The following is a 72,089-nucleotide window of genomic DNA, read 5'->3' as shown; positions in this document are numbered from 1 at the left end:
GAAAAAAAATAAAATAGCCAAGAAAAAAAATAATAATTAAAAAATGTTTTCAGTATAAAAAAAGAATACCATTGTTAAACTTTTATTACATTGCCTGTTAAAGTCAAAACAGGTTAATAAAATACAGGTTACCGGGGGGTAGAAACAAATATCCAGGCTACTTACTTTCAGATAGTTGAGGAGAAAAAAATGTTCTTTGCACTATGATTTCAATTTCTCTGTTAAGTTTGGGATTATTTAAAAAAAGTAGTTTCATTGAAAAGAAAGCACACACATACACACCATGAACCTGGGAAGAAAAGTCTTAGGTTGGAGTCCCCAGGGCATATCTCCATGGGCTTCTGCTCAGAGAGGTGCTAAAGGAGAAGTGTTTGGGCACTCCAGCCATATCCAAGCCAAGCTGTCTGGAAACAGCAAGTAGCCTGAGCTCAATGAGCAGCTTATATCCTCCCGCCTCCACTTGGGAGTGCCAGAAGAAAAGATTACAGCATGTCACCTACTGCAGGTTCTCCACGGCATGGATACTCACACCCCTGCCCCCACCCATCACTGCCAGAGCAAAAATGCCTGCAAGGCCTCCTCACACTTTATTGATTGCACTAGAAAATCAGCCTAAAGAAGAAATGGTCCTTGTACTCTGGGTTCACTCTACACAAGGCTGGAGGTTTTCTGGTACTAGTTAAGACTGATGGAGAAAATTGTGGAAAGGAGGATGGTGTGAGAAAGTCAGGCTCCTCGTCCCTACACAACTTCTGCACCTACCTGCCCCTCTGTGCTCAGGGCAAAGGGCAAGGACGTCTTCCCCATTTCCAATGATCTAACTATTTTGTTGGATGGTCTCTCATTCTAAGGACCAAGAGAAGGGCAGAAACTCCTTCAGTGTTCCTGACCAAAACCACAGCTAATTTTTAGAAGGAAATGCAGCCTGATGCTTCACGGAGCCAGGAGAGGCCAGTCAGGCCCTCAGCCAGCCCATTACTCAGCAGGTGAACTGATTTGGAAAGACAGAGGTTGTGTCCCGGTGTCCAGGGCAACAGCACAAACAGTGTGGGGGCGTACAGGTCAATGCCCTAGGCTCCCTTCATCAAATTCCTGAGTTACATGTGCTGGGAGGAGGCAGTGTGCAGGAAAAAAAAAAAAAAGGTAGGCTGCTTCTCCTTTTATTTTTAAAGGAAAAGAACAATTTACTTGTTTACTGAAATATTAATTCAATGGTTGGTTATTCACAGATTATCTCCATGTCATCTCCATTTAGAATGTAATACGAGTCTTGGTTGTACAGTATTTTTCTGTTCCCAGGTTCTCTAAAGCAACAGAGGCATTCATTATGAGTGCAGAAGGAGCAGTGGCAACCAAAGTCATAGCATCACTGTTGCTCCAGGGTAGGCTTCTCTGTGTGAGAACATTTTTCCAACCTGGAAATATCCCAAGCTCTTTATTCTGCCTGAAAATGCAGTTAATAAAAAAAAACATGGGCCTAATTCCCACCTAAATAATTCCTACAGTGCTGGAGATCTCCAGGTTGAGAGCCCCTCCCCCACCACAAAACCTGAATTTGTGACCAGGATTAAGAAACACACCCTCCTCCACAATTTAATATTGTGTTTTGAAATGCAATCTGCCTTCTCTATAAGACAACTGAAAGTAAAACATTCTAAGGAAACACAGAATTTAACAGGGCCTAGGTAGGAATTACACAGCAAGCAAGGGAAAGAGGAGGTTAGGGAACATGAGACTGCAGAAGGGAGCAGGGTATTTGAGACAGTAGTCAGAAAGGAAAAGAGAAAAGAAGAGGAACTTAAGAACGCTTAGGATCAGGAAGCAGAATGATTTCAGACAGGAATTGTGCTGGACACTGGGAATACAAAAAATAAAAAATAAACCTTTTTCTAGAAAAGAGCAATGGTCTAGATTAAGACACCAACAAAACCAATTAGGAAACCACATGATCTGTGTCACAGTGGAGGCATTTACAGGGTGCTAAGGGGAAAGAAAACAGTGAGCATGTGACTGGGGTCGGGGGCGGTGTCCCGGGACATTTGAGCTAGGTATTGAAAAATGAGTATAAGGTTTGCCACAAAAAAAGAGAAAAGGCCTGAGGGCATTCCAAAGATAAGTCAGCTAGAAAGGACTTGAAGGAAAAGGTCCGCAAAACCAACCAGTTTACGGGGATTCTGTTGCAGGGAGCATTCTTGGGCAAGATATCGAGACCCTTTGCATTTGGGGAATGGCAATGCTGGTCAGCCTAAACCCAAGGGGGTGGTGGACAGGGGAGGAGAGAGAATGGTCTGGATTATACTCTGCATGTCAACTTTGACCTTAGATGACTTGTCCATAATATAGAGGAAATAATTGCTGCTCTGAAAAGTTTATAGTAAGAACAGACATATGGTAAGCACAGCAAATTATCTAACATGGTTTGTTGGGGGTGGTCACCAAATGATATATATTTTTGAAGCTTTTATTTATTTATTTACTTATTTACTTATTTACTTTAGGGACAGGGGAAGTGAAGGCAAAAGAGAGGGAGAAAAACATTGATGTGAGAAACACTAATCGGTTGTCTCTTTCATGTGCCTTGACCAGGAACCAAACCCGAAACCTAGGCATGTGCCCAAACCAGAAATCCAACAGGCAAACTTTCATTCCTGGGGACTTGCCCCAACCTACTGAGCCACACAAGGCAGGGACCAAATGATAATTTTTAAGTAAATATTTTTTGAATTAAAAGTGAACCTCTCTAGCCCTGCCTGGGTGGCTCAGTTGGTTGGAGCACCGTCCCATACATCAAAGAGTTGTGGGTTTGATCCCTGATTGGAGCGCATACATGAGGCCACTGATCAACGTTTCTCTCTCACGTCAATGTTTCTCTCTCTTTCTCTTTCTCTCTCTCTCTCTCTCCCTTCCTTTCTCTAAATTCAATAAATATATCCTAATTTGAGGATTTAAAAAAAGTAGTTAATCACTCTAAATCAGTTCACCCTGAGGAAATCAACCCAATCTATTTCTCTCCTGGGAATTAGAATGCTTAAGAAGGTGGGGTTGGTAGTGTAACCTCTAAAGGAAAGAAAAAAAGCCCTTTTAACCCCCCAACTGTGTGAAGGAAGCTGCAGAAGGGGCACTGACATGGCCCTGGTGACCATCAGTACCCCCGCCTCCACCCCTGTAAGGTCATCGGTTGCCCTGGGGTTGCTGAGGTCATTCCTGAATGGAGGAATGGATGGCTCCGAGGTCTGGAGCTCAGTGCAGTGACAGAGTCACTGAGCACTGTGGCACCTATGGGCCAGGAACAAATGTGACCCCACCACTGGTCATGCCGCTTGGTAGAAGAAACTCTGGGCAAGGGACATGGAACCAAAGTTCAAGGGAAAGATACTCTTTGGGGCTGAATCATTCCCCCTCAAAAAATAACATATTAAAGTCCCAACCCCTGTCCCTCAGAATGTGACCTTATTTGGAATGGGGTCTTTATAGAGGTCATTAAATTAAAATAAGGTCATTATAGTAGGTTCTAATCCAATATGACTGGTGTCCTTGTGAGAAGGGAAGTTCGGGCACAGTGGCAGCTTGGAGGGAAGAAGATATGAAGAGATGTGAAGAGAAGATGTGTCCTCTGGAGAGGACAGGCGTCTACAAGCCAAGGGCAGAGGACTGGAACAGATCCTTCCCTCCCAGCCCTCAACGGAGCCAACCCTGCTGACACCTTGATTTTGGATTTCTAGCACCAGAACTGTGGGAAATAAAGTTTTGTTATCTAAGCTACACAGACTGTGGTAATTTGTTATGGCAGCCAGAGCCGAGGATACCCGCTGCACAGATCAGCTCCCTCTAGGCCAGGGTCCCTACCACGCTCTATGTTCGTGATGTGGGTGGGCATCCGGTGGCTCTGCACCATGACTACTACTTCGGGAGCTGCTGAGGTCAGGGTTGGATATTTGTGACAATGTCGCTCCCCTACCAACTGTAGCTCTTTAGAGGCCAACTATGTCTTGTTTCACTGTGGAAAATAGCACTTCGGGGTCTCCAAAAAAGTATTTCCTGGGCATGTAAATGAAAAGTAGAAACAGGATATAATCTAATTTATATTTAGAATATATAGAGAATACATGCCAAAACATTCATAGAGATTATCTCTGATGTGGGATTATAGATGATTTAATTTTTATTATTTTCAAATCAGTGTTTATCTCCCACAATAAATGTATATACTATGATGGTAAGATAAAAAAGGGGGTATTTTATTTGTCTTATTGTACGTGACTACCCAGAGCTGCTGCTCACTGAGACACTAAGATTGGAATTTAGGCTCATTCCCTTGCTGATCACATCTAGGTGAAGACCTGAACCACAGTGATTGTCCCCCTCTGTCCTCCCGAGCCCAGGGCACAGGTTCTCACATAAAATACAGTCCCCAAGTCGTCTGCCAGCCCTAAGTCCTGTGGTATGGAGAGAGCTTCCAGCATAAAACACAGTTCCTAGCAGTCCAGGAGGGAGCAAGGCCGAGGGTGGTACCTGCCCTGGAGGCCACGGAAAAGCTTTCTAGACATTCATATTGGATGGTCCAGTGAAATAGGCCTATGTCCATTTGTGGAGTTTGCAAGACCATGGTCACCCTGCCTACCACAAAACATGTCAAGGATTTGCAGGGACTACAGTTCGCCCTTGGGCAAATTTAGCATCCACTATGTAACACAAATGGTCCTAAGATCCTCCAGCCAAAATGATCTCTTACTTTATCCAACAAGATCTCAAAGCCAGAAACCACCGAAGTCTACTGTGGCCCCCATAATACACGTTCTATTTTACACAAACCAATTTCCCTGTATTAAATGCTCACCACCAGAACAGAACAGATTTATTCACTTTGTGGTCTCTGTAGAGATTATTAGAATAATTGAATTATCTAAATCTATGCCTGAATGATCAAAATCAACCTTCTAGCTTGCTTTTGATCATATGATTTAAAATCCCATGTTGTAAGCAGCAGTGACTAGAGCCTAAGTTTAGCATCTCCATAATCTCCCTTTCAAAACACATGGCAGTTAACCACCTTTGGGCTAAAAGGTTTGTGTGCGGAAACCAATGAGGGATATGACAAATGCCAAACATGGTCCGGGGGCTCCTCAGGGAAGAGCTGAGACCACCACAGGAAAACCAGCTTGCCAGGATGTCACCATTGAAATTTACCAGATTAATAAAAGCAGCTGAATCACCCTAAAGTCTTCATCCTTTTAAGAATAAGTTTGTATCTTATTAAAGTTACATCTCCTTCCTTGATACCCACTCAAAAGAGGTCCAGGCAAATCTGGACCTCTCAACCAGAGAGTACCATGGGTTAGTGTGGGGTATTAGAAACAAAATAAAACAAAACAAACAAGTAAACAATAAACAAGGGTTCAGATATTAGTGGTCCAATTTGCTCTAAATCTTCAGTGAGGCCTGGCCGGGATGCTCAGTTGCTTAGAGCATTATCCCCATATGCCAAAGTTTTGAGTTCAATCCCTGGTCAAGGCACATACAAGAATCAACCAATGAATGCATAAATAAGTGGAACAACAAATTGATGTCTCTCTCTTTGTCTCTCCTCCACCCCTTCCTCTCTGTCTCAAATCAATTAAAAAAATCCTTAGTGAATGTGTGATTTTTGTTAATTTTATTTCACTTCATTTCACTGTGGCCCACATTTTCCCAAAGAGGAAAGAGAATCCGAAAGAGCACCCTTATTTAAATATTCAGGTTTATCATTTGTTATTTGCTTATAATTTATATCCAACCTGTTTCTAGAACTCCTTAAGCACTTCAGTCGATGCCTGAGTAGGACTGAGATGAAGGAAAAGTGTTGGGGAAGACTAGGCAACCGGGGACCTCTGGTTGGGCAAATATTTGTGAGCCGCTATTATAGGCTCAGCACCTGTTTTCACAAATACATGATCTCAGGCAATCTCATTTTCTAAATGAGGAAGTGGAGGCTCGGAGACATTCAATAATTTGTCCAAGGTCACACAGATCCTAAATGTGTTTGCGTTTGCATCAGTCCTAGATTGGTCAATTACCCACAGGTGCAATATATCAGAAGAACTAGACAGGCAAGTGTGAAATGACTGTCTTTAAAAAAAAATAAAGGAAACCACTTGAAAATGTTTTCAAATGATGGCTACTTGAGCATGACCAGCAATAACCTCTTTTGAAAGGGGAAATAATTTGGCTACTTGTGGTTAAGAAATATTGCCCCACCCTCAATGTCACCTACCAAGTCAGCCAGCTACCTCACTACTTACTATGCCCTCCACTTGAGTCATATGTATACAGCGACAGGAAAAAGGGGAAATCCATTCAACTTCTGAAGTCTTCTTTCAGGAATGAGTGACTCAAATGCCACTGACAGATTCCCTACCCATCCAACAGCCTTATTTGGGAGGCACATGCTTTCAGTGCATACTTAAAGGCACTGAGGCTTCCAGGGCCCCTATGTTTAGCATATGGCTGAATTCATGGCCCCAATTCTACAGACAAAATCTCCAGAAATCTCTGGGGCATGCAATTTAACTCAGCTGACCCTCAGTATCTTTGTGTATAAAATGAGGATAGCAACACTTTTCCATAGACAGAAATTATGAAGAATAAGTAAAATGGGGAAGTAATAAAATTGGCACATAGTAGGTGTTGGATCACCGTGAACTCCTTCTGAATTTCCAGAAGAAAGGAAGAGGGGTCCTTTAAATAATAAACAAATAGTGGTCAGCCAAAGCACTTCCCTGTTGATTTCATTTCTTCAACAACCACGAGTTCAGTGCCCACTGGGAAGTGGAGCAGGCAGGTGGGACAGAGGTAGAGTCCATTAGTAATGCAATGAGATAAATGCAGAAACAGGGGTGGAACAAAGAGGTAGAGGCCCCTAAGGAAGACGGATTAGCTTTTCTGGGATGCGAGGAGGACCCCAGGGAAAAGTAGGATTAGACAGGGCCAGGAGTATGGAGTTGCTAGTGGGAGAGAAAGCATATTAGGCAAAGTGTGCAGCAAAAGCTAAAACACAGAGGCCTTAGGGAGTGGAAGACAGTTCATTTGAGGGGAGAAGGGTGTCTGGTGGAAAAGGATAAAAGATAAAACTGGAAAGGAAGCACAGGGCAGGTGGCTAAGGGCCTAGAATGCCATGTTAAGCAGATGTTTTAGATTCTGGCTGATGGTGGCAGGTATATGAAGCACCCAGGAAGAAGAGCCCTCTGAAGAGTTACAGAAAGCTCTCAGCAGCAGCTCTGTCTATGATGGGAAGGAGAGTGCCGAAATGTTGAAAAGTGACAAAAAGAAATGAGAAAAGGGAAGTAAGGAGGAAAGGCTAAGAGCCTGGATATTTCAGGGGCTCTATAATTAGCATTTGAATAATTACATGGATTTTAGTAAGAACTTCCCAGGGACTCATAAAGCTAACACTCTGTATGGCAACTGCTATGTGCTATGTGATATGCCCTTCCTAGGGGCACATTCCAAAGCATGACTGGGAGCCTATAGCATCAAAAAAGGCATTTGGTCCAGTCAATTCCAAACGGCCCCTCTCCTTAGGCAATGAGGTCCACTCCTGGGGGAGTCAAGTTTTCACACAACACCTTTATGTCTTTTCCTGGACTCCATTTTCTCTGAGGGGCTTAACCATGCCCTGGAATATAGTCTTATACTTTTGCTTTGCCCAGGAATTTACTCATATATTCATTTAGCAAACATTTGTGAAAACCCACTATGTGCTAGTAGTATGAAGTTTACTAGGAAAAATATAGAGGTATAAGGAACAGATGGCTTTCATCTTCAAGGAGATGACTTCCAATACATTACATAGCTATAATAAAATGAAATCAGCTGAACAGGCTATAAGAACAGCACAGAAAAGATCTTATGGGGACTCGAGGTAAGAGAGGTGATTTGAAAAACTTAGTTACTGCACAAAATTTGAAAATTATGTGTTTGGTCCCTGCTTCTCAAGGTGTTGACCACAGGACCAGAACATAGGCATCACCTGGGAGCCTTTTAGAAATGCAAAATTACAGACTCCACCCAGACCTACTGAGCCAGGGTCCATATTCTAATAAGATCCTCTGGTGGTGTCTGTGCACATTCAAGTTTGAGAAGCACTGGTTTAGAGCCCATACGGTCTTAAGAAAAGCTTGTTTTAAATATGGTGTGTGTGTGTGTGTGTGTGTGTGTGTGTTTTTAACAAACAACAAGCAGAAAGTGATCAAAACGAAACACCTTGTGTTGTGAGATTAGCCTAACCACAACATAATCCATTAAAATTAGTACTTTTCCTTAATGCATCTTATATTTCCAGTTCTTCCTTTATTCAGTCTGAGAGGGATGCAGGTGTGTGGGGCTGAGCAAAGAAGGGGGAGAAAGGGGTCCTCTCTGGGAGGCAGACAGGCTGGCAAGCTACCAGTGGATTCAGTTCCAGAAAATGAAGCCTTTGTGCTTTGAGGTGGTCTGATGCCATTTGCTCTTAGATCTCTGTTTCACCTTGCCTCACAGCTGTCCTCTGGCGCCACATTGGCAGCAATGCATGTGTTCTTATGCTGGTTTCATTTTATATATGGATCCGGAAACATTTGCTGACTACCTACTGTATATAACATGAGCTAAATGCTCTCAGATACATAAAGGTGTAGTCAAAGATGCATAGAAATAATTATAACAATAGGTAGACAGCAATTAGTACCAAAGACTGTGGATGTTCAGATAAGGAAAAAAACATTCCTAGCTCAGGAAATCCAGGAAGGCTTCATGAGGGAGGCAGCAGAACCAGGTAGGCCTTAAATGATGATTAGGATTTTAAGAGGTCGATATGGGATTAGTGCATTTTATTGTAGGAGTAGCATTGTGCCATGAGAAGGCATGGAATTGCAAAGAGGAGGGCTTTCTCTGAGGAGATAAAAGATTCTGAGGAGTGGGACAGCAAGCTGGAAAGAAAGGCTTGGAGTTAAGTCATAGATGGTCTCAACTGCCCAAATGAGGGCAGCAGGAAGTCAAAGATTTGGGGGGAGAACAATGACGTGATCATATCTGTCCTTTGGAGCTTTTATGCATGAGGCATTTTTCCAGCTGAGGAAGTGAGTGGGAAAGGGTAAGAATTTATGAGACTCCTATTTTTTCCAACAATTCCCAGTTGAAGACATAGATATTATTCTTTTCTGTCATGTTCTTCCATCTCCCCACTCCCCCACCCTCCTGCCACCATGCAGTCAACATATGCTCAACATCTCAAAGGGAGCAGGGCCTGGGGAGCAGCACAGCCCTGTTCCCAGGAAGCTGGCCACAGAGCACGGGTGTGTTGCGATGGAAAGCACTGCAGCCACAGACTTATCGAAGTCTGGGTGGCGATGACTATCATCTTCAGAATGGAGAGGATGATCAGATAGGAAAGCCCATTTCACAACAACCTCCTTCACCTGGACTTGTTTCTGGGTATGTGCTGTTCTAAGAAGAAACATCCAGTCCCTTTTTCTGTGAACTTGATTCTTCTTTGTCTTGTCTACATCACTGACCCAGGAACTAGACAGAACTCTGTAGAGCCATTTTGGCAATTTCCTCATTTAATGGAGAGGCTGAAGGACATCTCCAATTGCAGCTGGCCAAGCTAGAGTAGAGCCTTATATAAATGTAAAAGCTGGAGGAGGATCTCTAGTGTTCCCCACCCTTGGAAGGATGGTCTTCTCAGCCACCCATGTCCACAGGCCCTGTGTGCCCAGCTGTCCCAGCCTCATGCTGAGCTACAGGCCAGTGGGAGAGGCCCTCCACAGTGAGTACGAGGGACACAATACCTCTGATGGCAGAAGCAGCTGAGACACCTGTATCCAGTGTGCTGAGAGCCTGTTTTCCTTCTTAAAAACAAAAATGCAAATGAATTTTACACTGTTTAGAAGAGAATTTTAAAGTCAAGAACATGCAACTTATTCTGGTTGGCCTAGACCAAAATGCAAAGAGGTTGGTGTGAAATCACTTTCTCGATGGAAACTAAGTGAGACATGCAACACGCTCAGTTGCTTCCCATTGGAGGTGAGAAGGAGTCGAGTCATCATTCTCCTCTCTCTACAGTCCTTGTGGAGGATGTGTGTGGGGCTCAAGTCCCTGCTGACAAAGTGCGCGGGGCTTGCCGCTGCTCAAAGACGGAAAGACAGACACCTTCTCCAAGTCAGTGGTCACAGGTCTCACTACCTCAAAGTATCTCCTCATGTTTTAACTGTCTTGTGCTTTGATTGAAAATTATAAAGAAGAAAAGAGATAGCCAGTTAAATAAGGCATCAAACTCTGCAAGTCCCTGGCAAAGTTAGTTTCCTTTGACCCAGGCTTCCCCCAATCCCCTTGGCTAAAACATAAACCAGAGCTTCTGTTTCCAGAACAGCATTGGTCGACCTGAGGGCAGAGGCTTGCTTTGGCCCCTCATTTACAGAAACGAGGCAAGATTCACAGATTCAAAGCAACCTCATGTCAGAAAACACAGCAGCCCGAAAAACTGGGCTCCCCAAGAGTAAGGTAGAGACAGATGAGAGCATTCTGTCACCCAGCCAGCCAGCTTAATGGGGACAGATAAGGGCTGGACGGTAAGCAAGTGGTCTGCTTCTTCGTTGTAGGTCAGCAGTGTCCAGATGAATATAAGGCATCCCACAAATGCAATGTTAATTTTTCTAGAAGCCGCATTTTTATAAGCAAGAAGAAAAACAGAAATTAATTTTAATAGTTTAGTTAGCCCAGTATATCCAATATAATGTCCTTTCAACATGTAGCCAATATAAATTATCAGTGAGGTAGTTTACATTCTCTTTTGTCTTAAATCTTTAAAATCTGGTATGTATTTTCCACACAAGCACATCTCAAGTCAACCCAGCCACATTTCAAGTGCCAAAGAGCCACACATAGTTAATGGCCACGGTATTGAACCCCTCGGAGTCAGTATTCCAGAAAGAGGACGCTGCCCTTTGCAGTAGGGGAAAGAGGGGGCTGGTGGCCAGGGAAGACATCACCATAAGTATTGCAAATAATGTCACTGTCATTATCATCAGCGTCTTTACAGAGCTTATTCCATATTCCATACCCTGGCCCTGTAAACTGGGAATTAGTCTCTCGTAATTAGCACTAAGGAAACAGGGTCAGTAATGAAGGCTGGTCCATGGTCACACCATCAAGAAGTAGTTGTGGGATCCTGACCCCTTGTGCTGGCCACACGGTGCCCCAGAGAAGCCTGGGTTCCAGGGAACAGTTCCTTACACTCCAAAGGACTCTCTGTGATTCTGTTCCGTCTGGCCCCATACAGATTTTGCTCTCTGCAGAGAAGAGCAATGACACAGCCCCCAACACAGATGGATGCCTGTGTATATTATCCAGAAAAATACGGGTTTGTGGGAAGGTGGGATCCAAGCAGGTGGCCGTGGGCAAATGTGTCAGAAGTGGCTTTTCAAGCTGCCCAGCAGTGCCTTCTCTCTTCACTCTCCTCCCCTGGGGTCTCTCTGCAGGACTCTCACCCTGGTCTGCCTGTCCTTGCTCTCACACTCAATGCAGATCCCTCCCTGAGCCTCATGTCCCAGTAATACATTTGGGCTGCATGTCATTACCTGCATGCTCTGCTCTCGGCTTAAGTGATGGACTGTGCTAATGTGTTAGACCTGGAGTCGCCACTAAGGATATAACGGGGACCTTCTGGAGAGGACACCTAGATCTGAAGAAGGCAAGTCAGCAGAGCAGACACTGGGGAGGAAGAGGGGATTTTATACTATCTCACTTCATGTCTGCTGCTCCAGAACAGCAGTATTCTAGAACTGAGTGCTCTGGTCAAATCTGAACAGGGCATTTACCACCAGATGCATTTCGTCTAATGGTTCTGGCCTCAGGCCGCCACAATTCATTTTTACTATAATTACTTCTGCTTCAGACCTGGAGAAAGGATACCCCAGAAGTCAGAGGCCATGGGGCATGGGGTACAGATAAAGTATGACTCTGCCAGCTTATGTCCTACCACTCACCACCTCACACACACACACGTACACACACACAGAAAACACAAATCGACACCTGGTCAGGAAGCCACACACAACTCCTACCTGCCAGGTCTAGCTTTGCCCAGGAGGAACACTAGGCTAAGATGTAAACCAGGGGATTCTCTCTGAGGGTCCCATGTTTCTCCCCACTTCCCCCAGTGTCCTTTCTCTCCACACAAGCACACACCCTGGGCCCAGCACAAGGCCATCCCTTGCTGACATCCTTTGCATTCAAAGAGTTCTAACAACGGCCAGTCGTGCTCAGTGGAGCACAAACATCACCCTGCTCTCTGCTCCCTGAAAGGCCATATGGAAACTCCCTGTCATTGTCGGCCCACATCTGACAGAGCCAAAGGCTTTTATCCCAGAGGGAGAGAGCCTAGCGTCTGAGCAGCAACCCCGTCCCAACACAAAGTCAAAAAGACATTGGCCCAAATGGCCTGTCACAGAGAAAGAGGTTTTTTCTTTTTTTAATTTTCTCTTCCCGCCAAAATGTCTGCACCCCCAGACACAGCCGCAGGTCCACAGAGAGCCTGCCATCTGACCCCCTTGCACGTCCCTAATTGCCTCCCATCTGGTGTCTGGCAAGCACAAAGGCCTCCACCTGGACCTGCCCAGCCTTTCTCCAGGACATTCTGTGCATTTCTGGGGCCCAGGATGGGGCTGTCCCCTGCCAGACCTGGTCTGGCACATGCTGGTAGGCACCTGGACTAGGACCATCTGAGGTCACTCAGGGAAGGAGGACAAAGGCCTGGCCCAGGGCACAGGGCCAGGGGTCTCAGTTTTCCAGGATGGACACCAAGGACATTCTGTTAGCCCAGGACTGACGGGTGATGTCAATAGATTGGCCCTCAGCCAGAGAAAGTAGATTTTGGAACCCTAGGACCTATCGGGATTGGCAACGTGCATCAAAACACATGGGCCTGTGACTCAGCAGCTCCCAGCTCCTAAGAACATGTCCTAGGCTGAGATTCAGAAGAGCCCATTGACAGAGCTGTCCCCAATTCAGAAGGGCCTAATGACAAGGCTGCCAAGGTTTTGCAGCACCATCTTTCTGTGTAATAGCAAAATTTTGGAAAGAGCTCTAGCAATTCAGAACAAGCAGGGTTACATAAATAGTGGAAATATCCCACTATCAAATACTGTGTGGTGATTTAAGATGATGCTGGAGACCTGTGTATGTTGATATCAAAGGATATCCACAAAACCATTTTCAAATTAAAAAAGCAAGTTACAAAATGATATGTGTCATGCAACTAGATTGTTATACATATATAATGTGTATATACATGTATACATGTATGTATGTACATGTGAATGAAGAAAAAGTATACACACCAAGATGTTAACTAATTATTTCTGTATATTAAGTTTATGCTGATTTCATCTTCCTATTTTTGATTATCTGTATTTTCTTATTTTTACTTGTTTTCTATAATTGAATGTACATTACTTGATAATGAAAAATGAAATTAAAAGTGAATGCTCTCTCATTTGTTGATAGGTATTATTTTAAACCATGGACTTGATGAGGTCATCTGAGGGAAAATATAGAGGAAGGAACAGGGTCTAGGGCAGGGGCCTGGGGACTCCATCCAATACTTAGAAGTTGGGCATAGAAGGAGGAGAGGACCAGAAAGGGAACCAAGAAAGGGAAGCCAGTAAGAAAAGAGAAAAACCAGGAGGACCCCAGAGGCCAAGTGAAAGAAGTGGTTCAGACAGAAGTGGCTCTGTTACATATCCCTAAAAGGTCACATCATAAGACTAGAACAGCAAACTGAGCTTTGGTCTGGCAAGAGGGAACGTTATCAGAATAAGAGGGAAGGCGAGGGAGTAGAGCTTTGCAGTAATGAGCAGCAGATAAATGGAAGATGAAGGTGCTGGTGTCTATCCAGAGAGGAATTTTTTTTTTAAGGTGGGAGATACTTCAACACTGTTGTAGGATAATGAGAATGCTCAAGGAGGGAGGGATGCTAGGAGAGAAAGGAGAATTTCAAGTGCATCCAGCTTGGGGAGAAGAGGCTTGCCCTGCTCAAGGAGAAAGGGGCGGCCAGGAGCAGGCCGGACAGTTCACCCTCTGCAAGGAGAACACAAGTCCTATATGGTGGGCACCACGTAGGCAGCTTGGTGTAGCGGGAGCGGGTGGGGGAGATGAGGTATTTCTAGGCTGATTGTCATTGCTTTAAAAAAAAAAAGGAGCAAGCTGAGAGTGAATGGAAGTCTGAGGAGAGAAAAGGTGAGAAGGGTGCCCTCAGAGCAGGCAGACTAGCTGTCCAGGGGCATGGGACTTTGGCATCGACATACACAAGATCAGTTGGCACCCTTGTGCTTGCCTCTAGCCACCCTCCAGTGCTCTGTGGGTGAGGAAACTTGCCCAGGGTGATGGAGGAGGTGCGCAGAGGCCTTCGGGGAGGCTGCCCTGCAAAGATTTTCTCACGCCTGGACATTTTGCTGTGCACAGCTGCTTCCACAGCTGGGGAAAGTCTGATCTGACTTAACTTCAAGGTCGAGCCCTGTAGAAAGCTGGGGGAGGTGCCCCTACAAAGGATGTGAACATTAATTAGGTACCTGTATCAGTTTGTAAAATTAAACTAGGAGTTCCCTGAAGGCTTGAAATGAGTTATCTTTATCTTTATCTCCTGAATTGTTAGGACAGAACTTTAAAAAATTAGTAGGAGCTCAATAAATCTGTGTTGAGGGAATAAAGCAAGGAAGGGAAGAGAGGCCGAGGGGAGGGAAGGAGACAGGAAGGAGAAAGAAATTTCTTCCTTTCAGAATTTAGGAAATCAGAGCTCACAAAGGTAAGCATAAGTCCAAATCCTGCTTATAAAATCAACCATGAGTTACACATAATTATTTGTTGTATTATTAGATGCAAGATTAAGGCTCCAGGGACCTTGCATATGATTTACTTATAGTTATTGTCCTAGTGTAATTAGTAATAAGAACACATGTCAAGCTCCCGACTGTCCTTAGGTTAGGTGACAAATCATATGGTCACCCCAGTTAGAGCTACTATCATCTAGTCAACCAAGGCCTCAGTCACCATCCCCTGCGAATTCTTGTCAGCACCTCAGAACCCAGTGGACAATGAGTACAGACCAAGGGCAGTTACCTGGGTCAAAGCCTTCAGAACAATCTGCAACCTGAAAATCCAAACTTTTTTGTATTTTTTATGTGGTTCAGTATCAGATTCTCACTTTTGACCCTCCTTCCCTAGCCCTACAGCATTACATGTGAGTGTAAACTGAGTATATCTTTTTAAATGTTTTATTCTTATTTTCTTGTTTTTTCACTATTTTATTGGTTATGCACATCAGACAAAACTGAACCAATTCCTAACAGTTTTTTTTCGAGGCATAATCTACATACCATAAAAATTATGTGTTTTAATTGTCAACTCAATAATTTCTAATACATTCAGAGTTGTGCAACCACCCAATACAACAAAAATTCAATTAATTTTACTTATATAATGAAAAGTTATGCATATCTTGAGCTTTCTATTAAAATGATTATTTAATTAATTTAATTCCATCCCCAAATATACACTCCCTAATACACACATACTCTCCTAATTATTTTTTTATGTCTCAGGAAATGACTTCATCTCAACTCTTAAGATGATAAATGTGAACTATAAAATAATTATTACATTCTCTAGTGTGATAGTATTTTAGTATTTTTTTCTCTGGACATACTCCATCTTATGTTTTCATGAAAATGGAGGGATATAATCATAAATGAGAAGATAACTCTCTCCTTATAAAATAGGAGAAAGATGATAGCTGACATCTGTTGATTTAATTACACAGCCCGAGTTCTGTCTCCAGGGTTTCCCTCCGCACTCTCACCCAAGTATCACGCTACTCAGCCAGCTACTCAAGCTTTGTGGTTATTACTAATAGACACCCTGCCTTGTCATTTAAAGGCATTTTTTTCTGGATTATTAGGGAAGAAAATCCATGCAGGTGCTGGGAAGGCAATGGGCCTTGTTTTCCCGTGGGCTCCTTTTATTCTTTACCACAGATCATCAAGCTACATGAGGATTCTGAGCTGAAAATTACTGACCAACTTCTCTTTCATTACAAAACCTAAAAGAACACCATTATAGCTACACTGAAATCTACTACTTTCATGTTTTTCTTTTTACATATTTTTGATGCATTTTTTGAGATTATTTATTTTTAAAGAGAGGGTAAGGGAGAGAGAAAGAGAGGGAGAGAAACATCAATGTGTGAGAGATACATTGATTGGTTGCCTTTTGCAAGACCCCAACCGGGGACCCGGCCCACAACTCAGACAAGTGCTCTGACCAGGAATCAAACCAGTGACCCTTCAGTTTGCAGTCTGGCACTCAATCCACTGAGCCATACCAGCCAGGGCTATTTTCATGGATTACACATTTAACATTATAAAATCAACTTTCCCACCAACTAATATGAATGGAGTTTGTGATATCAATGTACCAAGAAAACTTACTTGCAACAAGCGCTAAATCCTAACTGCTTACCCAGCTTGATGTTTGTGTTCAGTGGGCCTAGAGCACCTTGAAGAATATCAACAACACAAAGTGCCTGGAAAAGAGAAAAATCTTTCTAGAGCCCTCCAGCAAAAAGCTATAGAGATGGAATTTCTCATCAAAGATATATTTCATGGACCCATACGATTTCAAAAACATTGGGCGTTTTGGAGAAGTTCAGAGTCTGGCATATCTTGTCAAGTAAGGATATCCTCCTTTAAAAAAAATAATTTGAGGACTTCCGCCAAGATGGAGGCGTAGGTGGAAACCCTGTGCCTTCACACAACCAAGTTTAAAAACAACAAAGTTTTAGCAACAAAAACGCAGCCAAACCACAGAAAATTGAACTCTATGGAAGTTTAACAACAACGAACCTATTAGCCAAACCAGTAAGAGGGGCAGAGCCAGCAGCAGAGTGGGGTCGGGCAGGAAAGATCCACCAGACTGATCCGGGCGCGTGACCCAGCACAGAGGCAGCCGTGGGCGGAGTGTGGAGTAGCAGCGGGTGGACCCACTGAGGGCTGACCGAAGTCACACATTCTCGCGCAGATAAACCGGCGAAGGAGCGAGCAGTAAGACAGACCACGCAGGCCCCAGTGGCAGGAAGCAGCAGAGGGGACCGGTATAGTCCATCTCTGACCCCACCCCCACATGCAGCCTCACAAACCAGCGACCTGGGTGGCCCCACCCTGGTGAACACTGAAGGCGCCTCTCCTCATATGTAACAGGCACAAACAGATCAAAACATTATGGCTGAAGAACTCAAAGCCCAACTTGGCCTGGAATTGCCCAATGAAAGAAGTCATACAATGTTGAGAATTCCCCTCCCTTGTAAGGGGAAACAAGAAGTGTGGAATAGCAGTATCCATATAAAAGGTCTGACTAAACTTCAGTATACTAGCAGGGATGAATGAAGGTATTTCTCTCCCGAAACCAGTCAATAAAGAATGTTTTCTTTAACTTCCGCCAAGATGGAGGCATAGGTGGAGACGCTGTGCTTCCTCACACAACCAAGTTTAGAGACAACTAAATCATAGCAACAGAAAACACAGCCAGAACACAGAAAATTGAACTTTTCAGAAGAATTGAACAACAAATTCTTCAGCCTGACCTGTAAGAGGGGCGAAATCAGCAGCTGGCGGAGCCGGATAGCACAGGAAAACTTGGTCAGACGGACTCAGGCGCACGGAATCCAGGCGCAGGGTTGGACCTGGTGGGCAACTCAGCAAGCGTGGGGAAACAGTGAGGGAGCAGGGCTGCAGGTGGACTGTGCTTGCGCATTCGTGTGTGGATAAACAAGCGAGGGAGTGGGCGATTGGACGAGAGCCAGCAGCCCCAGCAGTGATCGGCAGCGGAGGGCCCCGCCATTTCCCGCTCTAACCCCGCCTCCACATACAGCGTCATAATCTAGCGACCTAAGTGGCCCGGCCCCGGTGAGCAACCTAAGGCTCTGCTATTCACTCAGCTGCGAGAAACAGCAGAGGGGGCCACCATTTCCCCGCTCTGACCCCGCCTTCACATACAGAGTCACAACCCAGCGACCAGGGAGTCCGAGGCTCCACTCCTCAAACTTAACGGGCACAAACAGACCAAAAATGGCTCAAGAAGATCTCAAAGCCCCAGAGCCTATAAATCAAAGCCATGAAGAAATAGCAAAACTCTCAGACGCACAGTTTAAAACACTGGTGATCAGGATCCTCACAGAACTGGTTGATTATAGCCACAAATTAGACAAACATATGAAGGCGAAACTAGTTGAAATGAATGGAATTACAAAGGAAACCAATAGCGATGAAAAGAAAACTGGGACTCAAATCAATGGAGTGGACCAGAAGAAAGCAAATAATGGCCAAACAGAAAAGAGTGAAGAAGCAAGAATTCAAAAAAATGAGGAGAGTCTTGGGAACCTCCAGGACATCTTTAAACGCTCCAACATCCGAATTATAGGAGTACCAGAAGGGGGAAAGGAACAGCCACCAGTGGAAAACTTATTTGAACAAATAATTAAGGAGAATTTCCCCATTCTGGCAAAGGAAATAGACTTCCAGGAAATCCAGGAAGCTCAGAGAGTCCCAAAGAAGTTGGACCCAAGAAGAAACACACCGAGGCACATCATAATTACATTAGCCAAGATTAAAATGAAGGAGAGAATCCTAGATGCAGCAAGAGATAAGGGGACAGTCACCTACAAAGGAGTTCCCATCAGACTGTCAGCAGATTTCTCAAAAGAGACTTTCCAGGCAAGAAGGGGCTGGAAAGAGGTATTCCAAGTCATGAAATCCAAAGACCTACAACCAAGAGTGCTCTATCCAGCAAAACTTTCATTTGGAATGGGAGGACAGATAAAGTGCTTCTCAGATAAGATCAAATTCAAGGAGTTCATCATCACCAAGCCCTTATTATATGAAATGTTAAAGGGACTTATCTAAGAAAAAGAAGATAAAAAAGATGAACAGTGAAAGGACAGTAAACTCAGTTATTAACAACCACACCTAAATCAAAAGCAAACTAAGAGGACAGCTAGATCAGGAGCTGAACCATAGAAATGAAGATCACATGGAGGGTTAGCTACAGGGGAGTGGGAGAAGGAGAAGGGGGGAGAAGGTACAGAAAATAAGTAGCATAGACAGTAGGTAGAAAATAGATAGGGGGAGGGCAAGAATAGTAGGGGAAATATAGAATCTAAAGAACTTGAGACACATGGTCATAAACTAAAGGGGGAAATGGTGGGGGAGGAGTGTGCAGGGTAGAGGGGAATGAAGGAGGGGAATAGAACAACTGTAGTGGCATAATAAATAAAATATATTTAAAAAATAATTTGAACACCTCCAATAAGGACATGTTCTCAGAATTACTATTCTATAAGTTTATTGAATTTTGTTTTACTTAAACTCTTCTCCACCTGCTTTCCTTGAATAAGAGCATATCCTCACCCAAAATAGAATTGACTTTTTAACAATTTTTAAATTTTTATTGGAGTGACATGGGTTAATAAAATTACATAGATTTCAAGTGTATGGCTCTATAATACATTATCTGTATATTGTATTGTGTGTTCACCACCCAAAGTCAAGCCTCCTTCCATCACCATTTATACCCCCTTTGCCCTCTTCCATGTCTCCCAACCACCTTTTCCTCTGGTAATCTCCATAGTGTTGTCTGTGTCTATGAGTTTTGGGCTTGGTATTTTTTTTTGTTGTTTTTCTTTTTTTGCTTAATCTTTTCACCATTTTTCCCTGCCCCTCAACCCCTCCCCTCTGACAGTTGTCAGTCTGTTCTCTGTATCTAAGAGTCTGCCACTGTTTTGCTTGTTAGTTTATTTTGTTTGTTAGATTCCACATACAAGTGAAATCATATGGTATTTGTTGTTCTCTGACTGGCTTATTTCACTTAGCATAATGTTCTCCAGGTCCACCCAGGCTGTCACAAAAGATAAGAGTGCCTTCTTTTTATAGCCAAGTAGTATTCCATTGTGTGAGTGGACCACAGCTTTTTTATCCACTCATCTACTGATGGGCACTTGGGCTGCTTCTAAATCTTGGCTATTGTAAATGGTGCTGCAGTGCATCTAGGGGTGAATGTATTTTTTTGAATTAATATTTCAGGTTTCTTCAGATATATTCCCAGAAGTAAAAATCCTGGATCATAAGTCAATTCCACTTTTAATTGTTTGAGGTAACTCCATATTGCTTTCCCCATTGGCTGCACCGATCTACATTCCCACCAACAGGGCAGAGGAGTTCCCTCTTCTCCACATCTTTATCAACACCTGTTTGTTGATTTATTGATGCTAGCCATTCAGACAGGTATGAGGTAATATCTCACTGTGGTTTTAATTTTCATTTATGTATGATTAGTGACATCGAGCATCTTTTCTTGTGTCTATTAACCATCTGTATGTCTTCTCTGGAGAAATGTCTAGTCAGGTTCTTTGTCCATTTTTTGGTAAGAGTTCATTTGAACCCTGAGGATAGTGGTGAGGGACAAGATTTCAAATGTTCTCTTTTGTCCATTTTTTAATTGGATTTTTTCTGGTGTTGAGTTATATAAGTTTTTTATAATTTTGGATATTAACCCCTTATCGAATGTATCATCAGTAGAATTGAGTTTCATATAAACAATGAAATTAGGGGAAAAAACATATGTTTCTAATTCTTTACTCAGATCTAATGATTGATAAAAAATAATCCCAAATTGAATGCAATAAAATCTGCGATGATCTCACAAATTCCAGAGGTTCTATATTCTTATCCTCTTCCCCCACCTGCCCTTAATCTGTATTATGGTCTAAGGAAATCATTTTCTGTGCCACTCATTCTCCATCAGCAAACCTGAGAAAATATTCACCTTTACGACCACAACGTAAAAAGTTACAGTGAGAGAAGCCACACAAATCACCAGATCCGAAGTGCTCAGCAATGTCAGTAAATTTAGGTGTTATCATATCTTTTCTTCAAATTCATTTGTGACTCATTGGTGACATGATATACAGTCTCCTTTGGAAAGTGGATAGGAAGCCAAATATAAAGATATAAATTACACTTACCTGGTTAAGTTGGTTAGATGAGGTTTATCAACCACCTACTAGTGCACTGCCCTCCTTAGGTCCTTACGTGCTGGGAGAGGACAGAGATGAAGACAATGCAGTCTCTCCAAGGGAACTAAGGTGTGGGTGCAAAGCACAGGCCTTCAGAGTCAAAGGGTGCCAAACTAGGCTAGGGGCACAACGTTTGGGAACAATAGGGAAGAAAATGTTTGTTACTATCTCTCCCACAATCCCAGCCTGCTTTTGATTTCTGAAACTGTTTAACTTTTTTGTTTTAAAAAGATTTCACAGCAAAAGAAAAGAAGAGCAGAACAAAGAACTTTCACGTAACCCTTGGAATGAGGCTCATCACTTGCTGACATTAGAGCCCCATTTGCTTTATTGCTCTCTTTCCCTAACATGCACACCCGCACTCTTTCTTGCACTAAGAGAGTTGCAGACATCATGCTCCTTTTCCCCTAAATACTTAGGTATTTCCTAGAACAAAGATATTCACTTACACAGACAGGGTATAACAATTAAAATCATGAAATTTAGCATTGATACAATGTTATTCTATAATCTATGTAAATTTTATTTGTATTCTTAATTATCACAAACTGAATGTGTCTTCTAAAAATTCATATGTTGAAGCTTTAAGCCCCATTGTGACTGTATTTGGAGATGGGGCCCTAAGGAAGTAATGAAGGTTAAGTAAGGCCATATGGTTGAGATCCTAATTCAGTTAAGAGTGGTGTTCTTACAAGAAGAGACAGGAGAGTGCTCTCTCTCTCTCTGTCTCTCTCTCCCCCTCTCTCCCGCTGAAGCCAGATGAGGATGCAGCCAGAAGATGGCCTTCTACAAACCAGGAACCGGTCCCTCACCAGAAACTGAATTCATAGCAGCTTGATCTTGATTTTCCACTCTCCAAAACTGTAGAGAAAATAAATTTCTGTTGTTGAAGCTGCACTCTCTATGGTATTTGGTCATAGCAACTTGAGCAAACTAATATACTAGTAGTCCCAATAATGTTCTTTTCAGCAATTTTTTTTTCTAGCCCAGTATCGAATCTTCCCAGAACTCTTAAAGCTCTTTGTCTATATCCCATGCTTTGGTACACTGAAGAGATTGCCATTGGTTTTCTATAAACTTTTAGCATGTATGTGTCCATCTCTCTAGGGAAGCTTCAAGCAAAATGAATCTGTGCTTTTGTCTTGCACATCTGTGATTATTATACATAGCCCACACAGGGTCTTGCACACAGAAGGTACTGAACGAATACTCGTTGATTGATTGAATGGGAATAAGCTTTAATTGCTAACTGTGTTACTGCTTCAGGCCAATGGTCACTAAGAAAACTGTACTTTGGTGCCCTATCTTGTCATGTTGCCAGAACAAATTTTCCCATTGTTCAGTGGGAATAATACATACTCATATTTTATTCGCATATATGCTCTAGTTTGTAGAAATAATTCTTTGTTCATGCTCAGAGACATATAAGCTCTTGAATTCCTTTAGGACAAATGTCAACCTCTTACCAGGATTTTAATGGCTCTACGGGATCTGGCCCTAATGTGCACTTTCACTGTATTATTATTTCTTACTATTCATTCCACATTTTAACCAAAACAGATCACTTGTCATTCCCTTTGAATGTCTTTAATTTCTCATTCTCCAGCCTTTACTCATTCTTGATTTTTCTGCCTAAAATGCAGTTCTTTCATCATATTTGATCAAAATTACCCTCCAGTATTGGAGCTCAACATGGAATAGATCAAAATTCAATTATTCTTCCTTATGTGCATGTGTACATTTATTCCACAAATATTTATTGAGCACCTGCTATATTCCAGGCATGTAGTAAGGTGATTGAACTAAGAGGTGGATGAGAAGATAGAGTTTTCTGACCTCATCACCACATCCTTGCCTTTGCTAATTGGTCAGTCTATTCTGAGAATTTTGGCAGAAAGTTTCTATTTAGAATGTATTGTTTTTCTGATCTCATAACACAATAGTTGGTCCTTTGGCTAACAAGAATGCCTTGCCTTTGTAGACAACTCCAGAGCTGATAAACACATATACATTCATTATCTCATTTCATCCTAATGCAGTGATAATGCAAAGATAAACGGAGCCCCATCTTATTAAAGAGGAGACAGAAGTTCAGAGACGTTAAGTAAAATGACCCAGAGTGATGTCCAATCTAGGATAAGGATGCTGGCCTTCTAACCCCCTATCCAATTCGACCACCTCCAGAAACCAGATGTGGAGGAAGGATAAGCAACATTATATCCACTTTATGAACAAGAAAACTCACTTAAGCACAATGGGAGTCAGGAAATGCTGCAAAACAAGTGCAATCTAGTGGTATTTGGAAATAAAACTCACTGTTACTTCTTCCACCAAAACAACATGCTACCAATTGAATTTATGAATTCAAATTCCAGCAAGTTGTTAAATTTTTCTCAAAGCATCGATGCTTTAATGACTATTTCTGTGGGGGAAAAAAAGTAAATAAAAACACATGTCTAGAGATTTGTAGATTTTGATCTTTTCTTCTGAGTTGTCTTTAGGCAATTTACCAGAAATGCTTCCTGATTGCAAGCTGGTTGCCCCTCCTGGTCACACACCAAGTGACTCTGGAACTCAGCAGGGCCTGCGCATGTGGGGACCCTGAAGGTTTAGCTTCATTTGCTTTACATTAAGTATACCTCTGCCAGTATGATCTTGAGCAGGTGGCATAATTTCTCTAGTCATCAGTTTGCTCACCTGTAAATAGAATCATAACAGCTACCTGAGAAGGCTGCCGTGAGGGCCAAATGAAATCATGCAGAAACCAGTGTTGGAACCCACTGACCGTGCCCCCACTGCCCCGGCTCCTCGTAGAGACCATTTCCCCTCTGTTTGTATTTTTTTTTTTAAAACAATCTATGCCTTCCTTTCTTATGTAAGTTTTAACGGATTTTTAGACTAGTAGCTTTTGCTAGTTTTTGCAAACCTTTCTATAGCAATGTACAGTTAAAATAGGAATTAGGTAAAGCCACGCTTTATCAGAGCTTTCCTCTTAATTATTTCTTCTGAAAACAATGCCTAATAAAAATTTTTTTTTGAGGAGTGGGGCGGAATGCACTGAAACAATTAGAAAAAGGTTAGAGGACTAAGAGCTTCAACGTCTCTGGCCTGTGAGCAGACGGGCCATTAATAACTTTGCAGTTTCTAATTCACAGCAGTCTCAGATGAGTTTCCTGCACAAGCTGGTCCACTTATGAGACAAAAGCCTGGAGAAGTGTGTGTTTCATGCCCCACTGGAGGCACACACTGCTCAGGGCTGGCCTCTCTGGTGGCCTATATTCATCAGTGGTTTGGCTTAAACAAATCACTACAGGGAAATTCAGTTTGGGCAACACATAAATGCTTTCCCTCATACCACTGGGACTCCACCACAATCCTTTGTATTTTGTAAGTAACCCACACAAGTGTCAATTGACCGTTTCCTCCTACTGCTTCCTCTCTAACAAAGATGACTTTGTCTGCGGCAACTTCTCCAAAATGTTATGAAAAGTCTGAAGGGGACCCCTGAAGGTCCGTTCCTAAATCATTTATTCCACAGCTCATTCCCTTCCCAGGACCATTGTCCTGTGGCTGCCTTTTACCTGATATCTTACCAGCTCTGACAAACAAGGACTAGTTAGGCAACTGCAAAGTAATACATGACCTAGGAAAAGGTGCCAACACCCCAACAGGCAAGAGGCGCCAAGTGTCTCACTGCTTTAAAAAAATTAACCTCAGTTTTAGTCTTACCTTTGTGAAAGAAATGCTTCGGCAGTTACAACCACTGCAGCCTGCACTCAGTTACCTTAGTGTGTAATTGGAAGACAGAATGGAAAGGGAGAACTACACGGGGAGCAGGAGAGACGAGCCTCAAAAGGAGGTTTGGCACCATCTCAAAAGCAGATCTGGGGCAAAAAGGCAGGAAAATGGGCCACGTCTAGAATCTTTAAGTGCTGGAGATAAGAAAGAAGAAACCAAGTAAGAGTGGGTGGTGAGGCACAGCTATTACTTCCAAAGATTTCTCTTACTAAGTCTATAGTATTCTCTTTTATTTTTAAAAAAGAAAATGTCCTGGCTGGTGTGGCTCAGTGGAATGAGTGCTGGCTTGCGAACCAAGGGTTTGCTGGTTCTATTCCTAGTCAGGGCATATGCCTGGGTTGCAGGACAGGTCCCCAGTTGGGGGCATGCGAGAGGTAACCAATTGGTGTATCTTTTGCACGTTGATGTTTCTCTCCCTATCTTTCTTCCCCCTTACCCCCCCCTCTAAATATAAATAAATAAAAAAAATTTTAATTTAAAAAAGAATATATGTTTAAATACTTAAAATATATATATGTTTAAAATTTTTTAAGAAATAATTCAATATCTCCTTAAATGTTTAAAGTAAATACCAAAAGTAAATGTTTAGTAATTGTGCATTCTGTAAGAGAGACAGTTAACATCAAATTTAAATTAAATTTATGAAAGTGGCAAAAAGTATCTCTGCTTTAACAACTTTGAGTCTATGGTAAATTTCATGATTCTACCTCTTTTAAGATATCTGGTCCACCAATTTACATCCAAGTCCAAAAGTATAAGAAATTGTTACTAATCCCTACTATTGCTCAAAGCTCAGCTGTTTTTCTTTCTTTCTTTCTTTCTTTCTTTCTTTCTTTCTTTCTTTCTTTCTTTCTTTCTTTCTTTCTTTCTTTCTTTCTTTCTTTCTTCGGTAACATTAATGTAGCTCAGTAAATGGTGATTTCTAACAGAATGTACCCAACCAACCCTATGACTGGAAAGAATGCTTCCCACATATACATGTATGGATGTGTGTTTATTAGATAAGTGAATAGATGGTAGAGAAAGCCTCTTCCATCCTAAAAAAAAAAAGGTTAAGAATGATGAAATAAAATAAGAGTAATAATATAATAAAAGAGCATCTAAGATAAAGTCCATCTTACAAAAATTCTACTAGACAGCTTCTTTTCATTGCCTACAATTTCTGAGCATTATATAATTAATATGTTATAGTTACTGCATTATTCAGAATCAGTGAATGGACTATATATCTGCCACATTGCCCTAGGGAAAACTCCCCTACCTGTCAACCCTGCTAACTGATCCCTTCAGTGCAGTGTAGATATCCCTAAATCTTGGTATTCCTTTCCTTCAGAATGTTAATCATGGTTTGTAGTTATGTATTCACTGTGGAGTGAGTCTTTCTCCCCACCAACCATTAAATCCTATAAGATTGAAAGCAGATCTGATCTATCTCTATTAGTTCATGGTAAGACATGACCTATGTTGTTGAGTGAATGAGTGGATAAGGGACCTAGGGTGTGGATGCTGACTCCCTTTTTCCTTCCCTATCAAATACTTGACTAAGCTATAAATAAATTCTGTGCAAATGACTCAGTGTAGGTGAGTCACACACTAGAAGATAACATTCCAGAACATTTAGAAAATATTTGTTGAGAATCCAACGAGAGCTGGGACTCTTCAGAGAAGTACACATCTAAAAGGGGGCCTAAGGAGGCAAAAAAGCTACAACAAAACCCAGAAGTAATGATGACCACAGTGAAGGACAGATAAAGTGTGATTAGAATTCTGAAGAGAAAAAGTGATTTGCTGTTGAGGTTATCCCCCCTTACTCCATGAACCACCTTTCTTTATACTATTCCCTTGCCCCTGAGTCCTTTGGTCACATCCATTTGGCAAACGGCTCTGCTGTCTGCCACCTCAGCTGCTGCACCGGATCCACATGTGCCCACATGTCACATGCCAAGGGGACAGAAGGTATGTATCACTGTGCATCAGCGCAGGGGCCCTACTGGTGGTCGTGCACCCAGCTGAGAAACAAGTGGGGCTGAGTTCACACAAAAATGGCTTTATGGAACCTAAGCAGGAGTTTCAACTGCCTGCCAACCTAAAGCCAGTCACCACTGCTGCTTGGCATTTTTACTATTTCCCTGCTCAAATCAATTCCCTTCCCCCTTCTTCTCAAGGATTATTTCAGAAATGTTTTATTCTCCTCTGATCTCTGACAGTGCCTCTCCCCACAACAGTTCCTGCTTTTCTCTCTCAGCAGACAACCCTGCCTCTTACTCCACAAAGAAACTGAAGTCAAACTACCAGGAGAGTCCTCGCCCAAGGGCAGGCCCCTTTGCTGGGGCAGCCCACTAGTGGTGATAGACCCAGGGCTGTAAGACCCATCTCCTCACCTGACTAGGGACAACCTGAATGAGCCTCAGAGCTCTCCGTGGAGTCCGTGGAGTCCACCAAGCTTTTCGTTAAGATTACACTGCCACCCACCTTCTTCCTCTGCCAGGCCTTGCTTCCTTCCCTTCCCCAGTCGTGGATTACAAGGGCACTCCCATACATGTCCTGCAGGCTGATCTCTGTCTCAGGATCTGCTTCTCAGAGAACACATGGCCTACCAGGTCTGGCCCCCCTTCTTTGGGAGCCTTCTCTCCACCAGTCTCACCACTTCAGCCACCTGGCCTTCATGCATTTGAATATGGAATGCTCTCTCTCTCTCTGTGGGGCCTTTACTTGCTGTTCCACAACCCTCTCTACCTAGTTACCTCATGCCTTTCCATCTGGGCACCTCACCTCAGACATAACTTTCTCTTGAGGTAAACAGATGTTGCTTTGGTCACAACCTCTGCTGGGACCATATTTCTCTCCTTTACAGCACTTAGAGTTCTGTCCATCTCCCCTTGCAGGATTTAAGCGTTCTTGCAGACTGTTTTGCTTACCGGCACATCCTTTGTGTTTTGCATAGTTCCAGCTGGTGTGTTTTTTAAAACCTGGGCACATTTCCTCAGGGGACCTACCACCCCGTGAGAGAGACAGTAACATGAAAGTTAAAGAATGTAGTAGACTTTCATTTTACTAATGAAGAAACTAAAGCTTGTGACTAAAGCTTGTGTGGCAAGTTCCCACAGTCATCAACAAGACTTGGTATCAAATTTAATGAATTCCAAAAGACTCAGAGAGAAAGGAGGGAAAACAGAGAGAGAGAGGGAAAAAGGATTACAATGACTGTTAATTTACTAAATTATTCTGTCGTGGCCTTATATAGGTAGTGTTTCTTCTGGATTACAAAGCATTTTCTCTGTGAATCCCTAGTGGTTTAGAACTGCACTGCCTGGTACAGGAGCCACTCCCCACATGTGGCTATGGAGCCCCTGGAAATGTGGCTGTAAGATGCACATTGGATTTCAAAGACTTGGAATAGAAATGTGAAATACCTCATCAATGATATCTACTAATCATGTTAAAATGATAATACTTTGGATATATTGTGTTAAAATATATTATTAAACTTTAAAAAAACATAGTAGAAGCCTTCTGAACTGATATTATTTGCACTCACTGTTAATTGAGCAAAAGTGTTCAATAAACTGGAGAAGGTCAAATAACCTATGAGCCCCGGGTTAACAGAGAATTTGGAAACGAAGAATATGGGTCAATCAGACGAGTGATTTAAGTGAATGTTGGTTAAGACGTCAGTACTAAATGAACAAGAACAAGATCATAATACATTGTACTTATAAAGAAACTCTGTTGACACCCTGGAAGGCAGCAGCTCCATAGAATCCATCCACCTACAGGACTGTGGACGGCAAAATGGCATTCGAGGCCGACGACACTGAAGTTCTAAGGCATTAAGGTGGCAGAAGTGGGGGCACCCCTCGGGAGACAGGAGGCCAATAAAAAGCTCCGAGATCATTGAACATTAAAAAACAAAGAAATACAGTCGATGAGGAGCAAAGTAACTAGCGGACCACATTAGATGAATATTCACTTAGATGAATATTTGGTACTAGGTAATCAGGTGAGTATGGAGATTTCAGTGGGTGGGAGCAGTGAAAACATGAACGGTAAGGTGGAGGAAGAGACTTAAGCAGAGGTTCAGAGACGTAATTGTGGAGTATATATGGAGAATGAGGACTATTTACTTTTGAACTATAATTATTGAGTAAAGGGTTCCTGTAATGGAGTAGAGTAAGCTCACTCATAAAATTTGATAAATTTGGTATATACGGCTCATGAACTATTCAATTATTTCATGTAGAAATTTAGCATAAATTTACTTTACTAGAAGAAACAGGCCTCACATATGTCAGAGAATAATGGTGAGAACTTCCTGAGTCTAGCTTCACAGACTGTTACAAGTGGGCATATGAATGCAAAAGTGCAAGGAATAATGTGCTGTTTTCCTCTGGCAATGCATTTTTATTTTCCTCTCCTATCCAAGTAGGCTTAATTTTAAAAAACTTATTATAGAAGTATAATGGACATAAATACAGAAAAGTGCACATAATAGAGTTTAAATTTGTACAAACTTAAACACATCCATAAAATCAGCTTCCACAGCAAGAAATGGAGCTTTCTAGTATTCCAGATGCCCCCCTCACAGCATAACCACTATCCTAACTTCTAATAGCATACAGTTGTTGGCCTGTTTTTGTACTTTTATAGAAATGGAAGCATACACTGTATATTCTTGTGCCCTATGCTTAATTTTAAAGACTCAACCTAATTCCAAGACAATTGAACGAATCCCAGTTCAGCATTGTACTGTGTGAGTTTAGACAAGCCTTTTAACCTAAGCCTGTTTTCATCCATTAAAGTAAATTATAATGATGTTTACCTAATAGAGTTAATGAAAGGATTAAATGAAATAACGTACGAGACTGGTACAATACGTGGCTGCAGCTGCTACATTGTTCTCAAACTTTGAGTTTGTGAACTTGTAAGACCCCTGAGTGGCGCAGTGCCTAACCAATTCTTCATAGAGTATAGGAGAAAAGACCACACCATCCAGGCAGTGACCAACCATTCCACTATTCTCAAATGAACATCTTTAAATAAAATACAAAACCTGGCTACTTAATCCATTTCACTTTAATAAATAGAATGATCCATCTCACTTGTGGCCAAAGGAGAAAAGTTGTAATTGCTGGTTATACATTTATTCATCTGCTCTTCTAGAATATCAGCTTCTTTAAGGGAAGGGTCATGTCCTGTTTATCATAGCATCCCCAAGACCTAGCACCAGGTACTGTAAGCATTCAGTTAAGTACAGGTGGCTAGTGGAAAGAATAAATAACTGGTAATTGTATCAGGGCTTAGAAAATTATGCCAGAATTTTGTCCTATCTTTTGAGCTATAGGTTAGCAAAATTACAGTAGTAAAATCAGAGTAAAGTCAATTTCTCTCCCTCTTTCCCTGTGCTGGCCAGGAAAATCCACTACAATCTAGCATATTCTGTACTTGGAACTTGAATAAGCACACTAGGTCTGAAACTTTCAGAAGGACTGTGTACTATAATGCTTGCAATACTGAGTTTACTGAAACTCGAAAGCTTTTAATGTGCTAATGCCAAGATACACCCTGAACAACAGCAACTCCAAAAATACTAGTTTTCAAAAACACTCTCTTCGAAACACATGTCAGCCAATCAATTTTTTTCCTGGTGCATTTCATCTTGGTTTTCTACCGATGTATTTCACATCTTCTTGACTATATCCATTCTTTTAAAGCAGGAAAGGGGAAAGTGTAATGTTCCAGTGGAATTTCATTTGGTTCATTTTACCCTCCAGTGCTTAATTAAAAATAAGTTTTCACTTCTCACAGAGTGAAGTACCTCTTCAAACTACCATCTGTTTTATATTAAAGTTCTGATTGGCTGACAAGCCAATCACTCTAAGTAAATAAATCAAGCAGGAAGTTACATGGTTATAAAATTAGCTAGAAGATTTTTAACAAAATAATTTACTGACTATTAAGCAAAACCCATTTCATGCAGATAACTAATAAACCAAAGCTATTTCAAATCTGTTGCATAAAATAAGTATGGTTAATGTTCTCTAGATCATGACTAATTTAAAAGTTCTTCAATTTAACACTTACTGAGATTTTCTAAGCACCATGCTAGACACAGGAATTATAAATAGCCATCTCTACTTTTCAAAACAAAGTCTAGTGGCAAAGTTTTATGGAAGCACTAGGATAACCAGGAAGTGATTCATCGATATGTACCTTGAAGGTGAAGGCCAGGGACGCAAAAGCAGTAACGCAGAGAGAACACTGCAAACAGGCATGGAGATAGGGAGATAGGAGCGTGCAGGTAAAAAGAAATATCATTATTTAGGCAACAGACAACTATGGAAAGTCTCTGAACAGGAGAAATGTGACAGTTTTGTGTGTTTTCTGTATGTGTTTCTTTATGCTTACTATAAGGAGAGATCATGCCTCATCCTCTCAGCAGCTGTATTTCACACTGTACCTTAGATTGGCGTTCTGGTTTCATGCATCAGCTTCACACACTTGATATAAGCGGCATACTGGGAAGTAAACTCTTTTTGGTGGGTGAATCCATCAGATTTCTGAGCTTAGAAAGATAAAGGTAAAATCTGGATGGTGATGAATATTCTGAGGCAATGTAATAATGCATAGACCTGACTGGGGACCAGCTGGCCTTACCCAGGTGACACCTAAATAACACTGAACAGTTTCCTGATGTTCTTATAGAATGGAGATCAGAGTGATTAAGTGCCATAACCCAAGTAAGTGAGGAAGGAATGGAGCAAGAGCGGTGGCCTTCTGCAGGCTGAGAATTTGCAATAGACTTCAATGTGAGAAGGAAGGGAAGGAGACTTCTCAGTGGATGGTTGAAGGGAAGGGAACATCACTTAGAGGCAGAAAAAAGGAAGGGCGAGTCCAAGTTAAAAAAAAGAGGACATGACAGATTTAAGGTACTGACAGAAGAGTCATATAGAAATATCTAAAGGCAGTTGAAAATAAGGCTCAGAACGAGGTTCAAGAGTAAAGTCCAACAAGTCAAGTTGTGTTAACAGATAAAATCCCCTGAGAGTCCTAAAGGAGAAGAGATCTAAAAACAGAATCTTGGGTTAGGTCCTGAAGGTCCATAAATACCATAAAACATAAAACCAAAGTGAAATGAGCAATGCCAAGTCAGCTTGTACACAGATGCTTTATTTCAGATGTTAAGAGTCAAAACTGTAAGCAGGATTCTCTTACAATGGAAAGTTTTTGCATACATCAAGAAACTCAATTTAGTCAGGGTAATTGTTGTATTAATGTGAAAACCTTACAACAAAATACAGTATTATATATGTGTACTCAAGTTTCCATGCAAGTATGGCTGCTATACGTATGTCTGGCATTTTTATAACATACTGAAATAAATTCAAATTAACACAACAGGATAAAGGTGACTGAAGATGCCTGACATGCTTAAGATTTAAACAGTTCTTACAAAAAGCAACAAAGCAGTTAACTGAAGGATTCAACCAATACCAACCCAAATAGGTACTATGTCCAATAGTACCAGGCTTATTTGCAATATATTACTTTTGGGATAATTTCATGCTCAAGAAAAATTGTGTTTTAAAAAATACAGCTCTCCCAAGATATTATACTTTGGTGACTGGACACTATGTACATACAAACCAGCTATGTACATCCAAACCAGATAAGGGCTACATAAGTTTAAAACACACACACACATACACACAAAAAAAAACAGAAACCAAAAAATGAAGCATTATGTGCTATTAGTTCAAGGCAACTGAAATTGAAATAATCCAGTATGATTTTGTTACAATCATTGGTTGTACAAAGTGAAATTTCTGTGAGAAGTTCACTAATTAAGAAGCAATCAACAATACTTAACAAACGTGCTAAGAAGATTCCAATTGGTTCATCTACTTGTTATCAACAAGGCATAATCTTAGTAGCAGACACTTTTTTCACTTCTCACCACATCTAATATTCAAAAACAAGCTAGTGGATGTAAATAGCTTAAAACCCTATTAGGTCTACTGTTTAAGAGCTAGGCATTAAAATACTTAGTATTTCCTTTTCTATTAGCATAAAGACATCAGAAATTCTTAAGCTGTTCTTGTCTTAAGGCATAGTATTTTGGTATTTGCAAGGATCTGCCTGGTAATGGTTGATTCCACTAAGTTAACTTGAGAACGTGCCATCATTTGCGTTTTCTCTTTTCACACAGTGCAAGTGGTGGTCGCTCTTTCCTTCTCTCATAGCAGCAAGCCGACTCTGCTATTGTCTATAGCAGCATACTTCAGGGGCGGAGAGGGAGAGAGTGTGTCAATCATAAATAAAAATTAAAACTACAGTGTACAATTCTATTTACCTGTCAGTGTTTAAGTTGACAGCACACCTTTATATATCTCAAAAAAAAACAAACCCATAAAATCTCTACACAAAAGCAAATAAAGACATTCTTTCAAGGAGAAATAAAGTAAGTGCAAACACCTAAAACAGGCAACTGAAGCAACTGTTGTAACCTGTAGAGGAACACAAATTTTATAAAAGGACAAAGTATTTTTATAAATAAAAAATATTGTTCTCTACCTCTGAAACATTGAGTAAATATAATAAACTTCTAAGTGCAGACTGTTTTTAGGGACCAAAGTACCATATTATTTTTTAAACAAAATGCAAAAATTTCAAACACATATACAAATCACCAGATTAATTTATATAACCCCCCATATAATTTAAAAAGAAAATATTAAATTATTATTTAGTACATATTTTAGAGCTACTTTATAACCAACATGATTTAAAGGGCATAGTGCAATATTCAGGTAGATGTGACATACAGTATAGATATTGCGTATTTTGCAGCTGTAACTTACTACTGTTTCATACTTAAAAGTCAAATTGTTCTTTAATATGTCAGCTGTAACAACAGGAAACAACACTGGCTTCTAGACACCCTGTCTAGGTATAAATATCTACATTTAAGCTTTAAAAATGAAAATAAATTATAAAAACAGACTTCTTTCCAATTTACAAAGTTTTTCTGCTCCTACATACTGTACAATACATTCAACAAACTCCCAGCTCTTCTGAGATTTACAAAGAAAATACTGACTCTTTACAAAGGAAAATACCCTTTTTCCATGCTTTTTGTTTTTAGTACTATGCTCAAATAAATACATTTAACACTGTAGTTAGTTTTATTGTTTTTGAAAAACACCAAAAATTAGTAGTGCAACTTTCTATCTTTCCTTTAACTTCTTTCCATTGTGTTTCTTTGTCAATGGCAACCTAAGCAAATCAGCATGCAGGCAAAAGTACTTCATAAAACCGTTTGTGCTTCCCATACACAGACTAACTTCAGAGATCACACATAAATCTATCTATAACAAAACTGCAGCATTAAGAGAATAGCAACATATATCTTTTGAAGAAAATGTGTGAGAATTTACTTTTAAATTATCCACGAACATTCCAATGTAATTTTTCATCTTGTTTTTTTAAAAAATTTTTTTAAAAATTTCATCTCTTAAAAAATAAACTATAAAATTGCCTACCCCTTACCTTCTGCCTGCTAAGTATGAAAAAAGATGCAAACTATTTTAGGGATGTATTAAAACCTTAAAAACAATTAATTGACAAAAATTTCATTGCAACCTAATTTAATACAGAATACTCTAAGGGAGTGGGGCATTTCATCAGTTTTAATAACAATTACAGTATGAGAGCTCTTGAAGTGCTGCTGCTGGCTGTGTAAGTGCTTAAATATCTTCGCGCTTGTTCAGTCATGATAAGTTGGTCTTCTGTCTTCCCATAGACCACTGTTTCCCATTCACAATTTGACTAGGAAAGAAATATTAAAATTACTAAGGTATTTAATTATCTATACTTCTTCACAATTACACATTTAAAAATCAATTATTTTAATTGATTGGGTCTTTGATAAGTAGTTATTATTAAAAATGTTTGGATAATGACATTGTGATTCTTTTTAAATGATGTTATGTTTTAAAAATACATACTGAGCCCTGACTGGCGTAGCTCAGTTGGGTAACCATTGTCCTGCAAACCTAAAGGTTGTTGGTTCAATTCTCAGCCAAGGCACATGCCTAGGTTGTGGGTTGGATCCCTGGTTGGGGCATAAGTGAGAAGCAACTGAATGATGTTTCTCTCACACACTGATGTTTCCCTCTCTTCCCCCCTCCCTTTCTCCTGCCTTTCTCCTCTCTAAAAATAAATAAATAAAAGTCTAAAAAAATAAAGTGGTGACTATTAAGTCACAATTTTAAAAAACACATACCGAAATATTTAAGGTCATTTTTTTAGCTTTCTATATTGTTTATAAGCCTATGGAGGCAGTTTAAAAGTTTTGTCCCTACAACTCCCTCCCCACCCCCAAATCAAATCATGGAAAGAATGTCAGTCTTTATTGCTTCAAAATTTAACAAAAGATTGAGAAGATGTAATGTCAAAAAATGAGCTAAGAAGGCTTTAGGTCTTGCAAATTAGGAAATATTGTCATAGCACAAAGTCAAGTTTATAATGATTCATTTGTTTTCTGCCCTTATAAGGGTTACTACATTGTAAGTATGACCTGCTATGTAATACATTTTCCTGAAAAGCTGTGTTAAACACTTGGAAATCAAATCATTCTAAATGAATTAAGAGAATATGCTACAAGGCCCTTTGAAGAGCAGTGGATCAAGACAGAGGTGAGGTGACCATATTTTATTGCCAAAGATGTTTTCAATAGTGCTACAATAATTCTGGGTGTAAAGAAAACTTCCTCCTCAATGGCTTGAGTTCTTCAGATAACGTGGTAAAAATTTTCCAAATTCTTTGTGTTGAATTCTTCAGATAACATGGTAAAAATTTTCCAGCCTTCATTTGCTGCTGCATAAGGGCTGCATAGCAACAGAAATTTTAAAAAGTTTTGTTCTACAACTTTTTGAGCCAAAAAGTTCACTGGAAACCATTATACCAATGAAATCAAGCGCAGACTAATTCTAATCACCTACTCTTTCAAGACAGCAATTAGGGCCATACTTACTTGTTATAAGTGAAGAGGTGCCCGAAAGGTATTTTGATATCTTTAGTTTAAAAATGAAATAATATGCACCCCTATGTTCATAGCAGCACTATTTACAATAGCCAAAATTTGGAAGCAGCCCAAGTGCCCATCAGTAGGTGAGTGGATAAAAAAGCTGTGATACATTTACACAATATAATATTACTCAGCCGTAAAAAAAGAAGGAAATCTTACCCTTTGTGACAGCATGGATGGACCTAGAGAGTATTACGCTAAGTGAAATAAGCCAGTCAGAGAAAGACAAATACCATATGATTTCAGTCATTATGTGGAATCTAATGAACAAACTAAACAGTGACAAAAGCAAAACAGTGACAGACTCATAGAGTGCACAATGACAGCTATCAGAGGGGATGGCTAGATGAAAAAGGTGAGGGGGTTAAGCAAAAAAAAAAACACCAACCGTAGACACAGACATCAGTATGTGATTACTACAGGGAAAGGAGGTAGGGAGAAATAGAAGAGGATAAAGGTGGGATAAATGGTGATGGAAGACTTGACTTGAAGTGGTGAACACAGAATGCAATATACAGGTGATGTACTATAGAACTGTACACCTGAAACCTATATAACTTTATTAACCAATGTCACCCCAATAAATTCCATTCTAAATAAATAAATAAAATAAGAAAAAACAAAAATAAAATGAAATAGTGCCTTGGAAATCACCAGAAGAGTTTCTGGCTACAACTCCTATTATTTAGTTTATATGTGCCCTGATGAATGAGTCACTCAAAACCCAAATCTAGTTTGAGTGGCCAGATAACAATGAATGTTTAGTTACTGTTATAGTCAGTATCAAATTTAAAAAGAAAAAGCATAATTTGTGATTAGTAAGTCCAAAGTGATAATTGAATAAACAACAACAAAAACCACTAAAAGAAATTTATAAATTCATACCTGAAGATTCTTTTCCAATGTGACAACTTTGGGAGTGTTAGGGTTTGGTTTCTTTTTATTAAGTGTATATGTTTTGTTGGTTGAATTTATATCTTGTTTTTCAGGAGTCAAGTTGCACCTATTATCATGTATTTCCAATAATGGTATCATTAATAAGGATGTTGTAAATATATTTTCTGACTAAGAGAGAAAAAAAGAAAGAGGAAAATAAAATAACTAATTCAAAAACGGAGACAAATAAAGGGAATGATGAGCAAGTGGTAGTGGAAGCCTGGCTCATTTCCCTCCAAGAAATGAGGGAAATTTCTGAAATGAGGGAAAAGTCAGAAATTTCTGACTCCGATGAAATTTCTAATAATGTGGTAAAATTAAATATTTCAGTAATGAACCAAAGATAAATACTAAAATTTAAAGTTTTAAGAACTATCATTTTTTGACATCGTACGTTAGAGACCCAACTCCTCTCAAAACAAAAAACATATGAAAAGTAAGGAAGCAAATAAAATATGCCTTATCATTAATAGCTTCTTTCTGAATTGGGTAGAATAATACTAAAGGAACTTTATATAAATCCCTAATGAATTGACCACACTTTGAGTAAGAAACAAAAACCACTAGGACTTAAAACCACCATTTAAAAAAAATGCTTTACAAACCTGTGTGTCTAAAAGGTCATCAGTCAGCAGTGGAGTACCTGGTTCTTCTTTTTCCCAATTATCTAAGACTAGTGATTTTCTGACTTTCTTCACAGAAGCAGTAGGCTGGAACAAATAATTTACAATGAAAACATTATGGCAAAGTCACTTGGACATGATATGGCCTTTATTAATGACAAATAATACTAAAAGATCACCTCCTGTTTGCAGCTTTTATAAGCAGGTTCATCTTCCTCTTTGAGGAATATGTCTGTTCCAGTTTCTTCTTTTAAAACTTCCCGAATATCTTCTTCCAAGAAGGCAAGTGGCTGTGACTAAATTGGTTTTTAAAAGATTTTAAAAAGTCCTTTATAACAACTCCTTTTTCTCCCCATGTACAGAAGCCCATCTTTTATATTTTTTCATTAGTGGCTTAATTTTCTCCCAGTCCCTTTGATACATAAGTTAAATAATTAATCAACTAACCAGTTTTATGGCAAAAATAATAGTGCAAGTTACAAGCACTGAACGAACGGTGCGGCACTTTCTTCACATGTGTAAGTAAAAGCACAGATAACACTTCCCATCTCTATTCATGAACTACTATTGCTAGCACTATCATTAAAAAATTTTAAATAGCAGCAACTAGTATAGCACAAACCATTGTAGTTGAAATTTTGCCTCACTAGTTTCATTTCTATTATCTCTTTTATCTTCACCAATAACCTCCTGGGGTGTGTTTTATGATCTCCATTGAACAGAAGCAGAAACTGAGCCTTAATGAGATATCTTGATCAATCAGTTAAAAAATATTATTAGGAAAGTGCTTATGTATATCAAAATATTAAAATTATTTTATTCTGTTACAGGTAACTACTACTGAAACTACTAAAAGGTTGGCTTTAGTGTTAAGAAAAGAGCTTCGCTGACACTTGATTTGCCTTCTCTAGATGATATAATGTAAAGTAAAAATTCAAAACAAGCCAAGCAAAGGTTTATTTACAAGTCAAGTAAAATATGAACACAAATTCAACCTTATAAATCAGGAGATAAAATTTTTATCAGTTTTAGTAAATATATTTTTAAAATATTAAAAATCAAAGAAAAAATGTGTTTTTATTAAATTAGGAAATTTCTTAAAAATAAAAAGAATGTACATACCACAATTTTAAGGGGTCCATATTTTTTCTCCTGAGCAGCAAGTGCATTCTTAAAAGGAGTAGGAGTTCTTGGTGTGGTACCCAATATAGATCTTCTAATTGTAGGTGTTCTAAACCTATTCAATCATTTAGATATCTGTGTTACAGTCAAAATTTGACTTCATATGAATTAAGAAAGGCAACTGCATATATACATGCTTTATTTAAACATTACAGGATGACTGTGAAGTATGCTGCTTAAGCTAATTCTTATCCTAATTAATGATCTTTTTTCCCCCTGTGGAAGTATTTTGTAGATATGAGTGCACAAAAGATATGAGTCATCTCAAAGATATGAGATATGAGTCAATCAGTTAAAGTCTATAACTAATTGACTTTATTTCAATTATCTTAATACAGAAAATAGAACTCATGTAGAAAAAAAGCAGTAAAAATATTTTGCTCGAGTTAAAAGGTTTAACAAATACATTTAGCTGTTTTTTGGTCTCCTGGGGATAAAACATAAGGTTATAATTTTGTTTTCAATTCTGAGTCCCATATGGATAGGGATTAGGATATATGCATAATGGACAAAAAACTAAAAATGTACTCTTGAAATTGTGTTTCTTGGTTTTTTTCTTTTAACACAAGTATTTAATACCTACTTACCCTACATTCTCCTTTTGATCTTTGGGGGTTGTTTCCTTATGTAGAGGAGTTGTAATGAGAACTTTCTGCCCACAAATAGGAGTTGATGTAAATGAAGGATTTTCTATATTAACTTGTTCATTTCCAGAGCATGTGTTGAAAAACTAAAAACAGAAGAGAGTTTAAAGACAATTTCTAGAACATGAACACCTCTGCGTAACTATTAAACTGACAATATTTTCAAATTATTTCCCAATCTCTCTTAGAAAAAGATTGCCAATAATACCACATTTACACTCCACTCCATGAAAATTAAGCTCCAGGAGGGCAGGGCTTTTTGTTTTGTTCATTACTGCCTCCCCAGCAATTAGAACATGTGTAGAACATAACAGACATTCACGAAATAGTAACTTTACACATATTCAAAAGTTACAAAACAGCACAGAATTTTTAAAACAGTATATTATCAAATAGGAATCTAGAAACCATAAATAGCTGCCATGTTAAATGTAACAGATTTGTACAACAGCATAAATGCAAAAAGTTTTATTAGTTTATTAGTAGATTATTTTAAGTGTCCTTTCCTATGAGACTATTTTGAATTCAGAATAATGCTTTGCTGATAAAAATACAGCTGTCTGGCAAATCTGCTTATTTACAACACAGCTCAGAACCTCCGAGCCGCCAAAATTGGTATCACATAGTCCATTTCCAAATGACAAGCTTTACTCATTGGTCGTAAATTACATGCAATTTTGAATTACTAATTTATTTTTGAAGCCAATAGATTAAAAGTAGTGGTAAGAAAAAGTGGGAATTGCTGTAAAGCTATTTATAACTGGAATTAATTCTAGCTCTATCATTTTTAGTTCCTAATGTTTACAATATACTTACCCCTAAGATTAGCAGTCAAACCCTCTTAAAACCCTGCAGCAATACCCATCAATTATAGGATAAAATCCAAGCTCTTTGCCATTAGATATAAGGTCTTTAGAATCATGCCTCGCCTTATCAGCCTTGGATTTCACACTTCAACAAAAAGTGCTAGTGTGTAAAGCTCTATAAATAGAAAATTGCTAGTGTGTTCAAGCCCATTTCCCCTTCCTCTAGGAGCTTTATAACTTTGAAGGGTTGGGTGGTGGGGGTCATACTATTCACATTGCAGTCTATATAAATGACACCTCCTGAAGGGCGAGGAAGGCACAGTTTTCAGAAAACAGTGATTGTGTCCTGCCAGATCTTCCTCATATTCCCAACATCTGAACACCTCCAATAATATCTCGGCACTCTCCAAGTTTATTTGACCATTAAACTTCCTACTCCCATAAAACTTCTTAACCTCTGTCAGGACGACTTGCTTAACTTCTGAATTTCATTCCACCTACCTCCTAAGGTTTTTTGAAAGAGGATTAACTGAGATGCTATAATAAAAGTATTTAGCACACAGCCTAGATATAGTGTTCATTTAAAAAGAGAGGTGCAGTTTGCCTTAATATAAATATTTGTTGCTCAGGAACATAACTATAGGAAAAAGCAGGTAGTTCTTGATATCCCTAGAAATACCTGACATGAAATTCTTACAGTGAGCAGTTACATGGATACATATACCTGTGTTGAACAGTCAGTCAAAATATTGATATCAAGCTCTGCTTTGCCATTATATAATTTGGACAAAACATTTTACCTTTCTGGGCCTATTTCCTGATGAGTCTCATTAAAGATGTGGAACTACATATCTAAACATCTCTTTTAGCTCTAAAAATTGTAAGGTACTCTAATGCCGCTACATTTTGTGAGATACTTTCTGATTTATCAGAGCTTAGCATGCTCATGTATACATTTTAAGTACATTATCCATTTTTATATGATATCAAAGCAATGAATTGCTAGCAAGGATATTAAAGATATAATTTAATATAGCTCATCAATATTTGGAAGGATAAATAGAAAGAACACTACTACCTGTGAAGGAGAAAATGGTAGTGTTTTCACCGGTGTGTGTTTTAATGCTGTATTACTGCCATCACTGAATGAGCCATCGCTAAGTTCACTGCTGGGGGACTGGCCCACTCGTGTTCTTCTCTTCTTTCTGAGAATGGTTGGTGGAGTACTAAACTTGACCATGTTTGGAGATGTTAAAGGAGCAGCCTCACTTTCTGCACCATTACAACTGTTTTTCTTCTCTTCAAGAACCAGGCTGACATTAAATTGACACTCCATGGCACCCTCATTGTGCTGAATTCGCATTAGTTTAACAGGAGTCATGGCACCTTCACTGTGTTGAATTCGCATTAGTTTAACTGGAGTGGACTTGACAGGAGAAGCAGCAGCATCAGTAAGATCAAAACTGGTAACATCACTCCATGCTACAGGATCCTGCAATACATTAAATTCTTAAAGTTAATGCTGTAACCTAGTTAAATCTGATCTTGAACTTGGGATGATTTGCACAGTTAATTAACTACTCATCTTTATCAACAGAAACAGGTTTTCCTTTCCTTGTTCATTTTTTTTAAAACAAGACCAGTTGTCAGGAACAGATTATGGTTTTACTGTAACTCCAATTTAGAATATTCCAAAATAATATTCCATCTAATTCAGTAGCTGAAGCTTACTCTCGACATACTTTAAGTAAAAAGAACAAATTATTTTGCTATTATCAAAGAGTACAAATTGTCATAAAACCTTACACTCTATTCTACATGAGAAAAATGCTATCAAATTCTACATAATCATCTGGTAATGTGTATGGGACATCTTCAAAATGGTCGGTGGTCATATACTTTGATCCAGAAATTCAATTTAACCTAAGGACATAACCATGATTTTACATAAAGCTTTATGTAATACATTCTGCAATTTGTAATACTGAAAAACTAGAAAAATAAAAATCAACCTTCCTTTTGACCCAGCAATTCCACTGCTAGGATTATATCCTAAGAATCCTAAAACATCAATTTCAAAGAACCTATGCACCACAATGTTCATAGCAGCACAATTTACAATAGCCAAGAGTTGGAAGCAACCTAGGTGCCCGTCAGTAAATGAATGGATCAAAAAATTGTGGTACATATACACAATGGAATTCTATGCAGCAGAGAGAAAGAAGGAGCTACTACCCTTTGCAACAACATGGATGGAACTGGAAAGCATTATGCTGAGTGAAATAGGCCAGGCATTGAAAGACAAATACCATATGATCTCACCTTTAACAGGAAGCTAAACAACAAAACAAACAAGCAAACAGAATAAAAACAAAGACACTGAAATAGAGAACAAGTGGGCAGCGACCAGAGGGGAGAGGGAAGGGAATTTAAGGAGAAAAATCGGGAGGAATTTTGAGGAACAAGTACGAAAGACACAGGGATGAGGACTGGGGTGGGGGGGGAAATGGGAGGGAGGTGGGGAGACGGGGCAGGGGGGGCTGGGATGGGAGAAATAGATAAAAAATTGTACTTAAAAAATAACTAAATAAAATTAAAAACAAACAAACAAAAAACTTGACACCATTACCAACAATAAGAATACATTGGGTAAATAAATTTTGTTAGTCATATGGTAGAATACTATGAAGCTATTAAAATTCAAGTTTAAAAAAACAGTTAAGAAAACAGAGACATGCTCATGATGGAGAAAAAAATCCACAAAACTATAAGTATATATTGGGCTTTGAAAATATATGAGAGAGAGAGAGAGAGAGAGAGAGAACACAGCCTGAAAGGAAATACCTCAAATTATTAACTCTCAATTTATGAAAGATTTTAACTTTCTTCCTTATAGTTTTCTCTGGTTCTCAACTATCTCTAACATATTTATAAAACTTGTATAACAAAGAATAAAATGGTAAATACTAAATTTTAAAACATTCTAGACAAGGTACATACTTGAGAAAGACATGTATTTTTTTGAGAAGTCACTGTAAACTATGAGAAAAATTAAGCATGACATACAAAGTAATGCTTAACATAAAACTGGTCAGTGTCTATTAAACTGAGTTTCTAAACATGAAGCCATGTAATTAAAACTGAGCTTTTGATAATGTCACAATTCCAAACTTACAGATTCAATAAGTTCTAGAGTCTCTGCAAATTCTGGAATGGTCTGTAGCGAGGACAGCACAGCATTTGCCTCTACGGCCAGGAACTTTGTGGGTGAATTCTGCTGCGCAGTCAGAGTCTGATTTTCATCCATACTGTAGAACTCACTAGTGTGCTCCTCCAGGCTGTTTAGAGTATTGGATGTGCTGTCATCCATGAGGAAACTACCAGACCAGCTAGAAAAGTTTCCAGGCTGCTAAAAGTACAAAAGAAATTTGAATATTATTTGTCATTCTGAATCTAAGCAGAAAATTTATATTTTAAGTAAGAGTTTTTTCTATAACATACTTTACAACAAAAAATATCATAGCAAATATTCTGTCTTTCCTCAAAACTGATATAAATTTTTCATTAAATTTCATATCTTGACTCTATTTCTTTTTTCTAACTAAATTTGTTCTAAAATTTACAAAATCATGGTGAGATAATACAAGCATGCACATAGAACATAAAGTTAAAACTTAGAGAATCTGGCCTCTACCTTTGAAACTTCATCTTTTGACACATCCTCCTCCCAGGAAATACCCAACTATAGCACCTGAGATTCCCCAATAAGTTATTTTTTTACCCTGAAGTTCCTTTGCACATATTGCTGCTCCCTTTATCTATAGAATACTGTCCAACCTACTGACCAGGGAAACTCCTATTCCTCATTTAAGATAAAGTTCAAACATTGGTAAGCACTCCATTGGACTATACTTTCACCTGTCCCATGTACAATAATGGCCTGGTTCATTTACTTTGCTAATGTGTAATCACTGCCTATCTTTCAAGACTGTGCTCAAATAGAATTTTTTCCATGAATCCTTCCCTGACTACCTAACTCTCAATTAGGCACCTCTCTTATGTGCTCCCATAAAATTTCATGACTTATTTTATCAAAATAAGTCCTGTTCCCTGTCCATGTTCCCATTACAGGGTATATCCTTTGAGGTCAGGGGTTGCATCATTTTTCTTTCTCTTGCTAGTGATGTACACTGGGCAATACACTTATCTTTTGAGCCTAGTTTCCTAGTGTCTCATAATAAAAAACAAGAGAAGAGACCAGGAAGAGCCATAATTTAAAAAGAATATGTAATGCATAAGCTGTTACGAAAGTAGATCCCAAGAGAAGTTACCACAAAAAATTTTTTTCTTCTTTTCCTTTTTTTTGCAGCTATATGAAATGATAGATGTTAACTAAACTTAAGTGGTAATCATTTCACATCACATGTAAGTCAAATCATTGTTATACACCTTAAACTTACACAGTGCTCTATGTCTATTATAATACACATTGGGAAAAAAAGAAAAAGAAACACAATATGTAAAGTGTACTGCACTGTCCAGTAAAACTTTCTGATGTGACAAAAATGTTTTATATCTGAAGCTGCTCAGTAAGGAAGCTATTATAACCACAGAACCAGGAAAAATGTGGCTACAACTGAGGAGCTGAATGTTTAAATCTTATTTAAAATCAAATGTGGTTAGTAACTACTGTATTTGAAAGAGAACATTAGCCCAGTCCATAGGAAGCACTCAATAAATGGTATCTATTACTATTAAAAATAAAAATTGCTAGAATGTGCTAGAGTCACAATAACAACTACAGTTGTTATTGGGGAATTGAGATTCCCCAATAAGTTATTGTTAAGTTCCCAATAATAAAATGTTAAGTTCCAAGTTAAGTAAGGTGAAAAAACAAGTTTCCAACACTGTTACAATATAAGTCCCACCTGGTTTAAAATTTCCTTAAAAATATAAGAAAGCAAAGTAATCTTATTTCATTAGCATAGGGTTTAAGAAGAGCACTTTTAAACCATATTCATTTCAATTGAGTTTGCAACTAGGAAAAAGATTCATAAAGGGAGATCACTGGACCCACTGGAAAAACCACAGATCTATGATCATACACACCTGAATCCAAATCCCTACCAATAAACCACCTACTTCACAGAATTAATATAATTTTTTTACCAAAAATTCATATGACATGTCTATAATGCATACTCAGTAAAACAGTAGCCATTATTATCACATAATTTTAAAAACTGAGTACTTTATATGTGTATGGAGTCTATTTTGCTAGGCGTGGCAACTTTCCTCTAGAATCAGGAATTTCCAATCTCCTTATAAACCAGATCTTAGCCTTGGCTGGTGTGGCTCAGTGGATTAAGTGCCAGCCTGCGAACCAAAGTGTTGCCTGTGTGATTCCCAGTCAGGGCACATGCCTGGGTTGGGGGCCAGGTCCCTGGTGGGGGTTGTGCAAGAGACAACCACACATTGATGTTTCTCTTTCTCCTTCCTTTCCATTTTCTCTACAAATAAATTAAATATTTTTTTAAAAAAACAGATCTTTATGAGAGTGGATTTCAGATAAACAATTCTTTTAAAAAATACTCTTTCCCCTTTTTAATGCAAAATGTCAATTCTTTTAGCTAGCTATATTTTCCTGTTAGGTTAAAAATGATAGGCTACAATCTGAAAAATAATCAAAGGCATTTTTGTACATCGACAGTGAAATATCAGGAACAGAAGTCAGGAAAAAATATTTGCTACAGCAACAAGAAAAATAAAGTACCTAGGAATAAACCTAACCAAGGAAGTAAAAGACCTGTACTCATAGAACTATATAATGGTGAAGAAAGAAATTAAAGATACAAAAAAATGGAAACATATACTGTGTCCATGGACTGGGAGAATAAACATCATCAAACTGTCCATATTACCCAAAGCAATTTATAGATTCAACACAATCCCTATGAAAATACCAATGACACACTTCACAGATATAGAATAAACATTTCAAAAATTAATACGGAACCATGAACAACCCCAAAGAGCCACAGCAATTTTTAGAAAAAAGAACAAAGTAGGAGGGATCGCCATACCTGACACTGAACTATATTACAAGGCCACTGTAATGAAAACAGTCTAGTATTGCATAAGAACAGACACATAAATCAATGGAACAGAATAGAGAGCCCAGAAATAAACCCAAGTTTCTATGGTCAATTAATATTTGACAAAGGGGGCAGAAGCATAAAATGGAGTAAAAATAGCCTCTCCAACAAATGGTGTTGGGAGATCTGGACAGCCACATGCAAAAAATGAAACTCAACCACCAACTTACACCATACACAAAAATAAATTCAAGATGGATAAAAGAGTTAAATATAAGTCACAACACCATAGAAGTCCCAGAGGAGGACATAGGGAGGGAAATCTTAGATATTCCATACATCAATATTTTCACTGATATGTCCCCTAGAGCAAGGAACATAGAGGAAAGAATAAACAAACAATACTTCATCAAAATAAAAAGCTTCTCCATGGCTAAAGAAAACAGCAGCAAAATGAAAAGGGAACCAACTGTATATGAAAATATATTTGCCAATGATATATCGGACAAGGGTTTGACCTCCAGAATATATAAAGAACTCACACGATTCCACTCCAGAAAGACAAACAATCCAATTAAAAAATGGGAAAAGGACCTGAACAAACACTGCTCCAAGGAGGACATATGGAGGGCCTAGAGACATATGAAAGGCTGCTCAGCATGACTAGCCATCAGAGAGATGCAACCTAAAACCACAATGAGATACCACTTCACACCTGTCAGAATGGCCAACATAAACAAATCAACAAATAATATGTGCTGACAAGGATGTGGAAAAAAAGAACCCTAGTGCACTGTTGGTAGGAATGCAGACTGGTGCAGTCACTATGGAAAACAGAGTGGAATTTCCTCAAAAAACTAAAAGTGGAACTGCCTTTTGACCCAGCAATTCCACCACTGGGATTATACCCTAAGAATCATGAAACATTAATCCAAAAGAACTTATGCACCCCAATGTTCATAGCAGCACATTTTACAACAGCCAAGTGCTGGAAGCAACCTAGGTGCCCATCAGTAAATGAGTGGATAAAAAAAACTGGTACATTTACACAGTGGAATACTACGAAACAGAAAGAAAGGAGCTTCTACCATTCATGACTGCATGGATGGAACTGGAGAACATTATGCTAAGTGAAATAAGCCAGGTGGTGAAAGAAAAATACCATATGATCTCACCTATGAATGGAACCTAATCAACAAAGCAAACAAGCAAGCAAAATATAACTAGAGACATGGAAATTATGAGCAAACTGACAGTAACCAGAGGGGAGAGGGAAGGGAGATAACAGGGGAAAGAAGGAAAAAAGTTGTCAAGGAACATATAAAAGAACCCATGGACGAAGTCAAAGTAGGGAAGGGTGAGAGGTGGGGGAAAGTGGTGGCAGGAAAATGAAGACAAAACTATTTGATCAACAATTGAAAAAGAAAGAAAAAAAAAAGTAGGGCCAAGATGGAGGCATAGGTAGATAGACTTTACCTCCTTCCACAACCAAAATGAGAACAACAATTTAAAAACATAAAATAACTAGAACTGCCATAAAATGAAACTATGAAAGTCCAACAACCAAGGAGTTAAAGAAAAATTCATCCATACTAGTAGGAGGGGCAGAGACGAGCAGCTTGGGCTGAGAAGATGTATGGTAGGCTGGCAGCTGGCAGACCCAGTGAGGCAGTGGCTGCAGGCAGTCCCACATTTGCATGTGGATAAACTGGGAAGAACAACTGGGGAGTGAGATAAAGCATGCAATCCAGGGTCCCAGTGTGGGTAAATAAATCCTCAAAACCTCTGGCTGAAAATACCTGTGGGGAATGAGGCAGAAGACACTTCCAGCCTCACAGGAGAGTTTATTAGAGAGACCCACAGGGTCCTAGAACATACATAAACCCACCCAACTGGTATCAGCACCAGAAGGGCCCAATTTGCTTGTGTGTAGCAGAGGAAGTGACTGAAAGCCAGCAGAGAGTTGAACAAGCAGCACTGTTCCCTCTTGGGCCCCTCCCCCACAGACAGTGCCACAATACAGCCACATGGGTTGCCTTGCCCTGGCGAATAACTAAGGCTCCACCCCTTACTATGTAACAGGTGCACAAAGACCAAAAAATATATATATATAGCCCACATGAAAGAACAGATCAAACTCCAGAAAAAATACCACTAAGCAATGAACAGAGAGCCAACCTATCAGATGCACAGTTCAAAACACTGGTAATTAGGATGCTCACAGAAATGGCTGAGTTTGGTTGCAAAATAGAGAAAAAGTGAAGGCTATGAAAAATGAAATAAAGGAAAATGGACAGGGAACCAACAGTGAAGAGAAGGAAACTGGGCCTCAAATCAACAGTTTGGAGCAGAAAGAAGAAATAAACATTCAACTGGAACAGAATGGAAACAAGAATTCCCAAAAAATGAGGAGAGGCTTAAGAACCTCTGGGACAACTTTAAATGTTCCAATATCTGACTCATAGAGGTGCTAGAAGAAGAAGAAGAGCAAGAAATTGAAAACATAATGAAGGACTTCCCTAATATGGTGAAGGAAAGAGACTTCTAGAAGTCCAGGAAACTCAGAGAGTCCCAAAAAAGTTAGACCCAAGGAAGCACACACTAAGGCACACCATAATTACACTACCCAAGATTAGAGATAAGGAGAAAATCTTAAAAGCAGCAAGAGAAAAGGAGACAGTTACCTAAGTTATCAGCAGGGAGGGGGAGGGTAGAGAATGGGGTAAAGGGAATAAGAAGCATAAATGGTAGGTACAAAATAGACAGAGAGAGGTTAAGAATAGCATGGGGAATGGAGAAGCCAAAGAACTTGTACGTACAGCCCATGGACATGAACTAAAGGGGGGAATGATGGTGGAGGAGTGTTACAAGGCAGAGGGGAATAAAGGGGAAAAAATGGGACAACTGTAATAGCATAATCAATAAAATATGTTTAATAAAACAAAAACAAAATAAGAAAGAAGTAAAGTAAGTACTCTTCAGGTCTTCCTATTTGCCCATGATTTTTATAGTTTCAAAACAAAAACTACTCTACCTGTGGAATATATCTTGTCTATTACAATTAACAAATGTCATTTTTATTAATACTCTTTTAAATGGTATAAAGACATCACCAACTACCTAGTAATACTATTTCAAGATCTCAGGTTAGTAGCCCTGGCTGGTGTAGCTCAGTGGATAGAGCACGAGCCTGTGAATCAAAAGATCACGGTTCAATTCCCCGTCAGGGCACATGCCTGGGTTGCAAGCCAGTGCCCAGCAGGGGCCAATTCCCAGCAGGGGATGCATGAGAAGCAACCATACATTGACATGTCTCTCCCTCTCTCCTTCCCTTCCCTTCTAAAGATAAATAAGTAAAATAAAAATAAAATAATTTTTAAAAAATCTCAGGTTAGTAATTCTATATATTAGTTCCCTTACCTCATTCAGCCCCAAACCAAGGAAAACCCTTTCTTAAATGTAAAAAGTCTCAGGATATTAAAATTTTAATACTTCTCTTAAGTACCAACTTTTTTTTCTCTTAATCCATCTAGAATAGCCTGTTTAATTTTGCTAGAATGATTGCCACTTATCCTAATTTAATACTACTAGTTGTTCTCAGCAACTAAATCTTAGACAATAGTTTTCACACCTGGTAACCAAAAACAACATCCACATAAAAATCTTAAGTCATAATGAATATGCTTTCCACTTGTTGACATATGAAAGTCAATGCTAAGGAAAATTATAAAAGCATATAAAAGACTCTAACAATAAAATCTAAACACTTAACCTGATTTCTTACCGCCGGAACTCGCTTTCTTCTAACTTCATTCTCAGCTGACATAAGAAGCATCTCAAGTTCCTTTATTTTTTTCTCCTTATCAGGATCTTCATCAACAAAGGGTTGCTAAAATAAGTTAAATAAAAAACAGGCTACTTATATAATTACTTTATTATTAGTGTTCTAATTTTTATTTTCTTCTACACACTATAAATCTATTTTTTCTAAAGCTTGATACTATTAAATCCCAAATATCCAAAATCACAATCCCTCTGGAATCTAAAGAGGTGATAGTAAATATTTACAATAGAATGGAAAAGAATTGGGGGAAATAAATGTATAAAAATGTATACTGCATTATCTATATCAGTTTAAAAATTTGTGTCTGGAGTATGCTTCAATTTATTAAATTTTAGTACATATTCTTAACTAATTTAGCAAAAATATGTCCATTCACAACCTGAAGAATGCATTAAGTTGGAAAATAAAAGAACTACCTTACTGGTGGTGTCTTCCACTTTACATTTACAGTGTATATTTCTCAAACCCACTTAACAAACTTTCTCCTTTAATGTTATCATATACAAACTAAATGGGACAGATAGTATTGTTTCTGTCCTAGCTTTATACATGAGGAAACAGGCACTATTAGATTTACAAAAATGTTTGAAGTGGTTTCCTTTGTTTTATTATAAATAAAGAGTTACCTGAATAAAGGCAGAAGTCTGAACATGTTCTATACAATTGCCTTCGGGTGACACATACTGATAAGCCGGAATCTAAAAGTAATTATATCATTAATATTCTACATATAACATTTTAAAATCTGAGACAAAGCACAAAAACTCTTGATAAAATATGAACATTAAAAAGTCAGAAAGTATTTTTGTTAACTTTAAATTTTCATACCAACAATAGTTTCTTATCTACTAAGTACATCTCTGTTCTCAGGGTCTGATTAAAAGTCTTAACACAGGAAAGATCTATCTTCTAGATGAAACGTGAGAATTGCCTGGCCTAGATTCATCAGCCAATTACTCTATTAACAACAATACCCACCAAGTATTTTTAAATCTGCTATTAGTATTACTCTATTTCCTGGAAAAGACAAAGTAATTTTGTTCCTATTATAAGTACTAAGGGATTAGTCCTTATGAAGCACTCAAAGATAGGACTAAAGCAAATTTTTCAACGTTACTATCTCCTGCTCCTACCACCATCCCATGGCAGCCTCTGGGTAAAAAGATATAAAAATAAAGGTTTCTTATGTTGCTTGCTTAGATAAAAATCAGAATTACTCATGTACTTTTTAATGCTCTGACAATAGACTAAGAATTATTCTGCTTCTTTTCTAAAGTATCTGTAATAAGAATTTTGAAGTTGCATGCAAATTTACTGTGTAGTGGTGGAAAAATATATAAGGTATTTTTTAAAACCTTAAAATATAATAACTCTAAACGTGATAGAGTATATTTCCCATAATGGAGTACCTAAATCACTAATGTAGAACCATTATACATAACTTCTAATATTAAACTTAATTTCCACAATACTTGATTAGAACAAGTTATCAATCAATTTGGTAACTCTAATGGATTAGAAATATATCTTTCACATTTTTCATTAAAATCTGTGACAGTATTTTAAATCAATCCATTTTTTTCTTCCAAGTAAAAATTAGAATTATCTTTTTAGTATTTTAAATGAATTGAACTATGAATATACACCTTTCAAGAATTATTAAACATATGGGAAACAGTTCTTAAAGTACAATTCTTATCTTTCCAATATATTTTTCTTGAGACTGTTAAACATCCCCTTGACCCCAAATAGATTTTAAAAATTATCTATGAGTTAAAAAAATTAAATTTAAATAACCTTTCTAAGATAGGTTTCAGTTAATGCTGCTGAAATCTAGGACACTAAAGAAAAATGTAAAGAAACACAATAAAAACCTGGCAGGGGTGTCCAACCTTTTGGCATCTCTGGCCACCCTGAAAAAAAAGTTGTCTTGGGCCACACATTAAATACACAAACACTAATGCAATTGATGAGCAAAAAAATTTTTTGATTTTGTGTTGGGCCACATTCATAGCCATCCTGGGCCATGTGCAGCCCACAGGCTACAGGTTGGACACCCCTGCAAGTATTGAGTATTAGCAGATAACTATAATGTCTTCATATGTCTTCCTATTTGTAAATTAAGATGTCATTACTTTCTTTTAAAATTATGTCTTTAAAAATGTCCATTTGATGGAATAAAATAAATTCTGAGGCATACTAAGCATAATTTTTTTCTAAGCATAAAATTTTAACACAGCCGAATTTTGTCTTTTGGTAGGTACTATTAAGTTCTGACTTAATTTTTACATTGTGACAAGAACCATGAATTGCTCAACATGCACAGCAGCATGACAGATAGTTAGAGAGGGAAATGTAAAACAAACCTTATGAAAACTCCTACTAAACCAATTGCTTACAGGTAGGAAAATGCACTGTACAGAAAATACAGTTGCCCCATTATGGACTTGGGTAATCTGTACTCTGACGAGCATTTTTAAATGAAGCCTGAAGTCACTCAACTGGGTCATTAGTAGTGGGAAGCAACATTCAATGCTATCAAAGAACCAGTTATTTACCACACCTACCAAAATTATGGCTTAAACAACACTTTACTATGTTCTCCTTTAAACCATTTTATATACACACACATCTTAGGGATAAGGAATACTACAATTACAAAATTTCTAATTACAATAGATGTTAAAGCAGAGAAATCACTAGCTTTGAATTATAAATGAAGATTCAAAGAATGATATTATTAGGAAAGGTACATACTAAATTTTTATATGTAAAAGTTACATATATTGATAAAAGGAAATATTTTAATGAGTTTGTTCCCAAAATATTTAACAAAATGAGCAGAGATAAACCTCCAATTATTTAACGGCAGTTATGGAATTTTTTTTAGCTTAGAAATTCAAATGTCTATTCCCCTAAATATATGTTGTATTTATCCTATTAAGAAACCAAACACCTTCCCATATAGCAACTTAAGAAATTTTAGAAGTAATAAAGGTATTAAAAATATGTGCCTGAACAGGTATGTAAAACTGATTCTGGGTTTGCAAGTGGTCCATTGTTGCACAAGGTTTGTGTTGAAGCTTAGATGAAGATTTTATTCCATCTTGTAAGTAGCCCTCCTGTTCCACTTTTCTTCGCATAGTAGAATTCCAATGGTTTTTGATAGAATTATCAGTCCTATAAAATGAAAGTGTGTAATTTTAAAAGAAAAACAGGATTCAACAAATTTTAATACTGTATAAAATGAACAAAGTGCACTTTATAACACGTAAAATTAGATACTGGTTTAATTAAAAAACCAAACTGTATGTCAGGCACAGTTCTAAGCACTAGAGCTATGGCAGTAGAGAAGACAAAGCCCCTCCCTCGTGGAATTTACATGCTCATTGGAAGTGTGGCAGAAGGAAAGGAGGAAGAAGAGAAAAACAAAAAAACTAAATATATAATAAGAAAGATACCACTGCAATGCAGATCATTAAAGTAGGACAAGAAAATGAGTAAAAAGGGCAATTTTGATTAGGTAGTCCAGAAAGACCTCTGGGAGGTGTCACTGAAGTGAAGATCTGAATGACAAGGAAAACCCAACCACAGAAGAAGAGAAAAAAAGACCATTCCAGGTTGAGGGTGTAGTGACGACAAAGACCTTGAAGCCAGGTACAAACATGGCTGTGAAAAGCAGCCACAAATTATAGAATCCCAGTTCTCCTTTTCACTTCCTAGAACAAAATACCTGTGGAAACAAGTTCAAGGATTCCTTTTTCACCTAATTTTCTTTTATAAAAAAGTAAATCTTCAATCTACAGATACCTGTAGCATAAGTTCCATCTTTCATGAAATCTACAAACATTTACTGAGAACCTAATTTATGTCAAGGTACAGGCTAGGTTCTATGAACAGTAAAAAGATGTAAGAGATTAAAAACATCAAAAGCTCCTAGACCAGGTTGAGTAACTTGGAAAAATAAAACTTAACACTGTGCCTTAATTTCTTTATCTATGAAAACAACATTTGCTCTGTGTATTTCACAAGTATATGAAGATTAATTAGGAATATACATAAACGTATTTTATAAACAATGAAGTACTATACAGATAGAGATTACAACAAAAAATGTATATCTTCTAAGTGAAGCATAGATTTGCCTGAGGTTGTTGGTCTACTGTACTACTAGGATATGTATGAATCAGTGCAACATATAGTGTACACAGCACATCACTGGCTCTGAGGAAACTTCTATACTTTAGCCACATGGATGCTCCCATGATTTGAATCATATCATAATTAATTATAAATTGCATTTTCCCTAATGCACTTTCATAGTTTATTTCAGCCAGTATATTTGTTATTTTCTGGGCTTATGAACAGAATCCAATACAAAAGAAATCTACAATTCAGATTCCACTCCGACCAAGTTTGAAAAAAGACTGTCTGCCTAATTGGCACTGATATGTAAACACATTTGGGGAGTGCAACAAATGTTCATAATCCAAAGGCTTCTCATTTTGTTGTACAAATTACTACTATAAAATATTTCATTAAAAAGTAATTATATCCCTTACCACAGATACATTACAAATAGTCCCAAGGGAGTGCTTATACTGTAGTCTCAATTTTAATTATAAGTAAAATAAAAGTCTCAGGGTACTTGCAAATATATTTAATAGTAACATAATAAAGATCAAGTGTAAATACAGAAAAATGTATATACATTTATATAAGCACCTTCCAGGAAGCAGTTTGGCAATTTCTGCCCAACGATTTCCCAACCGCTTATGTGCTTCATAAATGATCCTGTCCTCCTCTTCTGTCCAGGAAGATTTCTTTACCTCAGGATTCAGATGATTATGCCATCTTTCTCTACACTGCTTGCCTATTCTTCCTTTTAAATGTTTTGCAATTAAAGACCATCTTTTTGGGCCATATTTCTGAACTAATTCAATGACCTAAGAAACAGAAAAACAAAGTTTAAAAAAGCATTACCTTGACAGAATGTTAAAAATATAACTCATAAATACTTTTTTAAAAAATGCATTAAATTCAAGCTACAACAACAACTTAAAAAACAATTTTACCAATAAATACTGCTTTGGTATTTGCCCAGTTCAAAAATTGATCCCAAACTTATTTAAAATACAAGGTACTAATTAAAATCACTAATTAAAGTGACTTATAAGTTAAATAGTTTCATTTAAAATAGCAGTAAAAATGTTGAGACTTATGCATTTCCTAGTCTTACATCTTTAAACAACAGAAACTTCAGCTGGAAGCCAAATAAATCAGTTTGGAAACAGGAAGGATCTATAGTTACTATCTTTTCACTTCTTCCTTTCTCAAAAGGAAAGGATCTAGCTCACACATTTTAAAACTTATCATTAGCCATCAAGTAAATTAAATCAATTCTGGGATTAATGAAGTAACTTTTTTTGAGTGGAAATAAAAATACTCTAATTCTTCAACTACATTAACAATTTTTATGCCATAAGGGACATGAACTAAAGGGTAATTCCAAGTGGAGGACAGAAATTCTCCCATTTTTCTCAGGCTTATATAATATAAAGAATTATCTTGGTTAAATTATCCAACACTTTGGAAATGTGATGCTTTGATATGTTTTATTTGGGGGCACATTACAGGTCAAAAGGGAAAGCTGAGAATGACTTCCTTAAATATAATGTTATCAGATAAAATAAAATTATTTTTTAAATGTTAACTCAATTTTCGAAAAGAAACTAAACTATATTTTACTAACCTAAGCTCTAAACAAGGTGCTAAGCTGCTGGTATTTTTTACTCCCACAAACCAAACACTTGAGAATTCTATATGTATAATTCATTACACATAAACTTGGTTTGACTCAATTCATTTAAAACTACATTTCAAGACACAATTTACAATTCTTATGCAAGCAGCACCCAGAGAACAAAGTCAAAGTAATTTAGATGTACACTTCATGTGTCAAAATAATGTACTAGGAAGAAAGAAAGCTAATTTACCTATACAGTGAGGGAAAAAATATGAACATAATTACCCTCTGATCTTCTTCTTTAGTCCAGGGACCTTTTATCAGTTCTGGATTTAAAACTTTCTGCCATCGATGCTGACACTGAAAATCAGAACGATTCTGAAAGAATTTAGATGATTTTGTTATTGAACTACTGTCTTCCAAAATTTATGTCTTACAACCTTAAAAACAGAGTCTTCAAGAATAATATATTCAACAGCATTCCTTAAACATGTAATGTTTCTTTTACATGCCTGTGTCCCAATCGTTTTTTTTTTTAGTTTTGTTTATTTTTAGTGAGAAGGAATGGGAGGGAGAAAGAGAGGGAGAGAAACATCAGTGTGCAAAACCAAATACCGTACATCATTTGTTTCTTGCACACCTCCAGCTGGGAACCTGGCTTGCCACACCAGTCAGGGCCCAATTCTTTTTTAATTAAAGTAGTGGCAGGATTTAAATTATAAATAACAACATTATGTACTTGTAATTATAGTATTCGTCTCTACACTATGTCTTATAAGACAGCAAGTGGCAAAGCTATAATACAAAAACTGCCCATAAAAAATGTGTATAAGGTTGAGAAATAAAGGAAGTAAAGAGAAAACTATACAAAGGAGATGAAAGAAAAACAGCACAGCAGTCTGGATTCATATAGTTCGGCAGTACATAACTTTACACAATTAAAAAACCCCTAAAAACACTGCCAGACTACTGAATGGTACTTAAAGGATGTTTATAAATGATGACCCTCTTAAGTTATCAATAAAAAACTAAAAATATCTACATAGGAGATGTACACTAAATATCAGTTAAATTATTTAATTGTCGAAGCTTAAAATAAAAATGAAAAACCTTATGCAAAAACATCTCAAACTCCAAAAATAAATAATAATAAATGAAGCCTTACTTTAGTCAATTCATGAACTAGAAACTTCTATGTTTTATGATGATAACAACAAGAACAATAGTAACTTTTCATTAGTGATTCACAGTTTACAAAGATATTAGTTAATATACGAGGTCTGTCCAGAATGTATCCCACCATGTAATATGAAAAATAGCTATTTATTGAAGAAGAGACAAGGAACATTGTACATAGGACAATGACACCACAGTCCCCTTCAAAGTATGCATCTTGGGAACTCACTGAATCACACTGATGGTCTGAAACTCTTCCCTTTCAAAGGTGATTTTAGTTTTAGGAAAAGCCAGAAGTCACAGGGCAACAAATTTGGACTGTAGGGGGTGCTAAGTCACCTGGGTGATTTGAAGTTTCAACAAAAAACTGTGCAAGAGACGTGATGCATGAGCTGGCATTTGTCATAATGAAGCTGCCAATCACTAGCTGCCCATGGCTGCGGCTATTTTCATCATACTGCATGTCTCAAACAACAAAGAACATTAAGGTAGTACTCTTTATTAATTGTCTAGCCTGAATGGGTGTACTCATGATGGACAACACCTTCCAAATCAAAAAACACAATTTAACATGGTCCTGATCTTGCTGTGAATTTGTGGTGGCTTCAGGCATGAAGAATCAGGCAACTTCCATTGGAATAACTTGGCCTTTGTTTCCAGATAACCATAGACCCATGATTCATCTCTGATTATGACCTTGAGGAAATCTGGTTCATTGGTAGCAGTTCAAATCAAGTCATAAGCAACTGCAGCACCATGTTCCTTCTGGTCTGGTAGCAGAAGCCACAGACTGAATTTTGCCACAAGTTTCATGACAAGACCCTGTATCAAAATCTTGGACACAGTAGTTTTTGGAATCCCTAAAGCAGCTTCTGGTTCTGGCACCATCAGTCGTCAATCTTTGTTGATTGCAGCCCATACATGTTCAACATTCTCAGGTGTTCTGCTTGTTTCAGGCCTTCCAGAACGTGGATCACTTTCAATAGATTCTTGGCACTCTTTGAAGCATTTGTGTCACACTTTTATTTGCACTGCACTCACTGCATTGTCCCCAAAAGCCTTCTGAATCATCTGAATAGTTTCCACAGAGGAATGTTCAAGCTTAACACAAAATTTGATGCAGATCTGATGCTCTACTCACTCAGTCATTTTGAATGTGACAGCCACACAGTATACATGCTCACGTAATTGTGTCTACCACCTCCACTGAGTAATACAGTGAAGTTGTCATTGTTCACACATGCACATCCCAGTCCATTCTCCTTGGCTGCCAGGTTACATCAATGTTGAGAAAACCATTCTCATTATATTAACAATGGCTGGACTTTTTCCAGACAGGCCTTGTACACAGTTATAGATAATTTAGAAGTGTATAAAAGTATAAGAGAGACAAATACTTTGTTTACCAAGAGCTCTGTCTTTATGCCTAGTTGACTTCAAATTATTTTTATTCAATTGAGCTTCATTTCTGGCTTTTGTATATCAGAGTTGATCCATTTTAAGGCTATCACTTTCTCCAAAATAATCAGGTTGTTCTTGTATGTTCTTGTAGCATTTCTCTGTTCATTTTATGTGCTGTTACAACATTTAAGTTAAACTGATAAAACTAATGTAAATAAATTTTTGGATTTAGCTTCCATTACCGAACATCTTTTAAAAGTCTGGAACTATGCCTATATGTTATTTCTAATTCTCACAAAAATACTATAAAAACAGTACTATTATTTATTTATTATAGATAAGAAAGCTGAAGATCAAAGAACTCAAGTAGAGCTGACATTTGAACACAATTCAGACTGACTCAAAAACTTTTCTTTCCATTATTTGATTTTGATTTTAAGGTTATATTAAAAGGCATCATAACAATATGAAAAGAACATAGGTAACATGATTTCTGAAATCCAAAGTAGTCAGTCAATACAAAAATTGAAATATGAATATTCTACCTTAGTACCTACAGTGTAGTAATGAGCAAATAAAAGTCATAGATACAAAAATACTTTGTAAATTATAAAATTATAGGCTAATAAGAGTATGTAAATAGTAATATGGTGAATAGTTTTTCTAAATTAAAAATCAATTAACACTTTAAAATGTAAGCATTTTATGACAAACTTTTCTAGAGACTTTTCTGATTTTATTAATTAGCTATCAAATATTCAACATCGTTAACTTCTCTTGAAATGTTTTAACATTTATCAGCAATTATTTATAAATGCCTACCCAAACTTAGTATCATTTTTATTTTAGATCAGTAATCTTTTTAGGTCCTACACTAAATTACTAATTAGTAATTAGGATAAACTAATTACTAGAAAAATTAGGCTTTCTAAGCCATTGGCAACTGGAGGAGGACCAGAATTAGAGATCTTTTTAGGAAGGAAACCTAACATAATAATACAGACATATTTTTTAAAAACAGCAAATTGAACCCAATTACCTAAATCATCCATTACATGTAGAAATACAATACTTCACTTACCTGAAGATGACTGGCAATTAGAGTCCAATCATCAGTTCCATGTTGTTCAACCAGCTTCTTTAACTTATCATCCTATTAAAACAGGTATGAATATTAGAAAGCTTTCCCCTACCTTATTTCCCTATCCCTGGATATAGATAATCCTCTAATTCTTTCATGTCATATCTGGTGACCATTTTTAGAAGGATTAAAGCCACTACAATACAAGTTCTCCCATTTACTATACTGTTTCCATCAGTTTCAACATCAATTCACTATTCATGCCTCTAGTTGAAGAAAAAAAATGTGAGTTGGTAGGTAACTTCTCTTATGTTTTGTTTTTAAATATTGCTCATATCTATAATAGCATTAATAAAGACAGGTATGAAATGAATAAACCTTGTCAAATAATCACCTCATCTCTTGTCCATTTTACTCTATTCCAGAGTTTCTTTAATCCTTTCTGTTGTGGTACTTCATAATCATGATCGGCATACTGAAGGTCATCATCCTCATCCTCACTAAAAAAAGCACAATTGTAAAATAAAGAATTTTATTTACATTTGTAAATTCAATAAATGAGCAGGTATGACTGAAGAAGCCACTCAGACTAAGAGGCATATATTATATAAAATAAGGAGCTATAGTTATTACTGACACCAGAGATAAAGGTAGACATGCCACCAGGGTCCAAGTGGTAAACTTTATGTCATGCTAAGAAGTTGGACCCTTATTCTTTATTTGACCTTTATACAATAAAGGTAAAGGACTTTAAGGACTGAAAGATAAATATCTTGTGTTTCAGATATCACTGGCAGGAGTGTGGAGAAACGAAGGAAGGAAAACCAATTAATAATCTTTTACAATAACCCAAATAAGAAATTATTAAGGTCTGTCAATAGTAATGGCAAAATATAAAACACAGCGTCTTAAAAGACACAATGGAAGAAATGATCCATTAATAATACCAACAACAAAACTTAAAATATGTAGAAATAACTTATGTACAAGATCAAAGCATAGTAAAGCCAAAACACTATCATGAGACACAGAAGACTTGAACAAATGGAAAAACATCCAGACTATATTCTTGGGTAGGAAAAACAGTATTCTAGTTGTCCGTTCTCCCGAAATTAATATCAAAATATACTATAGAGAAACAATACATAAAACAGAATGGCAATGGTACATGAACAGATACACAAATCAATAAAACAGAATAGAACATTCAGAAGAAAAACAAGATCCATTTGGGAATTTGGTAAATTTTAACAATATCAGTGAAGTAATGACAGACTTTTCAATAAATGGTAAGACACTGGGTAGCTATTTTTAAAAAATAAAGATCAAGTCCCACTTTAAAATAACAAGTATTTCAGATGAAGCAAATATTTTACATTTTTAAAATAAAATCATAATAGTACCATAATAGGGTAGAATTCCATTTTTATAGTTTGATAGAAGAGATTTAAATGTGACAAAAAAACCATTAAAGAACAAACTGACTAAAGTAATGACAATGGAAAGAAGCATGTGAAACATATATTAAATAAGTAGAATTAAAAAGATTTTATAACTAATGAAAATAGAAGATGTGGGAAAAGGAAGAATCAAGAATGACCTCAAAATCTGTGGCTTTGAGAGAATAAATAGAGCAATTCACAGAGCCAAAGAATAGAGAAGGAGAAACTGAACTTTGGGAGAGAGAAGGGAATGGGGAGAGTAAGCAATTGTGTACTACCTGATTTCAAGGCACTTAAGAACTATATGAGAGCCCTGGCTGGTGTGGCTCAGTGGACTGAGCACAGGCCTGAAAATGGAAAGGTCACAGGTTCAATTTCAAGTCAGGGCACATGCCTGGGGGTTGCCAGCCAAGTTCCCAGTTGGGGGCTTGTAAGAGGTAACTGATAAATGTTTCTCTGCACACCAATGTTTCTCTCCATCTCTTTCTCCCTCCCTTCTGCTCTCTCTCTAAAAATAAGTAAATGAAATCTTAAAAAACAAAATAACCGTATGAGAAATATACATGTAGATATATATAGAATAGCACTATACAAAGAAATACAATGCAAGCCATACATGCAATTTCCTAGGAACTACATTAAAAAAAAACAGAAACAGGTGAAATTAATTTGAAAAATAAACATATAACCCAATATATAAAATTTTTATCATTTCAACTTATAATCAACATAATCTTAAAATCTTTCACATTCCTTTTTTTCCTACTAATGTCTTCAAAATCTGGTGTGTACTTTATAGTTACAGTGTATCTCAATTCAGAAAAGCCACATTACAAGAGCTCAATAGTTATTCCTACTGTGCAGACCAGATCTAGAAGGCAACTGGGTACATAGATCTTCCGTTCGGGAAAGAAGTCTAGGGTAGACACACAGTTTTGGCAGTCACCAGAATACAGAGGACAATTAAAACCATGAGAGCAAGAGCAAAAAGCCCCAGAAAAGAGGGCAAGTCTTTATGATAAAATGACTTAGGAAATTTTTAGTAGCCAAGGGGCTACATCAGTATCCGAAAATAACATAAGCTAATATTTATTTAAATCTTCTAAGTACCAGACATTGTGGTAGACCACACAATTTCTCTCCTAAAATCCCATGCTCTCAAAAAGGATTATTATTATTATGTCCATTTTACATAATAGAAAACTTAGGACTTTTTGTCAAGATGGTGGAACAGGCAGACATGACTTGCTCTATGAATAAACACATCAAAATTACAGCTAAAATACAGAACAACCATCACTTAGAACTGTCAGAAATCTAGCTGAACGGAAGTCTGACAACTAAGGAATTAAAGATACCACATCCTTCCAGACTGGTAGGAGGGGTGCAGACGCAGAACAAGCTGGTCCCTCACCCATGTGTGGTGGATAAAAATTTGGAAGGGGTATCTCTTGAGTGACAAGTCCCAGGCCCACACCAAGTCCTCCAGCCCAGGATTTCACTTCCAGGAAGGTATGTCCCTACAACTTCTGCTGCAAAAATCAGTGGGGATTGAGTGGATGGAAGAAACTACTGGAGTCCAAAGCAATTCATCTTAAAGAACCAACACAGAGACTCACCTACTAAGACTCACTGCCTCTGAGCTCCAGCTCCGTGGTAGCAGCTTGTAAGGTACCAATGGTATACAGGGAGAAACTAAAGGGTATAACATCAAAGTGAACAAAGGTCATTGTCCCTTTTCTAAACCCTCCCCCCACAGAGCTTGCAAGCTGGTGCCATATCTGAGACTCCATCAAGCTGGCTAACACTCTTTGACCTGTGTTGGAGATCCCCAGAGACTCTGCCCCACCCAATTTAGGGGCCCACCCAAACTGTGTTCCCATAGGAATGGTTGGTCTTAGCTTCTGCTTTACAACTTCCTAAATCCTTTCAAACAAGCAACTGATGGCTTCAGTGAGCCCCTGACGGGGAACTATGAGCAGCCAGCCTAGATTCACAGCTTGGCTTTGCTTAGGAATCTCCAAGCCTAGCACAAGTAGCAGCCATCTCCAATTGCTTTATAGCTCAGGCAGGGTACCCTGGGCAAAACACAGGTTGGGGCTGACCTTGACCTGACCCATCCAGGAAACCCCAAGGCCAGTGTACCCAGTGGGCAGCTACAGACCACACTGGAGCACCACCACCCTACCCCTGCACAGCTGATCCTCTACAGAGGGCAGAGGTTGGTGGTCAGTGGTCACAGCCAATCTTTACAGCTGACTGGCCTAGGTAAATCCCTACCACTGATCTTCTAACAGCAACCAAGGCTCAACTACAAGAGGAGGGTGTACTCAGCGCACACAAAGGGCATACCTCCAGTACCCGGCTTGGGAATAGGGGAGGTTGTGCCACTGGACCCTACAGGGCACTTACTGCATTAAGACATACTACCAAGGCATGGAGTCAAAGCAGCTCTGCCTAATACATAGAAACAAACACTGTGCAGCTGACAAAACAAAGAGGCAAAGAAACATGGCCCAAATAAAAGAACAAATCAAACTAAAAAAAAGAAGAGCTAAACAAAATGGAGATAAGCAATCTATCAGATGCAGAGTTCAAAACATTGGTTACAAGGATGCTCAAGGAACCTAGTGAGGACCCAACACCATAAAAATATCCAGTCAGAAATGAAGGAGTACTAACTGAAATAAACAAGAGTTTACAGGGAAAACAGTAGAATGAATGAAGCTTAGAATCAAATCAAGGATTTGGAACATAAGAAAGCAAAAACAACCAATCAAAACAACAAGAAGGAAAAAGAATAAAAAGAAATGAGGATAGTACAAGCAGCCTCTGGGACAACTTCAAGAATTCCTACATTCTCATAATAGGGGTGCCAGAAGGAGAAGAGAAAGACCAAAAAAATGAAAATCTATTTGAAAAAATAATGAAAGAAAACTTCCCTAATTTGGTGAAGGAAATAGACATGCAAGTCTAGGAAGCACAGAGAGTCCCAACCAAGGTGGATGCAAAGAGGCCTACTCTAAGACACATCGGAATTAAAATGCCAAAAGTTAAAGATAAAGGGAGAATCTTAAAAGCAGCAAGAGACAAGAAGTTACTGACCTACAGGGGAGTTCCCATAAGCTGATTTCTCAATGGAAACTTTGCAGGCTAGAATAGATTGGCAAGAAATATTCAAACTCATGAAAAGCAGGGACCTACAGCAAACATTGCTCTACCCAGCAAAGCTGTCATTTAGAATCAAAGGGCAGATAAAGAGTTTCCCAGACAAGAAAAAACTAAAAGAGTTCATCATCATCAAACCATTATTACATGAAATGTTAAAGGGTCTTATTAAGAAAAAGAAGAAAACCAAAACTATGAATAAAATGGCAAAAAATATGTATTGATCAACAATTGAATCTAAAAAACAAAGTAAGTAAACAAGAAGAACAGAGACAAAATCATGGATACGGAGAACATTTTGATGGTTGCAGATGAGAGTGGGGTGGGTGAGAATGGGTGAAGAAGGGAGGGAACTTCTACCTATTAAGAAGTAAAAATAGGTAGGTACAGAATAGTCATGGGCATATAAAGTACAGTATAAGAAATGGAGTAGCCAAAGAAAAAGAACTTACGGGCATGACCCATGGACATGAACCATGCTGGGGAGATTGCCTGAGGGAATGAGAGGTGCTTGGTAGAGGCAGTCAAAGGAGGAAACCTCAGCACAACTGTAATAGCATAATCAATAAAATATAATTAAAAAAAATAAAAAGCAGGAAGAAAACTTGGAAGAGTATAACTTCTTGCCCACAGTTTACACCAAATATAGCATGGCTGAACTCCAAAACTTACTGCCTTACCACTACATATACCATACTGGAAAAATAGGTAAGAAGATACAAAAAGTTGGAACATTCCAAAGATAAACCTCAAGTACATTTTGAAATCACAGCAAAGTTCTAGTTCTAAATTACCTACTCCCTTTATATCCTTGAACATATTAGCCTCTCAGGGCCGTAGTTCACCTGTTTGTAAAATGAAGAAAATACCACCTACTTTATAGTGCTACTTTGACGATAAATGAAAAATGTATAAACATCTTATATAGCATGACACAAAGAGGTGGCTCAATATTATTATAATGTATATAGGCTGATTGCCTAAAAATATTCAAAATTATTTTGCTTTACTAAATTCAACTTCCCCAAAATTCATTTTGATTTCAAATAGCAAAAACTTGATAATTTGTTTAACCTTACTATAAAATATATATACTTAAGAACATGTAGGTAGTTCCTAATATTACATAAAGTTTCAAATTTATAAAACTGACAGCTAAAGACCTAGATTTAATATATACTGTCTACAAATCCTTTGTAGGAACTTCTCATTTCCTTTGATGTGTTAATTCCATAGGACCAAAATTCTTCAAATCTGACCAAGCAAGACACCAAGATCCCTTATTCCCCAACCTAGGGTAGACACACAGTGTGGTTCTTTAGTTCAACACACTTCAGTATTCCAATGCTCTCTCCATAAAGCCAACGTCTATTTGTAACAACAATCTGCCAATTCTACATGCTTGCTTTGTTAAACCTCACTTAAAATAAGAAAAAATGTTTAGATAAAGAAAATACCTGCCGGTTGTGGCTATCTTCAGCTTTCAGAAATATCACCTGATTAGCCAAGATTACAAACTGTTAAACTGGAAATGTTTCAGGAGCCAATGATTTCATAAATTTTGAAGGCAGCTACTAAACCAGACAGAGCACCATACTGAAATATTTCTGTGCAATTTGTACATAACCATGGCATCTACCCTTCATTTTTAATGCCCATTACACCTGCCAATCTTCCCAACCAAATAGTAAGTTCAGGAGTATAAAGACCACACGTAATGTGTTCACCCTGCAGCACCAAACACAGTAACTGCCATTCAAATATGTATGTATAAAGTTAATGAATTGTTTTCCTTACTCTGGATTCCATAATTACTTCACAAGTGGGCATAAGAAAATATTTTTTTAACAAATGAAAATACCTCTAGGAGGAGATGAAAGGCATTCCCATTTGTTAAAAAAGACTTTCAAAATCCAAATGCACCCCCAATGCTAGAATAAATAAAACAGAACCTGCTGAAACAAACATAAGGAATATATATATTAAGTACAGAAGGGTTTCTTTGGGGCATCTGCTAATGTTGCTAACCACTCCCAGAACGGTCCCAGCAACATCCCCGCTTCTGCTGCCCCAAACAGCCCTCAGCTGCACTCCCCACAGGTTTCCCTCTTCTTCCTTTCCCTCAGATCCTAACAGCTTCCACAACAGCATTTTGAGATTTTTTTTTAAAAATCAGGTTATATGTATAAATAAAAAGTTTTCTATCATGGGACTGGCCCATATAAATCTTAAGTATTCACAAAAGTATCTACATCATATCCAATGTGCACAAAATTCATCTTAAGGTTCTTACCAAACTATTTTAAGAATATGATCTGAAAATATTACTTGGGTCAGAAGAGTAATTTTTCCTGAAAACTTGTTCATCTTAACTTTAAAATTCCCCCTTATTTTTTTAAACCAGATATTTGGTCTGTGAGAAATTTCTATTTCTTCATGAGGTTTCCCTTCTGTTTTGCATCAGCATGGTCATCAGTTTCAGGCAGAGTTATTCAGCTCAACCAGTGCTCAGGAAGCTGGGTTTGTGAGTGGGTGAGTGGGAGGAAGGGTTAAAGCAGATTTCTTAGAATCATCTCACTACCACTGGGACTTTCCTGGAGTCTATCTAAGAAGTAGAGTCTAGCTACTTCTTAGTTTTATAATTTATTTCTATATTATTTAAGTAATTGTTGAAAAGATTATGTAACTTTCAAATAAGCGTGACAGAAAAAGATCCTAGAAACTTATCAACATCGCAACAGAAAGGTGGCTGAAAATAGGGAAAGGATAAAACCCCACAAGAAACCTCACCAATATTCCAATTCCACCATTTAACAATGAAAAGTTCTCCTGCTCTATAATCTGGCTCTATTATTCTGATTTTTTACATCATCTTTTACATCTGTGTTGTAGCAATAGGTGCTGGTAAGATGTAATATATAAAATCAAATTCCTGTGTAGATAAACCATTTCTAGCTTGGGGTTTCTAGTCTGAAAATATTACAGACTAGAAGATAGAAAAAAAAGTGAAATTATATCTGCAGTCGCAAAACTAGAAGAAGAATTTGGTCTCAGAATGTTTTATCCAGGCCTGGGCTTCCTAAGTCTTCCTGTCAGTTTTATTTTTTGAGTCAAAGAAAATATTTATGGTATAACTGTTAATACACTACCTAAGTACCATATTCAAGTGAAAAGCACTTTGTCAATTATGAATGAACAAAGTGACTAGGTTGATATGAAACAGCCAAATGAAACACATGGACACACAAAAAATACTATGACTCATTAAGCAAGGAAGATAGTTAAGAGTAACTTTGCCCTGGGGTGTAAGCAAATAGGATATAACAGTCATTTGTGAAATAATATACAAACTATTCATACTTGAAAATATTAAAACATATGGAAGATGTTTGATTTTATAGCCACTGATTTTACCACCTGAAACAAGTAAAATGAGGCAGCCAAAGAAAGAATTTAAAAAATTTTTAAGTTTATTTTTATTTGAAAACAAACTACTGGTTTAAAATGGGAAAAACATCAGTAGTTTTATTAAATTTGCTCTAATATAAAATCACTTCAAATTAATCATATTTTAAACAACAAACTGCATCAAGCCTGAAATTTTTATCATAATCAAAAAATACAACTTTATTATACTGTCTTGACAGAATAACTGTATTTATTGAAGTCCAACTGAATTCAAGATATAAAAATGTACCAGGTTAATTTAATATAGTGAAATCAGGCCACCCAGTGGTAAATATGATGCATTGCATACATGAATATTTTTTTCCCCAAAAATCTTGACTGCAAACTAGCATCAAACTTGACTTTTTTGGACTATTATTTATAGCAATACTGAAGTAAATACTGAAGAAAGTTCTACCTAGTTATCCATAAACAAAAACAATGTGAGAACATTTTTATTTTATTCCATTAGTGTGTAGATATTTTTTAATGAGAAAAAAGTATTACAAAAGGCTTCAAAATAGGATGTATATTAAATTAAAAGTTACATTACAAACCATAAGATTTAAACCCATTATAATAACAGGTAAAAAACTGGTATATAGTTTACTTGCTTCACCAAAACAACATTGCTAGTTAATAACAAAGCTGATTTTAAAAAGTTAGTCCTCATATTTCAGTATTCTTTCACCATAACACCCATTTTGCTGGAGACAACATAATACAATTGCTTCCTACACACACATACCCCAGCGAAATACATCTTCCAATTCAAGAGCTGGCTTTTACCTTTTTAGTTTAGTACAGTCACAGGTCAAGTGTAAATACCTAAATCTGTTACTACATAAATAGGCTTTCTGGCTTCTAAATGACATTTTTTTAAAGTTTATTTTTAAGGGCAGAACTGTCTTAAAAAACTAAAATTAATTAATACATAAACATGTTTAAAATACGTGGGGGCTGAGATGGGGGTAAAAGGCAGAAAACTGTACTTGAACAACAATTTTAAAAATCAAATATGTGTTAATAACATATGTCAATTTTAGTGTTGCCTGCAAATTATGTCATTAAAACCCCTAGCGGGATCTAAAACTATTTAGAGTCACAACACTAAGTGAACCTTTTCCTTTATGTATATATATAGCTATCTTAAAGATCAAAAAAGCCAACATGCTTCAGCTGTTTCACACCTGAGGTAACAGTGTTTTACTTTTTTTTTTGCAGATCATACAGAAAAAGCATGTTACAGGATTTATGCCTATAGTCTTATGCAAAACTTATATACTGCAAAGTATAATTTTCACTCAAATACTTAAATGGTTGTCTAGAGGAGATCTTAAAGTGACTAAATTATTTCCTTTCTCTTTCAATTATAAAGTAAGTTCATATTTAACATTAAGATATTTAGCCAAAAGACCTGAGACTAGACTTTTGCCAAATGATTAGATTGTTCCCCTGTCAAAGCATTTCACATTCTATTAGCTTCTAAGATAAATAAGTTACATTTCCATATATGAGAACTATAATTTAGAACACAAGACATTCAAATATGAAGACCCTAAGAAAATATATCATTCAGAGATAATTTCTCATCTCATCCTCCACCTGAATACTCCCATAGGGAGTATAACTTCACTCCACTATGTTTAATTACTCCAGACTTAAGACTCTTTAAGGCATTCTATAACATATATTTAAATTAATTTATACAGCAAACCAGGACTAAAAGTCAACAGTACAACTAATGTTTAGATCTCAAAGCTCATAATATTTTCAATAAAAGAAAGCTTATATGGGCAAGTTAATCACAAAATCATGTATTCTTTGTCTATTATTATGAAGCAAACAGAAAACCAACTGGAGAAGGCAGAGTTCTGATATTCAAGTATCCATGTCTAAACATAATGAAATGCTGATGATAGCATTCGACAAGAAATTATTTTGAATAAGATTAACATTAGTACTGATAAATAGATAATGCCACATATAGTCAGTTGTCACTTTGCTTAATGAAGTTATTTTTACAATTTTTGTATATTCAAAAGAAAAGGCCTAAACTGGTACCTCAATAATTAGAATTACAGGAGCTTTCAATATTGGTCTTTTCTGAAATTTAAAAGGTTAATTAGGTCTTTGACATTCTAGAGCAGTGATTCTTACCTGGGTGACTTTGTCCCCCAACAGACATTTGGTAATGTCTGGAGATCTTTGATTTTCAGGACTGGGGTAAGTCCTTACTGGTATCAACTCTTTGCAGGCCAGGAATGTTGCTAAATATGGGTCAAAGTACAGGTCAGCCTCCTCCCAAAATATCAACATCAAGAGTGCCAAGGTTGAGCCCTGGCTGGTGTAGATGGCCAAGGAAAGGGTTGCCGGTTCAATTCCTGGTCTCGGGCACAAGCCTGGGTTTCCAGCCAGGTCCCCAGTAGGTGGCGCGCGAGACGCCATTCATGCTTCTCGCACAGAGAACCACACACTGATGCTTCTCTCCTTCTCTTTCTCCTTCCCTTCTTCCCCTCTCTCTAAAAATAAATAAATAAAATCTAAAAAAAAAAAAAAGACTGCCAAGGTTGAAAACCCTGTTCTAGATATGTGGGTGTATATGTATTTGTATTTGAATTTTTTCCACCACAAGAGTTTGACCTATTCTGTAGTTGCTACAAACTAATAGGCTAACAAAGAATTATATTTTATGCCGTTTTCTGCAAAAACATCTTCCATACACAGATGCCTAATAAGTGAATAAAGCAACAAATATTATGTGTATTATCATCAATTTTTAACAGAAATCTGCAATGAACGAATCCTGATATTAAGTTTCAATTTAAGAAATAAGTTAAGACTTTGAGGTTATGGATCTAGAAATAAAACCATTTGGAAATTCTGTCAAATATCTTTTAAAGTTTATTAATAATGCCATTAAAAGACAGTCTAGTTTTTTGTCTTCTAAGTGACTACTACACACAATTTAAAAGTAGCTACTATAGTGACATAGATATGAAAATCAGAGGCATAAATCCACCCTAGCACATTTTCCAACAACAAAAAATGTGTCTTACCTCTGTGCAAACTTAGGTACGGTCAGAACCAAACACAGACACTCAAAATATTAAGTGAAACAAATACATTGTTTTATTTTAAGATCAAGCTACTAGTAGTAACAGTGTGACAGCTTCCAATAGAAGATCACTCACACACACACACACACACACACACACACACACACACACGCAGCTAAGAACATGAGTACGGTAATTACAAAAAACATCAAAAACGTTCTCCTCCAACTATTCCTCAGCAGATTTTCAAACCATTAAGGGAGTAAGTTTGGCAGAGGGGTCCCCGTCCAGGTTTACCACGGAGTTCCTATTTTAACTGGTAGTGATTCAGAGAAAGAGTCCCCCTGAACACCATTTTCAGGTCATCCTGGCAGGACAGTACCACTTTTCTCTGCGTAGCGTATTCCCCAAAGAGCACAGACTTACCTGGCAAGAAACTCCCCACCAAAAAGTGGCTGTGAAAGATTATAGAGGGAATCAATTCGAAGGAGCAACCTGCGCATCTATTACTACTTTTCGCGTCTTAAACACAGTGGTCCGCAACTGTGCACACGTCACGGCCGTGTTCCGGCCAGCCGGGCGGAGGCGGCTAAGGAGCAGCGGGAAGGGAAACCTCTGCCCTGGCTCCGGCTAGCCTGGCCGAGGCGGCTATGGAGCAGCCGGAAGGGAAATCTCTGCCCCGGCCGAAGACGGCCCGGTGGATAAGAGACGGGAATGGAAAGAGAATCTGGGACAAGGCTGTGCCGACAGGCCTGGGCGAAAGGGATGTCACCCACCTGCGCGACCTCTTCGCCATCCTTCAAGTACCGCATCGGCGCAGGCTGGGCGGGGACGCAGTTTAGCCTCCTCCAGCCTCAGGAAAACGCTCCTTTCCCCGACCCTCCCGCCGATTCCCCGGCTCCCTATCGGAGGGCACGAAGTACGGAACGCTACTCCAGCAGGGCAAGACGGTGGGAAGGAGGGACGGAGACCCGCCCCCGGCCCGCAGCACCGTTCCTAGCCCAGGCCAGGCCAGTTCAGGGATGCCCCCAACATGTCAGCAGCCGCGCTCCCGCCCTCCGCCGGCCCCTCCCGCCGACTCTCAGCCTTCCAGCCACCGGCGCCGATCCCCGCCCACCCTCCGCAGCAAGCCGCTCTGCAGGGCTCGCAGCCTCCTGCAGGGTTTTGTGCCCACCGCCGAATCTCGCGCCTAGCCTCCCTCAAGAGCCGCCGTTTGAATCTGCGCACGCGGCCCCGAACCTCATTGGTTGCGGCGGCCGCACGCGAGGACGGGGGCGGGGCGGGGAGAGCGCGCGAGGCTGAGGGCGGGGCTGGGGTGCTGGAAGCCGGGACTGGAACTCGCGGGAGTCGGGAAGGAGCTGGGATTCAGGGTGTAGGTCCGCGGGTGTGGCTCAAGGGTTTAGCTGTGACAGGCCGAGGTGCGCG

At 38.1% G+C, this 72,089-nt stretch overlaps 1 protein-coding gene across 7 annotated transcripts; it reads right to left on the bottom strand.

The window, feature by feature from the left end:
* Positions 1-32,093: 32,093 nt before the first annotated feature.
* MYBL1 (MYB proto-oncogene like 1) lies at positions 32,094-71,724 on the bottom strand. Of its 7 annotated transcripts, none has more exons than XM_053661252.1 (16): positions 71,441-71,724; positions 59,943-60,048; positions 59,549-59,620; positions 56,176-56,268; positions 54,870-55,090; positions 53,159-53,324; positions 50,771-50,842; positions 50,073-50,189; positions 43,381-43,614; positions 41,284-41,697; positions 39,343-39,485; positions 38,696-38,810; positions 37,753-37,869; positions 37,556-37,660; positions 36,900-37,079; positions 32,094-34,753 (listed from the first exon to the last, which is right to left on the bottom strand). In XM_053661252.1, the coding sequence occupies exons 1-16, from the start codon at positions 71,458-71,460 to the stop codon at positions 34,625-34,627; spliced, it is 2,304 nt and encodes a 767-aa protein (XP_053517227.1). In that variant the 5' UTR covers positions 71,461-71,724; the 3' UTR covers positions 32,094-34,624. The 7 variants fall into 7 exon arrangements, with proteins under 7 accessions (XP_053517227.1, XP_053517228.1, XP_037004853.2 ...); XM_053661253.1 differs by having other exon boundaries at positions 43,381-43,611; XM_037148958.2 differs by having other exon boundaries at positions 50,085-50,189.
* Between the last annotated feature and the right edge of the window lie 365 nt (positions 71,725-72,089).

The sequence above is a fragment of the Artibeus jamaicensis genome, unplaced genomic scaffold (genome assembly GCF_021234435.1).
Source record: "Artibeus jamaicensis isolate MK-2021 breed Jamaican fruit bat unplaced genomic scaffold, CSHL_Jam_final scaffold_916, whole genome shotgun sequence".
Classification (NCBI taxonomy): Eukaryota; Metazoa; Chordata; class Mammalia; order Chiroptera; family Phyllostomidae; genus Artibeus; species Artibeus jamaicensis.
This window is presented reverse-complemented; position numbering and strand designations above follow the sequence as displayed.

Bases quoted from the DNA above. Each gene is read 5' to 3' on its own strand.
- MYBL1 (XM_053661252.1), bottom strand. From the start codon at position 71,460: ATGGCGAAGAGGTCGCGCAG. The intron at 56,269-59,548 runs GTAAGTGAAGTA...AAATTCTTTCAG, and splicing joins TAATTGCCAGTCATCTTCAG to AATCGTTCTGATTTTCAGTG. The intron at 37,870-38,695 runs GTATGTACATTC...AAACCAATTTAG, and splicing joins ATGGACCCCTTAAAATTGTG to TCACAGCCACTTGCCTTCTT.